Source organism: Maniola jurtina, chromosome 17, assembly GCF_905333055.1.
Source record: "Maniola jurtina chromosome 17, ilManJurt1.1, whole genome shotgun sequence".
NCBI classification, from domain to species: domain Eukaryota; kingdom Metazoa; phylum Arthropoda; class Insecta; order Lepidoptera; family Nymphalidae; genus Maniola; species Maniola jurtina.
This window is the reverse complement of record NC_060045.1, coordinates 4,549,157-4,621,245: the sequence shown is the minus strand read 5'-3', so window position 1 is coordinate 4,621,245 and position 72,089 is coordinate 4,549,157. Positions and strand designations below refer to the sequence as shown.

Sequence of the window (72,089 nt, the reverse complement as noted above, 5' to 3'; positions counted from 1 at the left end):
TATATTAAAACTGTGAAAGTGTGTCTGTTTGTGTGCTACCTTCCGTTTAACAAATTTTGACGAAATTTGGTAAAGAAAAGGCAAAGGCTACTTTTTGTCCCCGAAAATCCACGTGAATAAAGTTGCGGGCATCATCTAGTTCTAAATAACTATGAAGAATTAGTTAGACTTCCTACCTAAGTATTGTTTTCTTTTGGTATACCCACAAGCTTTTAAGTTGAAAAATCAATGATAACCAGAATCGAGATCTCTGACTTACCAACCCATGTTAATTCCATAGAAATATTTCGCGTAGAGTTTGTTCGACTGCGGTCGCGAACAAAATGATAAAGCTCAAAGATTTGAAGTGTATCAAACGAGCTCCAACCACATTGAGTACATCAACGTGATATCGCATATCATGATTCTGATACCGTATAAATATCGGTGTCAGATTTATGAAATGGAGTGTAAAAATATGTAAGGGCTATTGAGATTTACAAACGCTCTATAATTATAAATTTATAAACCTACATAAAAGTTTTACCTAAAATAATATTATTTTAAACTTTTACCAGTTATACCTATATTAGGTAATATTGGCGTCACTCAGAAAAGCAGGTATTATTTAAATATTTTTATCGAATTATTGGAATGTCCTCTCCAAAACCAACACAAAAAAACACAAGTTTAATGTGCAAGGTTATCCGAGAGTTTTAATCTAAACAAACTAATGCCAAAATAAATAATTTAATTAGAGAGTGATTGCTATCACAACATCTAATTATTCAGTTCACAATCCAAATACCGAAAATATGCGATATCGCTCCGAATCTCAGAAGGAGACTGAACTAAAACCTTCGAAACACCCGTATTTATGCAAGTTCAATCTTGTTGACCGCCTAGCAACAGATTGTATGACATCGAATGAGCCAAATATCGATTTTATGAAACTACCTGCATTAGGTAAATTAATAATTTTATATTATTTTTGACAACTCAAATCAATTTTTAAAAATAACCTTACAGTAATCATTCTTTTACTGTCTATGAAATTGTTACCTTGCAATTTATCAATGGTCATCTATTCCACTGAGATGACACGAATTAGGTTCCTAAAAGTTTTCAAGTTCCAAAGTTTAAAGGCATTCTTTTTCGTTGGGATCCTAAGTAGAGGTGTCAAATATGGTTAGATTCCTATATCATAATATTAATGTTTGTTACAGAAAAATATTGAATATTTTTTACGTTAAAATATATTAACTATCAAAAAAAAAAAGCCGCAAGCAGAAACTTGCATGCAAACGATTTTCAACCTTATTGACATATTTCAGAAAACCACATATTAGCAATCTATGAATGATACTGAGCAAGAATATGACAAAATAACAACTTTCTCGTTACCGTCAATAAGGTCGAGAATCGCTTGCACCTGTTTTTCTGTTGCTTTCACCCCTAGCGAACCATTATACAGATTACCACCTTAAAAGCGACGTCTGGGAGGTGTCGGAGGAGGTTCTGTAGAAATATATTATATCACTTTAAAAAAACAAATAATTTTTATTTTGTATTTTTATACTTAAATTATTTCTTTTCATTATTTTTTTTTATAAGAATCATCAAAAAGAAGTGAGAACTTATCGCCGGCGCACTACTGAGCACGGGTCTCCATTTCAATAACACTCAAGTAATAAAAATAGTACCTAACACGATATACTAGTACCAACAAATTTCAAAGGCACTTGTAAACCTTTATTTCAATAAGTACCTACAAGCTTCACAAAAATAAATAATAGATTCTGTATTCCTTGTTAGCACCCTTCAGGTTCAGATACGGAACCCTAAAAAGCATGACAATAAAGAAATCCCGAAAGACGTATAGTATATGGTAATAATTTTACTCTAAATACCTAGGCACCTATACCTACCTACGTATTTATGCAAAATTAAAAACAATTGGAATGATAAAGAAATGTCAAGAAGGTACAAAAAGTAGATAAGTTTACCCAGTTACCTATTTAAAAATCGTTTTAATAACGAGTTTTTATTTTAGCCTTCATCACGGCTAAAACTAATACAAAAATCGAACAACCCAAGCTCCAAGCACGCCGGAGCTATAACAGACACTCGGTTCCTATGGCTACCTCCCAGTTCCATCATGAGACCCTGGATATAATCCACTATGCCCACCCGGTTCCATCATGAGACCACACAAACACACACATTTCCAAAAAGACCAATACAATTTACGTACCTAACCTATAATAACAAATATGCGCGTCACAAATCTACAAAATCAAGTAACTAACCTAATCTGTGATAATATCAACTCCGAATATCGAAATATGATATTATTTACATTCAGTATTCACCCACAACCAAGTTCACAAATAAATAAAACTACTGTCCTGATTGAATAGCAAAATCGAAAGAATCTATTTGATAAATGAAACTACCGAGAGGCGATATTCCAAACGAATTAAAAACCAATGCGTAGCGATAGAATATAATATTTTATCGCGTATGATATTCGCTACTGATATCGTGTGACGTAGATCGTAGGTCTATCTTTGGCAAACGCCTCGTCAAATTTAAAAGCAATTACTAATAGAAAATGTATTGCTTTAAAAATTTTATATTAAATATGGGGTTTAAGGAATATCTAATATCCTGAATATTTTTTTATATTGAATATGTATTATGGATAAATTATTTTTTGACACCACTAATCCTAAGGTACAATCATTGTGACTCCACATAAAGATAAAGATAAATACCTACTGCAGTTTAAGAAAATTCTTTGTAACGCAAATTGTTTTTAAAACCTCCCAGTGACAACCCTAGAAGCAGTAATTCTAAGGAGGGTTAAAGACAATGCCGATGTTTATTCTTTATCGCAGCCGTGGGAAATTTACGCGCGGGGCGATAATTAAATATTTCCATTCATGCTGCAACTGCGCTCGCCGCGCCTTAATTAAACGGCAACCCTAATCAGGTTGTTTCCTACATCCAAAAAATTTATAGGCGGTGCATCTTCTGGGTACAAAGCAGACTATGTTTTTACAAAATACTATTGGCGTCACTCAGAAAAGCAGGTATTATTTAAATATTTTTATCGAATTATTGGAATGTCCTCTCAAACCAACACAAAAAACATCAGGTTCAATGTGTAGAGGTTATCCGAGAGTTTTAATCTAAACAAACTAATGACAAAATAAATAATTTAATTAGAGCGTGATTGCTATCACAACATCTAATTATTCAGTTCACAATCCAAATACCGAAAATATGCGATATCGCTCCGAATCTCGGAAGGAGACTGAATTAAAACCTTCGAAACACCCGTATTTATGCAAGTTCAATCTTGTCGGCCTCCTAGTAACAGATTGTATGACATCGAATGCCAAATATCGATTTTATCAAACTACCTGCATTAGATAAATTAATAATTTTATATTATTTTTGACAACTCAAATCAATTTTTAAAAATAACCTTACAGTTCGGCCGTCCTGAATTTAACACGTCCTCGTGTTTCTAATCAATCTTGTCATGTCAGTCGCGGGCTTCCTTGCCCTAAGTCAAATCCAAATCATGGGCTATCCTGCCCTCCGTCAAATCATTAAAACCTACCCTTGAACTGCCGAACTCTCAGTTTTAATATCAAGTCAACATAAATCCAAACGACTAACTTCTCATTCGATGTATACAAAATCTGAACCACTTATTGCAAATTACTTTCCACTTCACAAAAGACTAAATTCTTAAAAAAAAACTAAAAATTTTAATCACCAAATCAAACTCAATAAAAATTTTAATCAAATGTGGGTTGTTTACAAAAAGATACCAAAGCGAAATTAAGACAACGTGAGACACGTCCCGCTTCTGAATTATTGGCGTCACTCAGAAAAGCAGGTATTATTTAAATATTTTTATCGAATTATTGGAATGTCCTCTCAAACCAACACAAAAAACATCAGGTTCAATGTGTAGAGGTTATCCGAGAGTTTTAATCTAAACAAACTAATGACAAAATAAATAATTTAATTAGAGCGTGATTGCTATCACAACATCTAATTATTCAGTTCACAATCCAAATACCGAAAATATGCGATATCGCTCCGAATCTCGGAAGGAGACTGAATTAAAACCTTCGAAACACCCGTATTTATGCAAGTTCAATCTTGTCGGCCTCCTAGTAACAGATTGTATGACATCGAATGCCAAATATCGATTTTATCAAACTACCTGCATTAGATAAATTAATAATTTTATATTATTTTTGACAACTCAAATCAATTTTTAATAAAAATAACCTTACAATACTGACCATATTCTAATCCAAATTAAAACTGCCCGCTGGAACTTGCAAATTTTACGAAAGATAACCGTCAAATAATATGATTTACCTATTTTTCAATATAAAGGGTAATTACATACGTTATACATAATTAATACGCTAGAAAAAACGAAGGCAGATGATAGTATTGGTGATTTCTAAAAAAATACTACAAAAAAAACGTGAAGTTTTAAATGAATACTAAAAACCTTTATTTTAAAACGTAGCAATATACTTAATGCAAATAAAACATCTGACTGACGCTAGAGGTCAACGAACGTTGCGTAGATAGGTGCCGCGGGCTCAATGCTGCATGTAAGGTGTAAGCAGAGGCATTGACTCCGAGTTTGGCACGCTATAGGTATACTTACCTACTTACATAAGTAGTTAGCGAGGTTGAGAAATCACTAAAACTACAAGTAGGGTCAAATGGTTATTGGTATTGGATTGTGATTCGGTGATATAATAAAAGCGCAGGTTTTCACTAGTGTTCTAATTTCAGCCCATATTTTTAAGCCCCCATAAAGATAAAGGGAAATCTTTCCACTTCCACAACCAAATCCATACAAATATGCGAAAGTGCGTTTTTTTTAATCTGTTACCTTTTCGTAGCCCATCAGCTTAACAGAGCAGAGATAGCTAGCTCATCCATAGATGGACATAAGTACCTACTTAACTAAGTATTTTGAACATTAGTATAAATAATATTATATACCTATAACATTAGACTAAGTATAAATAAATATATAATATAATAGTATGTATTATGTCGAATACATTCAACATGTAAGTATTTATGTGAAAAAACATCCATCCACCAATTAAAATGAAAACAGCTAACGTTCCTCCCATGTTACACCATTGAAATTTCACCTCATCCACGAACTCCATTATTAAAGCTATTTAGACGGCGTATATTACCGGCCAGTCATAAATCTGGCCGGGCAGGCCAAAATGTCCGTGCATTTAATGCTAAAAATCAATAATTAAGCGATATATGTAATTAATACGCCGCTTCCCAGCGCACGCATGCATTATACACGAGCTCCTGCATTATGAAAATGACGATGATAAGCCCGTGCGTTCATGTACGCTGCATTATGGACGTACCTTTATGTTTTACTAATATGTACGCCAGAGGTATGGGCGTCCGAGTTTCCTACAACGATACCATAAGTACTTAAGTAGTAACTCCAAGGCAAGAGTGAACACCTAGCCATCCTCAACACTAAATCTCATATTTGCTTTGCAATAAGTAAGTATTATACAAGCAGGCGTTATTTTGCGTCCATGATATACAAGGAACCAAAAGCTTAATTTGCTATAATCCGCCAAACCAACGAAATCTGTATAGTACACAGCACCACACAAATTCCAACACCACTCGACGCGCGTTTCACCCCGACACCGGAGCATCCTCAGGAGATGTAGACCTTACAATGTCTAATTGCAAAGTAAGTATTGCTGTCGTCTTATAAATTAGTTTTATGAAAGCCTTAGAAAAACCTTCATAATTATTTTAATAATAATAATAATAATAATTGCCGTGTGGCACCGGCAGAGTAGAATGTTGCCACCCCCTCTCATCCCGTGGGTGTCGTAAGAGGCGACTAAGGGAACTGGGGAACTGATCAACATCCAAGTTCCCCAAAGCTCGGCGCGCTGGCCGCAAACAGCCTCCTCGGGGACCTGAGTGGACCCCGAGTGATGTAGCCGCCACTCCCCCCCCCCCCCCCCCCCTTTTATATGATGGATAACGAAATAAGGAATGAGCGAATAGGGCCGCTGCCTGGGGGTCGCCAGGGCGCGCCTGGAGCTGGCGCTGGGCGTGGCAGCATGCGGGCCGCCAGTGCCACCAGTCGACCGGCGCTGCCACCTAGCCGGTCGACATATCCATCATCCCCACCAGATGGCTTGGCTCCGACAGGGTCCACCAGGGCCCAATCTTCGGCGCCCGCCGCTGGTGGTGTACGCCGCATGCGCTGGACTTCTCTCATGAACGAGAATGTCATGCGTGCGTACTACAGGGCGACAGGAGGGGAAACCGGACGGACTGGCTACCGAGCGGCAATGTACCGCGAGTTCCTGCTGCTCGAGCCGAACTTAACTGTCACGGAACAAAACCTGGCAGACCGGGCTCGGTATATTCAGCGTTCTAACATCTTCAACGCTACCGAGCTCGAACGATTACGACGTGAGGCTGTCCCGGAAGTCTCAGCACCTACCGCAGAGCAAATCGTCTCCCAGGCGGCGCCTGTCCGCGAGGAGACAATTACCACGTCACAAGATTTGCCTGTGGAGGAAGACACTGAGGGAACAGTCTCCCTTGATATAGAGCGGATGAGAGGGATTCTCGAAGAGGCGATTTCTGAAATCCGGAGCGCTCCTCTAGAGAATCGTCCGCGGCTCTCCCGACTTACACTAAATGTAGCGACGCGGGATGTCATTGAGGCCATAAACAAAATGCTGCCACAACATCTGGAGAGCAGCACTGGCCTGGGTGATACGGCTTCTATTCTCTTCGGAGCGGCGCTAGCCGTGCACCGATTCATCGGTGCCAAGACTCTGGGGCCGCGGCGTGCTGCTGCTACAAGGCACAGCGCGGAACCGGCCTGGAAGAGGAGAATAGAACACCGTATCACTCTGGCTAGAGTCCTCATTGGCAGACTGCAAAGCTTCAGGTCGGGCAACGCTAGGCCAAGGATTGTGCGCTCTGTTAGAGTTGCGTTTAACGGGTGTGGGGTCAGGTTGGACCAGCCTGACATCGCGCAAAAGCTAACAGAGCGCATCGACGACCTGAAGCAGAAAATCGCTGCATGGGGGAACCGCATCCGACGATACTCGGCAAGGGTTGAGCGATTTCAGCAAAATCGCCTCTTCTCGAGTGATCAGAAAAGGTTCTACAAAAGACTGGAGTGCCCAGCAGTCTGCTCTACCTCTCAGCGACCGGACCCGGCCGACCTAGTCACCTTCTGGCGGGGGGTGTGGTCGAGAGAGGTGGAACATGAGGAGGGCCCTTGGATTGCGGCGGTAGAGGAAGCATGTGCCAGAATAGAACCGATGAGCCCGGTTGCCATCTCTGCGGAGGATGTAGCTGGTGCAGTAAGGCGGGCCCCGAACTGGAAAAGCCCGGGACCCGACGGACTGCATCACTACTGGCTGAAAGGTTTTTCGGTTTGCCATGCGACCTTGGCTCGACAATTCCAAGAGGCTCTCGAGCAGAGGGCGCTCCCGAGCCTTTTCACTACCGGGATCACTCACCTAGCTCCAAAGTCAACCGATGCCACCGATCCGGCTAAGTATCGCCCCATAACGTGTCTTACTACCATCTATAAGACACTGACATCCGTTCTGAGCCTCAAGATCTCCCGTCACATAGACGAGAATAACATCATGTCTGGGGCTCAGAACGGATGTCGGGGCGGTAGTCGTGGTACTAAGGAGCTCCTTCTCATCGACTCCGTTGCGGGCCAACTGGTCAAACGCAACCGTCGGAATTTCTCCGCCGCCTGGATCGACTACAAAAAGGCATTCGATTCGGTGCCCCATTCATGGCTCTTGAGGGTCCTTGAGCTGTACAAAGTTGACAGTGCAGTTCGAGACTTCCTGGAGGCATGCATGGGGCAGTGGAGCACGATCCTGTGTCTCCATGGTGAGCGGTTGGCGGCTGCCGATGACCGGATAAGGATAGGGCGGGGTATCTTCCAGGGTGATTGTCTGAGCCCGCTATGGTTTTGCCTGTCTCTGAACCCGCTTAGCACCCTGCTGGAGGGCTCGGGGACAGGCTTTCAGTTTCGGAGAGGAGGGACAAAAGTACCTCACCTTCTGTACATGGATGACCTCAAACTGCTGGCACCCAATGCCACCCGCCTGAAGGAGCTGCTGAACATCACCACTGAGTTCAGCAAGTCCATCAAGATGGAGCTTGGACTGGACAAGTGTGCGGTCATACATGTGGAGAGGGGACAGGTTACTCATTCGGCCGAGATTAGTCTCGAGCCATCCAACATTAAGACCCTCTCTGAAGCTGAGTCATACCGGTATCTGGGCATGTCACAATCCCTAGGTGTAAAAGAGGCGGACATGAAACAGTCTGTTTGCGAGGCCTTTTTTGGCCGTCTGACAAAAATCTGTAAAAGTTATTTGTCAGGCGCCAATAAGGTCCGAGCTTATAACGGCTGGGTTATGCCCGTCCTCATGTACACCTTTGGCGTGCTCAGCTGGACTCAGACCGAACTTGACGCCCTGGACAGAAAAGTCCGCACGACTATGACTCTCTATCGCATGCACCATCCAAAATCGTCTGTGATGAGATTGTATATCCCCCGGAAGTGTGGAGGTCGAGGCGTATTAAGCGTCAAGACCATGCATAACCGGGAGATATCCAATCTCAGAACCTACTTTGAGACGATGAGGGGGTCCCCCATGCATAGAGACGTCATAGAATGTGATAAAGGACTCACTCCACTATCCTTAGCCAAAACCGAGTGGCAGAAACCGGTGGTACTTAGCACCTCTGACCGGGAGACCGTGTGGAAGGAGAAGGAGTTGCACGGACGCTTTTTTAAAGCTCTTAATGAGCCACACGTAGATAAAAAAGCGTCCGTGCAATGGCTGCGCTTTGGTGACCTCTTCGGGGAAACCGAAGGGTTTGTCTGTGCGATACAAGATCAGGTGGTCAAGACGCGGAACTACCGAAAGTACATTCTGAAGGATGGCACTCAAGACATCTGTCGAGCTTGTCGCCATCCCGGTGAGTCGCTCAGACATGTGCTTTCGGGATGTTCGGCGCTTGCCAACACTGAGTATCTGCACAGACACAACCAAGCAGCCAAAATCCTTCACCAAGAGCTTGCTCTGAAGTACGGTCTCCTGGATGAGAGGTTGCCGTATTACAGGTACACACCGGTGCCGGTACTCGAGCGCGACGGAGTCCGGCTCTATTGGGACCGGTCCATCATCACGGACAGGACTATTCTAGCGAATAAGCCTGACATCGTGGTGGTGGACCGGGCACAGTCGAGGGTGTTTTTGGTGGACATCACCATTCCATATGACGAGAACCTCGTGAGAGCTGAGACGGAGAAAAAACGCAAGTATCTTGATCTGGCTCACGAGGTTTCCGACATGTGGCATGTGGAGTCCACCGAAATCATCCCAATCGTCATATCTGCAAACGGGTTGATCCCAGTCAGCCTCGCTCACCATCTGAGGCGACTGGGGTTCCGTGGCAGTTCGCTCGCAGTCAGGATGCAAAAAGCGGTCTTGCTAGACTCGGCTAGGATAGTCCGCCGCTTTCTCAACCTGTCGCCCTGACCCCCGGCCGTTTGGTCTCCCCTGCCGGGGCGTAATCCTCCGCCCGGTACAAGTATGTATTTATGTAAATGTGTATGTAGGTTTATTTATTTTTATGTATGTAAGTATATTATATTCCCTTTGGCTTTTATATATATCTATTTTGTAACCGGGCGTGAGAGTGAGTTATATACATAATAATAATAATAATCCTTTTATTTAAAGCAACTATGGCTCAATTTGTTAGTATACAGACACTTAAAAACCTAATGTTAGTACCTTACCTAAACTATATTCGTGGCAACAGACAGAATTATTTACAAAGGTGGCCTCACCAACACTTTAATAATGTGTTTAAGCATTGGTGAGTCCATCTTGCTCGCAAACATGTTCAGGATGCTGTTGGAACCTGAGCGCAGTCTTTTCAGCAGTGATGCGGACTTCTTCCGCATTATTGCAAAGAAGTCATCAGTCCGCTCGTCTGCGAACATGCCTGAGGCTGAACAGAACCGCGGCAAGCCCAACAGCATCCTAAAACCATTATTATACTGCACCCTTAGGGTGTCTATGGCCTTTTTTGAAAAGTTGACCCACAAGCTTCCCGAGTAGAAGTTTTGGCAGTATGCCTTGAAAAGCGTGATTTTTGTCTCTTTACTACATCGGGCGAACCTGCGGGCCAACATATTACATTTAACTGCCAAGGCCCTTCTCTCTCTCTCGATGTCGACATGATCTTTAAGGTCCTCCGAAACATAGTGACCCAAGTATTTAAATTGTTGCACACGTATGAGTGAAGCTCCGTTCAATGTAATTTTTGGTTCGTATGTCACCTGTTTACGAGGGGCCTTAAATACCATGTATTGACTTTTGGTCACGTTGTATATCAGACCATGTCTGGCAGCATATTCCTGGCAGGTTTGAAGTAACTCCCTGATCGAACCAGCCGAGGGACCCAACAACACCATGTCATCAGCATAGCTTAAGTTATTCACGCAAATGCCGTCTATCCAACAACCTACTGGCTTGCTGCTGAGCTCCTCGATTAGTCCGTTAACATACAGGTTGAAGAGCTTCGGCGAGTCAACCCCCCCTGCCTCACCCCGCACTCCAACCTGTATGAATCAGAGAGCTCCCTCCCCCACCTGACATTATTTATCTGATTTGCATACCAAAAATGCATAACACTCAGCAACTCCTGTTGCACACCTGCTTCCTCCATCTTTCTCCAAAGTATATCATAAGAAACTAAATCAAAAGATTAAACTATTGTAAGTGATTTCCTTTTTAACCGACTTCAAAAAAGGAGGAGGTTCTCAATTCGTCGGAAATTTTTATTTTTAAAGTAGGTATAGAATGTCTGATGAATGAATATAGAAAATAGTCGATGCCCGACTAGTTTCAAAGCCATCCACATCGTTCCTTCACAAATTGTTTGGCTGAAAGTTGAGCAAAGCTTACGTCCATATTTTGGGTTTAATTTGTTCACTAGGTAGGTAGGTATAGCAATTCTTATTTTTAGGGTTCCGTACTTCAAAAGGAAAAACGGAACCCTTATAGGATCACTTTGTTGTCTGTCTGTCTATCTGTCCGTTCGTCCGTCCGTCCGTCGTGTCTGTCAAGAAAACCTATAGGGTACTTCCCGTTGACCTGGAATCATGAAATTTGGTAGGTAGGTAGATCTTATAGCACAAGTAAAGGAATAAAACCGAAAATCGTGAATTTGTGGTCACATAAAAAAATTTTTTTAAATGTGTTTCAATTTTCAAAGTAAGATAACTATGTTACGGGCAACGTGATTAATTGGGCATTATTAATAAGGACCGGCCATTATTAATAATGCCCAAACGTGATGGGCAAAGTGATTAATTTATCACTTTGACCGGCCATTATTAATAATTCCCGACGGCCCGTGGTCCATGTAATAAATCAGTGTTTGAGATAGCTTGAATTTATCACTTGGACCGGGCTGTATGAATAATTCCCTACTTTTAGCCGGGCAATGTGATAAATTGGACCGCGGCCGTTGGCAGGGGCGCGTACGTGCGGGGGGAGGGCCTTAGGTTAGGTTAGCTAAGGTTAGGTTAGGTTAGCTCCTCTTCCATTGGCAGAGGAAGCTCGAGTCACCCACTGCTGGTCATAAGATTATCGAAGCTATCCATCCCATCCTCGAGGATTGGACGAAGAGGAAGCATGGAGCACTCACGTTCCACCTTGTACAGGTTCTTACGGGGCACGGGTGCTTTGGAAGATACCTGTGCAGGGTGGTGCGAAGAGAGCCCACAGAGGAAAGCCACCAGTGCGGTAGTGTCTCAGACACGGCACAACATACGCTGGCAGAGTGCCAGGCGTGGACGAAGCCTCGCCAGTCACTGGTGGATATTATGGGGCAGGAGCTCACATTTCCCGCCGTGATTAAATCCATGGTGGACAGTGACAGAGCCTGGCAAGCGATGGTCTCCTTCAGCGAGGAAGTAATGACGCAGAAGAAGGCAGCGGAGCGGCTGAGAGAGGAAGCCGAAAGCTCTCATCCCATGCACTGCAAGAGAATCGGGCGCAGGCGAGCTGCACACGACCGTCGCTTGCCCCCTTGAGTAGGGCCTCCGGGTAATAGACACGGGGAGTCTGTTACCCGCGGGAGAGTAGGTCCTCGAGTTGGAAGGCAAGCCCTTGTTTCCAGCGAGCCTTAAACGGTGTTGGGGCCCCTTTTAGTCCCAGAGCTGTGCCTGCCTTGGCGGGCACCGTTAGCCGGGTCGCAGTTCAAAACGCTCGTGTCCCTGTACCCAGCAACAACGATTGAGACGGTAAGCCGTGGGGTTTTAGTCGTTAAGAGTCCGACATAACCACCTCGCCTCGCCGAGCACGGTGGTATCCATGAGGATTTTCCCACGTATAAAAAAAAAGCTTAGGTTAGGTTAGGTTCTTTCATTTAATTAACAAAAACACTACAGTTCACCTATTTTATTACTTTGCCCAAGACAGGGTGGGCATTATTCATAATGGCCGGGAAAAGTGATTAATTATGCTGTTTTAATCACATTGCCCAATTGAGTCGGGCATTATTAATACAGACCGGCCCTTATTAATAGTGCCCGGACTTATCAAATTGCCCGTAACAACTATACCAAGTGGGGTATCATATCATAGGGCTTTACTTGTAAATTCTAAAACAGATTTTTGTTTATTTTTTCATACCTAATAGTTTTTGATTTATCGTGCAAAAGGTCGGCAAAATTACCCGAGTACGGAACCCACGGTTTTTTTAAAACTGTATTAATGAGAACTTTTTAGCAACATCGGCATCGAAATTCCACTTCCGGAACTAAATCATCGAACTATCTGTAACTATGCCGTCGAACTGCAATCGTGGGGGGACCGGGTGTAATTTAAAACCGCTAGCCCCCGCGCCCCCTTGCGAAATTAAGTGCGAGGCGGTCGGTACGTGACACCGGCAAATGCGGCGTGCCTACCGTGTGTGCCCGCCTTAATTGTGAAGCTTCATTTGTAGTTTGTACCGTGTCGCCCCGGCCTTTGCGTGCACGCTATGTACACCGTCGATATTGTAAACCGCGGTTTAGACCGTACTTTAAGTAATGCCCGTCAATATATAAGGCGCGACGAATCGGCGAGGCATCGGTGTGTCTGCTATTCGAATCGAGTGTCTACATTACCGTCGTTCTCTTCTTCTTCTTGTGCCTTTACCTTAACCATCCGGTGTCCCCCCACCTTCCCTTACTCATGTGAATTGTAAGGGTACGTCCATTCCAGCCCTCACTTGGTATGTCCATAACTTGGACTATGCAAGTGGAATCGTGGAAGATTCATCCACACATTACTTAAGTACCTACCACAATCCATCGCCAGCACACTATTCCGAGTCATCACAACGTTCTCATTGTGATGACTCGGAAAGAATTTTGGATTGACAGACTTTACACACTTTTAAGAACATTTCCTCACTATGTTTTATTTTATTATTAAGCCCTTTGTTACCTTAAGAATCTAGGCCCCAAGCCCTGCTCATTCTGAGACGAGACACGTTTTCAGTAATACTTAGTCCAGCCATGGGTTGATAATGATGAATATAAAAGAAATTCTTGTTTTATTGTCGTCACATCAGACATTTGTATTAACTAATGCGTATTCGTATTCACGTACCTTTTCATATTCCTATTCCCCCTTAATTACGACCTTTGTGCTTTTGTTTATGTGAAAACGCCAATTATTGCAATAACCGAGTTCGCTTCGTTTGTCTTGACGTCGCTTTGTCTAAGGGGAACAAATGAGTTTAATGAATACAATTAGTCAGCTTTAGAACATATTCACAAAGTGAAAATGTCCTTACCTGTTACGCACTCACCTTAATTTATATTCTGCACCTATATTTTATTTTATAAGGTAACTAGCTACCGCCCGCATTTTCACTCGATTAAAATATATATCCTCTCTATTCCCTTGCCAGTGGGAATTCCAAAAAACACGGCCTTATTCCTTGTCTATGTCTACGTTATACTTAAAAGCAATCTCTGTGCAAGATTTTTGAACAAGGCTTAAGCAAGGGTTTTGGTCTGTGCATTGAGTCTGTGAATTAGAACTTTTATTTTTATATTACGTAGGTAGGTACTAACTTTTGCCGTCATCGTCAACGTCATTAACTGATACTTAGAAGACCACTGTTGGACATAGCTATGTCTCTTAGAGGGACTTCCACATCCCACATCAAATGATGTGATGTTCTGTAAAGCGGTAGTTTATGGGGCTAGAATTATTCATTATTAAACAAACTAATTAAAAAAAAATGTTTTTCGAAATTCCTAACTTTTATGATTAGGTATTATTAACGTCACGCTCAAAATGGAATAATTTCGGTGGGAAAATATTTTTTTGTTAAAAAAATATTTGTCGTTTAAGTTATGCCTTGTGACGTCATTGATCACCTTTCATACACCGTCACGTTAATGATTATGATAAAAAAATTGAAAAATCTTTTTTTTTACATACAAAAAAACATACAAAACCAACCCGCGGCTATACAAAAAAACATCACATCTTTTTATTACTACAGTCCAAGAGCATTCTACATATTTCGTTGTGTACCTAAGTAGGTACCTATTATTTTTAATCAAATTTCGTGCTCATTTTTAATATTTTGTACCTACGGTGGTGAACATTTTTATTTATAATGCATAATGAGCGTATATTTCAGCAAGATAGCTTTGTTGCCGTTATCTGGCCGGCACAGTGTTGTAGTTTTCGCTCGGCCGAGCGCGAAATTATTGATTGTTGTAATTAATTGCAAACACTGCGATAAAATGAATATCAATTTTAAATTATCAACAACTTATTCGATATATTTAAAATAATTGCGGGCGGAATTAAAATTATATACCTAATGTACCTACCTGTAATGACATAGATACTTGATCACACACTTGACCATACCTAATCAAACCTGTTGGAAAGTTATGATATTGTGGTCTAATATGGGACGCGTTTACCTAGAAGATGCATAGGTACTTATTCACTCCGAACCAGTGGTAAATTATTTGACGATTCAAAAGCACTTGTAAAAGTTTATTTGAATAAAAATCTATTCTATTCTATTCTATTCTATTCTATTCTATTCTATTCTATTCTATTCTATTCTATTCTATTCTATTCTATTCTATTCTATTCTATTCTATTCTATTCTATTCTATTCTATTCTATTCTACTCTTGTTATTGAATTCAGATGACGAGGATCTTTATACCTTTCCCTAACTAATTGACTTAGGTAATGAGGTGCCTTCCTAGGTTCGATGCCGCGTAGAAACCGATTAGAGGTATGGGGTTAATGAAACTACCATACCCCTTCCAAGTTAACCCACTTCCACCTGAGGTTGAAATCTGTAGAGCGCACTTTGACTTTGCTTAGACTTAAGTTTCAGTTAAAACGAGATGGATTAATGCCAGTGGGATAGCGGTGTCTCGTTTTAACAGTGTCCAAAGTGCGCTCTACAAATCTCTGCCTTAGATTGCATCAACACTTACCACCAGGTAGATTGCAGTCAAGGGCTAACTTATATAGAATTTTTTTAAGTTGGGAAATCTCTTACCAATCAGGATATCACACAAAATTTTACTCCGCACCGCACCACACTACATATTGACTCAAATTTAAATATATGGACTAGTTTATTTAATGGAGTGCATTAATATATTGAATACGCCCGTACCTGCATTCATCAGTGCCGGACTGCACTAATCCTCATTAATTACTTTGCAATTTTAAATCTCGTTATTAACGTCCAAATAGACTTTTGAGTCCTAACTATACGATAGAGATATCAATTCAATTGAGTATCACAGACTCGCATAGATATAAAAAGATAAACTGACTGACATATAGGTACGTTAAAAGTTTTTATAAAATGCAAACTTATTGAGAAATCCTATCACAATGTAAAGGATTAGGTATTTAAAAGATAAGAAAGCTTGGGAATAATTCGTTTAGATAGCTTTGATAGTGATAGTTATTGTCCTATTAGGATAGAAAGAAAGAAAGAAAAAAACGTTTATTTTTGAAAGCTGCCACACATTACAGACCTACGGGTTAGGTTATCCCGGCGCCTCTGCTCTGACACGTGAGCATTAAAGTCAAAAGGCCTCAAGCAGAAGTAGGTAAATCTAAGAATTTTGTGGAATGGTCATAGTAAAAAGAATACTTGGCTGCGTTTTTTGAGGGCTTCTTCTCAAACCAGGGCGCGTTTCCTTTACACAAGTTAAAAAAAAGTCTATTAAAAGTAGGTAAGTATATGCTTCAAACTCAAACCCCACGCGGACGAAATCGCGGGCATAATATGATTATAAATCTCTATCAGAAAAATATATATCAAAGATAATCCGTTCTAATGTCCGTGTCATTCATTACTAGGTATGTAACTACAATTTTTGGTAGTTAGATAAATAAATAATAGAAATAAAGTAAATAATTATACAAATAAGTCCACTGCAAAGGCCCGACGTACAATTTGATAGCTTGATCCAGAGTCCTGCAGTTAAATAGTTGAGCCGTTATGAGCCGCAACTTCAATAGGTATATCAGGCTTAATGAGCTCATTACTGAGCTCCGCCGTCGGGCGTAACATTTGCATATCACCTGACGTCACACTCACACACACAGACACACAAATCGAGGTGAATTGATATTTTGTCGGGCAAACGAAACCCTGGAATAAATATCCCACCCTCATTAATTTGCGCCAATGCGAAACGATGGACAGACGGACGCCTACACAAGGTGGACCAGGCGATTGGGTAAAATATAGAGACATCTGTCTAATCTATTGCGTTGTATGAAAAAAAAAAAACGGCCAAGTGCGAGTCAGACTCGCGCACTGAGGGTTCCGTATTCGGGTATTTTTTCCAACATTTTGCACGATAAATCAAAAACTACTATGCATAAAAATAAATAAAAATCTGTTTTAGAATGTACAGGTAAAGTTCTTTCATATGATACCCACTTGGTATAGATATTTTTCTTTGAAAATTGAAACACATTTCAATTTTTTTTTTAATGATGTTACCACAAATTCGCGGTTTTCAGATTTATTCCTGTACTTATACTATAAAACCTACCTACCTACCAAGTTTAATGATTCTAGGTTATGGGAAGCTAACCAATTTATTGAAATAGTTATTGTTTGCACAATCGCAGATTTGACTTTTGTATGATTCTTTTATTTTCTAAATTAACTTAATTATTACTAGGTATATCAAGAGTGAATAGGCATCTTCTAGGCAAGCACGCTCTATCTTAGGCCGCATCGTCACTTGCCACTAGGTCTGATTTCAGCCAAGCGCTAGTCTAAAAAAATTATATAAAGAATGAAATAATTAACGAGGATGATGGCCACTCTAGCGTGTCACCTGATTACCTACGATAATATATGCGAGCCCACCCAGCATCTGTACTGCGCGAAAAATCGATGGCAGCGCGATTTGGGCAATAATGAGATTTAAAATTGCGAAGTAGGTAATTAATGAGGATTAGTGCACGCCTGACACTGATCGATGCAAGTGAGATTCAATATTTTAATGGAGGTTCCCCGCTAATTTTAATGGAGATATTCCTGTAAAACTGCAATTTGCAACTGTTCGTGGTCATTTTTTTATCTTTTTTTTTTTATTCATTATAGGCAAGCGCTTGACCACAATCACACCTGATGGAAAGTGACGATGTGGCATAAGATGGGACGCGTTTACCTAGAAGATGCCTATTCACTCTTGTTTTTAAGATACCAGAAATTGAAATCGCTTGAATATTTAAGGCCGTGAACGTTAGTCGCTAACTATGGGCCTCATAAGAAAACTAAAGTCATTCAATGGGTGGGTGATGGAGAAAGCTATGCTTGGAGTTTCCCTACGTGATCAAGTCAGAAATGAGCAGATCCATATGAGGGTCAGAGTAACCGTCAGCAACCGACAGCTCAAAGAATTGTGAAGCTGAAGTGGCTATAGGCAGGGTACATAGTTCGAAAAACTGATAGGAATTGGGGTCCCAAGACGCTGGAATGGTGACCTCGCACCAGAAAGCACAGCGTTGGCAGACCCCCTAATAGGTGGACAGACAAGATCAAACTAAATTAATTTAATTGTATAGTTAATAATTAAAAACTGATAACAAATATTTAGAAATAAGTAAATTCAGTCATTTTTTTTAGGTACTACTTGTTAATATTATCTTGTTTTTGTTTTATTATCCTTCGGAGCTATATACTTTTTCCTTTATTATGTACTAATATTTGCGATCGGTTGTGTATATTACATTGTTTTACCTGCATGAGTTGTGTGTGCCCGTAAGTGGTGTGTCACACTGAATTAGACTATACTATTGTATTTTTAAGTGTTTTGTGAACATGCTGTGGGCGTACCTTAAAATAATAAATAAAATAAATAAATAAATAAAACGTGGAATCCACACGCCACGATTCGTGGGTCCCACAGCTGTGGAAGTATCTGAAAGAGACCTCATCTACTCATGTGCCTATGGTAGGGCGATTGGCACTCTACCTATGTCCGGCTGTAGACACGTCAACCGGCTGGTGATGATGATGATATAATGAACGTTGCCTTGACGTTAGTTAATTCTGACAATAATTTTATCAAAAGCCTATGCCAACATTAGCCCAATGGACTTGGCCAATGCTCTTTGCAACATTTACGGAACTAATTACGACTACGATTTGTCATCTTTTGGATTTTAATATAAAAATGTAAGGATCTTTGATTGTGTCTATAGATTGACCGGAATTGCTAAACGCATTGGGCCAATGCGTATTGGAGCCTTTATAATTATTTGCGTTTGTCATTCATCTACTTAGTATCTGCTCCTGGCATAACTTCAATAAGAAATAGGCCATGAAACCCCTTGATGTTTAGGGGTGTATGATATCAAAGGTTTCTAGATTGGTCAATTTGGGAATTGACATTTTCTAGTTTGAACCTTAGGTATCTGTTTGATTGACCACGGCTTGTTAGGTAATAGCCTGGGTAGTAAAAGTTATAACCATATTTATATTAAGTATTTTGATGTAGTATTTACTCATATACTTACTCCTTCTTATTCTGAGAGGAAACCCGTGCTCAGTAGTGGCCCGGCACGGATGGGTTGACCATGATGATGATGATGATACAGCTACAAATCGATTTATCTTTCTATTACGTAAATATTATATATACCTCTAGGTATATGGAGTAGTTTATTTCAAAAAGAAAAGCCTGTTTCATCTTAGGCTGAAATCTATAGAGCGAACTTAGACTTTGCTCAGACTTAAGTTACTGTTAAAACGAGACTTATACTGCTACGTCTAAGAAAAGTCAAAGTGCACTCTATAGTTTTCAACGTTAGACTTAATCAATCAGGGTCGAAGTAAGAAGAGGAAACAAGTGTAAATTAAAAATTTATAACACCCCCGACAAGTGAAGATTACAGTAACTAGAAAAGAGCTGATAACTATCAAACGGCTGAACCGATTTTCTTCGATTATAGCTAAAAACACTCTCGATCAAGCCACCTTTCAAACAAAAAAAAAACTAAATTAAAATCGGTTCATTAGTTTAGGAGTTACGATACACAGACAGATACACAGATACACACGACAAACTTATAACACCCCTCTTTTTGGGTCGGGGGTTAAAAAGAATTGGGAAGTGGTTTTTTAGATTGGTAGGATCAATGGTTACCTACATAGTAAATATATATTTTATAAAGGTAAAAGATAATAATAAATAATTAAATCACTATACGTTCATTTAGAATTTATTTATACAAAGTGAATTCTGCTACTTACAGTCAACAAAACGTATAACAATAAGCTTCTTACAAATAAATTGCTACGCAAAGTTTTACGATTCTCAAACCATAATATTAATAAATTGTTATAATAATAATAGTAATTTGAATAAAATAATAATATCTACCTAAATATAATTAAAAACAATTTTAGATGTAAATTATAGGTACAGTTAATATATTAGAGTAAAAATCACTTTGGCATTTAGTTTTAGTCAAAAGTTTTCTTCTAATTTAAAGGGTTTCACAACCATTTGTAATAAAATTTGAAAAACAAAAAATTAATGTCTCTTGTTAGGGCTGCAAAGCTCAAATTCAAACGCTGCAAACTATAGTTGAAATTAAAGTTGTGTCCCATTAGCATTGATCACATTTTTTATGTATTTAATTTAATAAACACCAATTTGTTACTAATTTGGCACCAAACGGCAAAAAGACATATCCAAATGGAACACGTAATGCATGGCAAACCTAATTATTATAGGACACCTGTCGTGAACAGTACGATCTCATAATAACAATTTTAATTGTATTGTAAAAAACATACATAGGTGGTATAGAAGATAAATTAATAAGGATAAGAAGGGATAAGTAAGTAAAATGATTCGCACTAATTTATTCACACCTAAATATTTATGTAGAATATATTCCGAGGGGTTATTCTCAGAATTGAAGAAAATAAATAAATAAATACAATCCGTACTCTGGAAAATAGGAAGCGCTTTGATACAAATTCAAACAAAGTATAAAGTTTTGTTGCCAATATATGATTAAAACAAAACATAATATACCTAGTGTTACCAAAATTTAATTAAAAGTAATATAAAAAATCTATAAAACCTAACACAAATAAACCTGCTATTTCGATAAGAACCCTAAAATCTATTATCTACAATGGACAGATTCACATAATCAACAAATAATGTATCTTATACCTAATTTTGTATACATCTACTCAACTTTATAATTGCACAACTATTGCACTTTACAAGATGCATTTACAACAAATTATTCACAATTTTATTTACAATCGTTTACTTTTAAAACTATTACAAATTATGTATTCAGTTGTTTTCGAAAAAAAAGGGTTTTGATGAGAACAACCAGAGGGCAATTTATTTATTTTTTTTCCTAAATTTTTTGAAGGAAGTTTACCTCGTAGTTATTTAATCAGAGGAAAGTGACTGGATTATTTTTACAACAGGTTGAGGCAAGTAGGCGCTACAATATGGCTATTGTAATACAACCCAAAGTATTATTGGTGACAATAACACGGACGAAATACAACTTTGGTTTCATCTTTATGTAGCTCTATGCTACAGCTAAGTACTTATGTGATATCTTTTGTAGACCTTTTCCGTTAGTTATCTGGGAGCCATATAAAAACTAAAACAACAGTCACTGCTAAATAATATCCTTGATTCATAAACAACTCGTATAATTAGGACGGGAGCGATTTTACATTAATGATTCAATACTGGTTAAACCATTACAGATTTAACTTTATACAAATTATTACGATACCTATTTCGTTGCAATAGACGAACTCATAGTAACAATACTTCGCGTTTCGAATTTATGAAATCGTTACTCTGCATTTACTCTGTTTATATAGCTTGAGGTTTTAGTATAATCAGCTTGTTTTGCACTCAAGTAGTAATTAAAAACACCTACTCTTTCTTCTTGGAGTTTTCAATACGGTCGCCATACTGTGTTGCTGTCTGGTTGAGGGTTACCTCGTTGCCCAAGACTGTTAACTCTACCGTCTTCTCCTCTTGCTGCTGCCGCGGCACAAGAGTTCCCCCCACCTAATAATAACTCTCCTTGGCCATGGTTACCATGTTGTCTATGATTGTTAGTTGTTGACGATATCTGATCCATCATAGTTTGTAACTCGTTGTGATGGTTTTGCGTCGAGTGAATCGAGTTCGAGTGTAAAGGATGGAAATTGTGCGTTTGGTTCGCTGCCGTGTACAATTGGCTGTATAGCAAACTTGCTGGTAGTACAGGATAGAGGGAATTGTTACAGTTACTACTTCCGTACGACGAGTTTTGGGACCCCATTAGTGAAGGAAAGTTCGTGTTTGAATGGTTGTGGCCAATGTTTGTCGTTGTGTTTGAGGTCAGTAAGTCGTCCTGCACTGGGGACTCTGGTTGGGAACTATTGTCGCTCAGCGATCTAGGTCCTGTGGATAAGCTGTAGTCCGTGTTGTTGTTGTACCGCGGCAGGAGACTGCTGTGGTGTGAAGGCGATGAACCGACCAGCCCCGACAGCTGTTGATCCAAATCAACGCCTGTCGTATCCGGGAGAACTGTACAAACAAAATGCAATATGTTAGATAGCGGCTATTGTATCGTGATGAAATGTCATAATGTGATGGCGGATCGAAAATAGAGAAATGTTTTATTTTTGTACTAGAGGATGTCCGTGACTTCGTCCGCGTGGACTTAGGTTTTTAAAGATCGCGTGGGAACTGTTTGATTTTCCGGGATAAAAAGTTGCCTATGTCAATTACAGGGACGCAAGCTACCTCGGTACCCATACAAATCGCATAAGCGGATGGGTTTTTGGGAATCCCGTGGGAACTCTTTGATTTTCCGGGATAAAAAGAGGCTTTTGTCCATCCCCGGAATATAAGCTAACCGTATACCAAATTTCGTCAGAATCGGTTAAACTGTTGGGCCGTGAAAAGGTAGCAGACAGACAGACACACTTTCGCATTTGTAATATTAGTATGGATGGATAAGAGAAGATTCTGGGAAATTCGTTGGAAATAATACTTTAGTGAAAAATGGGCTACCGGGAAGGTTCTCAAACATCTTGACATAATTTTCAGTAGGTAGGTATATCCTCTACTACCTTAAAGTCATGATTAGGTATTCCCTTAGGTTGATACGAATGATGCCTTTTAAATTGGTAGGTTAGTAATTTTTTTCAGCCTTATTTTATGATGTGGTAAATTGTGCTTTAAAAATTATTGAGCCAAAATGACCACTAACGACGGTGACATAGACGAATTTAATGCTCAAAATAGAGAATCACGTATCTAAATCTTTCAGCTACAATATATTTGAGAAAATGTTTACATTGTTTTAATATGGCTATATTTTTCATGTAGCGCGGGCACGCATCGGCAATAAATTCATCGCCTGTATCGGACGTGTCCGAGCCGCTGTAAATTATAATGAGAGCCGTTTTAATGTGCGCTCAATGAATTATACGCCTAGAAGTAGAGATGGTCACAGTTCAGGACAGACAGGAACTTCTAACAAAGCCTCGAGGCTTCAACGACTTACTGTTACGACGACGACGAAATGTTACCTACATGGTCTACAATAATTGGTGTAAAATGTTCTTTTATAATTAAGTCTTAGTTAAATAAATAAATAAATAAAAAATACATTTGACGCTGGGTAGGCTATGAAACAACTAGGTTTCTTTCATTTCACATGCATTTTACGTCACCCATAGCCTAATATTTGACAGATCGTCGTTTCAGGATCCAACCGAGAGTTCCTTCACTCTAAGTCACTCTGACATGGCATCTTATAGTCATACTAAAATAAATGTCCGCTAATATTGTAAATGTGAAAGTATGTCTGTCTGCCAACTTTTCACGGCCCAACCGTTTAACCGATCTTGATGTTTTAGTACAGCTTGAGACGAGATGAGAATGAGACGGGCATGGCTACTTTTTGTTCAAGAAAATCAAAGGGTTCACATGAAATTTTAAATGAAGGGAAGTTTTAAAGAGGATCTTTCATGATTACTTAAAAATCAACTTAAATTTGGTGAATTGAAGGTTGAATGTATCTCCTCTTTTTCAGGGAAGGGCATCGTTACTTTATGTGAGCGCTGCGTCGGCGGCAAAGCGCATCCGCAACGTTACCCGTAGGTTTTAAGGAGGATGCTTCATGATTTTTTTGACCCATTGGTCTGAAACTTTGGCAGAGGGGAAGGTTGGGTATATCGCCTCTTCTCCAAAGGGAAGGGCACCATTACTTTATGTGAGCGCTGCGTCGGCGGCAAAGCGCGTCCCCAACGTTACCCATACGGTTTTAAGGAGATTGCTTCATGACTTTTTTGACCCATTGGTCAGGAACGTTGGCAGAGGTGAAAGTTGCGTAAATCTCTTCTTCTTCAAAGAGAAGGGCATCGTTACTTTATGTGAGCGTTGCTTCGGCGGCCAAGCGCGTCCCCAACGTTACCCATACGGTTTTAAGGAGATTGCTTCATGACTTTTTTGACCCATTGGTCAGGAACGTTGGCAGAGGTTAAGGTCGCGTAAATCTCCTCTTCTCCAAAGGGAAGGGCACCGTTACTTTATGTGAGCGCTGCGTCGGCGGGCAGGCGCGTCCACAGCCCGTACGGTTTTAAGGAGGATGTCAGTCGTAAACCATGTTGGTACATTTAATTTCACCATGCTGGTTTGATAGTTTATAGACTATCATACGCCAAACATTGTTTCCATTCGTTTTTATGGTTAAATATTGATGAAAACTTTGGCACCTACAACCTATATGAAAGCAGCGATATAAATGTTTTGAAAGCTTGTTGAAATCAATGTTAGGGTGCTTTAAAGAAAAACTAGGTAAGTATGCTATCGTTTTGTTTCTATGTATCAATATTATTTTAGCAGCACCGTTTTCAGGTCATAACCAATAATAATAATTTCCCTTCCAATTTACAGTTTCATTTCTGCGTAGTTCAAGACGTATTTACGTAGAAGTTTGCTCAAGTACAGGCTGCTGAGCTGAGTGCAGGAGGGTTGCGTGAAGAAAAAATGCATCCGCGCTACTATAATTCCTTTTTTTTTTAATTTACAGACTAGCGCTTCGCAAGTGATGATGCAGCCTAAGATGGAGCGCGCTTGCCTAGAAGTTACCTATTCACTCTTGACTTGAAGGTACCCCATATTAAAATTGGAAGGGAAAACTGATGTCGGAAGGGCATTCCAATGGTTCGAATGGTTATAAATATTCAATTTTTTACTGAATTTTATCTGTTACTCGTAAAGTCCTGCGTGGAACACTGTTCAGGTACAGTTACAGCTAAGCCGAGTGCGGTAGTATTGACCTGTGAAGCGGCAGGCGCGGCGAACGAGCGAAAGTAGGTATAGGTAATAGTGGAAGATGTAGCTATCTACTTTAGTTATAACTAAACTGTTTGAGTACCTGTATTATTCGTAAAATCCTGCGTGGAAGACTGGTCAGGCACAGTCCCCGCGAAGCCGAGTGCAGGAGGGTTGAACTGCGAGGCGGCAGGCGCGGCGCACGAGGGAAGGTACGCGGGATATGCGCCCGCGCCGCCGTAGCCCCAATGGGAGTTACTCGAACTGAGTCCAAATTGGCTCATATCTAGAAAAACAATACTGGTTAGTATAATTCATTCTAAAAGATCTCTAGCTTTGAGTTCTCTAGATCATTTTTTTAAAGTAAATAGCATGCAAACGAGCAAGTGGCAGCGGGGTTTTCTCCGTTTTACCTAGGTCAAGACGGGGGTACGGGCCTCGAGGCATGGCCTCCTTACTCGGGTGAGGCGCGGGGAAACATACATCCCCAGTTTTCTTTAACGTTTGTAGTGGGTCTCTTGGTGTTAAGTGATTACCGCCGCTCATGATCGTGTGCAGCACCAGTGGAACTGCCAATGCGTTGCTGGCTTTTCATAGATTTGTTGATCCATGTTAAAAGCCAATGGGAACACCTCCAAAGGTTCTATAATTTGCATGTGCGTGGCTCAACGGATAAAGAAAGTACTTAATGAAAATAATACAATAAACACCTAGGACTTACATCAATCATAGCTCTATTACAATACGTTTACCGACGGCTTTATAATGCTCCTTTTCAAAGAACTTTATATTTATTTGACACGATAGAAAAAAGTGTCGTAAAAAACCGATGCCAATGTTACTCTATCAACACTCAATAAATTTCTTAACTAAGTAGGTATTAAGTATTCATTTTTCCTTAGACGATTGAGAAATTTATAACACCCGACGGAAAAAAATATTTATCAATCGCGTAAATTGATAAAGAATGTATTCGCTTTTTAGAACCATAATGAAACAGTTGGATCAGGTGAACGCAAAAAAAATTCAAATGATATCTAAAAGTCCTTTAAAAAGACAAACTCGATATTTATTCTGCTCACAGAGCTTCCGAAATAATACAAGAGCGGGCACTTATAAAGATATCGGGCGTCGGGAGTGGACAAAACGCACGCCAGCGAGATCCTGCGTCCACTTTATTTTTTCCGGAGTATTACAGGCTTTTATTTTTCGGTATCACGGTTCCGTTTTTGGCCGACGATCGGCAGACTCGGTTTTTATACGATACGCGCCCGCCGCGTCGATTTGTGAATGTTTTTCTGGGTTCCGTACCCGAAGGGTGCATACGGTACCCTAAAAAGCCTCCGCTGTCCCTTCGTCTGTACATCCGTCCGTCTGTACGTACTAGATACCGCATGAAACGTAATAGGTAAGTAGAATGTTGAAATTTTTAATTGCCGCTATGACAACAAAAAATGAAAATTTTAACATGACCGCCATGAAAATTAAAAAGTGTTATTTCTTGTGCAATCGTACGGAACCCTTTATTTGCGAGTCCGACTCGCATTTGGTCGGTTTTTTATACGATACGCGCGCGCCGCGTCGATTTGTGAATGTTTTTTTCACGTTTTGACCCGCTCGAGTTGTTTTAGGCCGGTGGATTTTAGCGGGCTCGATGCATGCTTGTTCGATTGGGTTCGCAGTCAGCTTTCATCTGAAATTTTTTTTCGGCGACTGATTGAATCCGCGCTTTAGTGAGCGTAGTTTAGCGTATCGCCGCGCGGTTTTAGTGACTCATTCACTTTTGAGCTATCAAACGCGTTATGAGGTTTGTGTGCGGTTTCCAATTTAGATTGTCCGATTGCGTTGTCATTTGTTTTATTATTGTTGTGCTCTATTCTGAATTCTGTAAGCAATTTTGCCTATCGATTTGCTACAAAACTTTTGCCTATAATTTCCCATTATTACCTACCTGTAGTGATCATGTCAAGACCAAGAAGGATAACAAAGGCCACCTACTAAAAAATTTGTTTAACTAGCTCATCCACAACGACTTCGCTGGCAAATTCTTTTTCTCAATTTTTTTTATAACGAAGACCCCACTAGACTACTTAACTTTTTTTGAGATTTTTCATGTTCTTACCTACCTACCTACTCGTGGACAAGCACAAGCCTAGTTCGTTACTTACTCGTAGGTTCAGTCAGTTAGTTTCTCCTTCTACATTATGCAGAGTGCAGAATAGTAGTTACTTACTTTGACACGAAGTGATGGGCGGCATCCTGAAGCCTCCAAGTGGGTCCGGCGGGAAGGGGAACGGACGCTGCCCAAACGCGAAGTGGAACTGCTGCTGCTGTCCTAGCAGAGACAACACTACATCAGTAGGATACAAGCTGCTCTTAATACTAAGCATTGTTGTTTATGTTGAAGGTGTAGTCAGGGTCGGTGGGAAAGGAACGAAGACTATCCAAATGCGAAGTGGAACTGCTGATCACTAGTACGCATCAGTAGATAGATCAGTAGATAGACTAGCCTTTGAATTTGTCAGATCTAGAGATAGGTCACAAACAGGATCAACGCCTTAAAGTGCTCTTGGAGGCAAACTCCGGTTTATCTCCAAGATAAGGGCAAATTACATAAAGGTCGAATAAAACATGGTCAAATTCAGATCACAAACCAAACAGTTGCCTACCTAATGTTTGTAAAAATACTCAATCTAACCAGAAAAATCATAAAATATTTACACGAGTCAATCATGAACTAATAATTTTTTCCTTTTAAACTTTCATTTGTATTTGAAAGAGATATTAAATTTTTTTCAAACTGAAAATGTTACAGTAAAAATTAAAGTTTGCCTTATCCAATTTACTATACAAATCATGCCCATGAATGCTGGCTGTATTTCCACGCTGGGCAGTCAGGCTGAACCTTTACGCGAAAAATGAATCAGCCCTTGGGTCACCAGATGAGGCTTATACTTAATTAGGTTTTGAAATCTTAAATGATGAACTAAAATATCGATTATACAGTTAACAACAAATTAATTGCCATCGATAGGTATGTATACAGCTGGAATTCCGCCCCTGCTTTTGATTCAGCATTTCCGAATTACGTTTCAAACTAATCGACAATCCTAATCGAGGTCATACATGTTGACAAACACGCTATCTACAGTTGGAACGTATAGTATATCTATATCTAGTATATACGTATATCTAGCTATCTAGGTACACTTTAGATACCTATCTATCTAATTTAATGACGCAAACAAATAAGAGAAGATACTTAAAGTAGGTTTATACCTACTTACAGTAGGTATAGTAGGATCAGCTACATCGATAAAAGCTAATCAAAAAGCTGGTAGGTATACGCTGGCAGCAATTTTTAGGGTTCCGTACCTCAAAAGGAAATGTACACGAACCCATTTTGATTTTCTTTTGTGATAAGTATACCTAAGCACAAATTCACGGTTTTCGAATTTTTCCTTTAGGTAAGTACTTAGTTGTGCTATCAGACCTGTCTTTCGTCATTTTTAGCCAACGGGATGTATTACCTACTGTATAGGAATCTTGACAGATACGACAAATGGACAGACAGAGAGACACACAGACAACAAAGTGATCCTATAAGGGTTCCGGTTTTCGTTTTGAGGTACGGAACCCTAAAAATACATTTATATTTGTAGCTAAAGGTGGTTGTAGGTATAAGTATAACCGGAATTATTTATAGGATTCTGTAATCAATCACCTATAGCGTATATCTGTCGTATCTACTAGGCATTGTACCTACCTGTGTCTCGTCCCGTGTTTCGTGCGATCGGAATGCGAAAGGGTGACACCTACGAGGTATCGACACAATCATGTAGAATTTGTCTTCTAATAAAGGCCTATCGTATACCTTTGCCTATACTGAATTTCATTTGTAGGTATTCTCTAGGCAGGGACTTTTCATCAAATACTATCTTAGATACAGTACGAGTAAGGAGTTATTAATTGTGTGAGATAGGTAAGCTATAATACAACCCATTTTTTTAACCCCCGACCCAAAAAGAGTCAAGAGAAAGAATAAGGGTGTTATTATGTCAAACATAATAACACCCTTATTATGTTTGACGTGTGTATCTGTGTATCTGTCTGTAGCATCGTAGCTCCTAAACTAATGAACCGATTTTAATTTAGATTTTTTGTTTGAAAGGTGGCCTGATCGAGAGTGTTCTTAGCTATAATCCAAGAAAATCGGTTCAGCCGGCTTTCTAGTTACTGTAACCTTCACTTGTCGGGGGTGTTATAAAATTTTAATTTACACTTGTTATCAATAGGCTTACCAAAAATTATGTAGGTATAGTAAAAATATTAAGAAGTAAAAAGATAAGAAGTGGACAAGGTGCAATTATATTACCTATCTCTAGATATAAGAAATGACCAGCGACTGTTGATCTAGGTTTAGGCACAACAAAGATAAAAATTACTAAAATTTAACACAAAAACTTTTATTTACACTTGAGTTGACATTAAATTGACAGACATACACATCAGAAACCAATTGAAATCTGATGCTCACACACATACATAATATCCTCACACACACGCTCATTTTCCGCGTAAAAGATTCAATGTATAAATCAACGGCGCAACAATTACACACTTTCATGGCAAGTTGGAATTAGAAACTGTCATTTGCACCGTTCGAGGGGTCGTGTGGGGGAAAAGGGGGGGTATGTTATAGATGGGAGGGAAAAATAGGGTGCCGGCAAGGGCTACTGTGGACCTGATTAAAGGATTACACAGGGGTGGCGTCCGGTCTAGTTAGATTTATTATTCCAAGTATTTTCAACTAGTTAGTCTTGCTTTAGAATAAGTTCAGTCACTTGTCCAGTCGAGTAGATATTAAGCTTCGGGATGAATTGCTCTAACTTGGTAATTTAATAGTAAAATTGTGAATTGGAAGCAATAATGGTACCTACTTATACTCGGTTGGACTTTTGCTCAGATGAGGGCAGATTTCGACCCTGGAAGCTTTAGTTTTAAAGTTGGCAAAATATTCTAAACCAGATGCCCGCGACTTCATCCACGAGGATTTAGCTGTTTTCCAAGGGAACCCTTTGATTTTAGTCTGAAGTCTACCAATCGACACTTGTTCAGCGTGGTAAACTATGATAAATCCTTTTTATTCTGAGAGGACACTCCGTAGCAGGCCAGAAATGAATTATTGAGATGATGATGAATAGAATGGGTATAAGCAAATATTTTTATAGTAAACAATAGGTAGTCAGTAGTCACTGGTTCAATGTAAAATACCCCTAAATAATATAATAACACTATCAACATCTCACACACATACGCCGTCTGAAGTAAACAGTTAAGTTAGTCCACTGACCTCTACTAATGCATAGGTATACGCTGGAACAGCGATTGCCAACCTGTTTTTGTAGCAACTTGATTTTCGTCATTTTGGTGCTGATGGCAGCAGTGTGAGCGTAATGTGAGCGTACTCGGAGCTAAATGTTAGTGATGGGATATCTGCCAATAATGTGTCAATACGAAAGCAATTTGACACAAAGTTTCTGTTTTAATTCCCGGTACGTACCTACGCTTGATAAAGAGGCGCTTCGAATCAACTATAAAATAAGTGTGACTTTGTATGACACACATCTTCCAGCGTAATATAATATGCCCACTTCAGTTTATTGTGAGTTAGGCGCATAAACCAAACGCACACCGTCAACGCAAAGGCCATTTGATACAAAGTGCCTGTTTTATTTCCCAATACGTACGCTTGGTGAAGAGGCGTTTCGAATCGGCTCAAAAATAACTGTCATTTTGTATGGGAGACCTCTTCCAGCGTACTTGTATAGGTCCATATTAGTGAGTTAGTCGCATAAACCAAACGCACACCGTCATAAGCGCGGGTGGTCCGGTGCCGGCGCATCCGAAATAGCCGCCTTAAGAAAAACATCGTTAATAGTCCGCCCGATTATTAAATTGTAGGCGGCTACTGCGGCCGTAAAGCGAGCCACCCACGGGATGGTAAAAATAGGGAAGGGATGTGCAGTGTGCTTGTATCTGGTTATAAATTTTAGATCGATTATGATAGTTGTATCCTCAAAACAGATTCCCAAAAATCTTTGGTTTAAAACTTAAATAAACCGACCTTTTTTAAGCTGCATTTTCACTATGAGATATAAATTATATTATAATCCGATCAAAATAGACATACAAGGTTACAATAATTCGCATAGAGTTAAAATTTGGTACGACTATTGGGAACAGTAATATAAATGAATTGTGAAAAGTCCCCATCGATCCCACATTTGCAAAAAATATACCTATATTCAAGGTCAAAGTTCACAAAAACGGGATTTTTACATTTTCCAGCTAAACAGTGAGTTTTATCATAAAACATGGCAGACAAAAATTGTAGACATGATATAAGTAATTATCTACAAAAATTGTCGGTGGGGCACAACAAATTTGGTAACGACCACGGATATGGCTGGTATTGGGTTCAAAGCATAGGTAGAGTGAGAGGGCAGCTCATTGAAGCCAAATATGTTAGGTACTATGCCTAAGCTAAATGGTTGCGTACACAATAGTAAGTATAAAGTTTAAGTCGACAGTTCACTCGTTTGTAAAAAAGGATAACTTAACACCTACATATAGCTGTACGATACTTAGCGTTAGTATAGCTTCAGTCAAATTGTCTTCAAACAATTATTCCATTCAAACACACGCATATCCAGACAGAACACCCAAAACAACGCCTCCTTCACGGACCATTTGCAGGAATCTTTCAAGTCATTAATATCCCCACATGTTCGCATAGATGTGAACCTTCGGAACTTAGAATTAAATAATTTATCGCGCGGAGGCTGGAATAATAAATCAATATGCAGGGCATGCACACACGGGCGTGAGGGGGTTAACCCGGGCCCTTTCTTGACTAATTAATTAAACAACCGATTCATTACAGCCTTCCTTTGTGCCCTCACATTCGTCTGGTGAAGGGGTACAGATCTTTTACATTTTTTAACGACGAGATAGTTCGGATAGTAAGAAGATGTACTTGATTTCAATAAATTCTTCAAATGTAGGATGTGATGCTATGACCAGTTAAGCGATAGGTAATTGAAATTATTACTAGGTATTAGGAATTTGGGTAGCTACATGACGAAGTGAACCAACATAGCATCGTAATTTCCCTGTTGCAAGTACAAAAGGTCGTGGGTATTCCAAGTAGGTAAGTACGATAATCATTTTAATACCATTGATCGGGCAGGCTTAGCAGCCGTTCCCTTGCCAGTCATTTGTTTCCGTCACCTAGCTACCAACTATTTAGATTGCTTCACTCAACTCTATGCTAGTAAAGGCTTGTGCTATTAATTGTACATTTTGTTTAAAGGATTTTAAATTAATTGTGCGTTTCCTGTTGTCTCTATATATAAGCAAAGAAAATGAGATTGTATCATTTCACTGTGTTTACTTATATAGTTTGTATTAGACGGAATTTTAAGTGACTTTTCCACGCTAGCGGTTAAAATTGACTTTTCCACGCAGATTTCGAAGGACAAAGAAAGCTTTTCCGAGCTTGAGATGATCTTTGATCCACTATAAAAGCAATTTTTAGTTTAGTCAAACCATTTTCAATTAGGACTAACACTGTCGTGAAAATGTAGTAATTTTCAACAATCTAAATAACGCAACAACCAACCAAAACCGCAAACGTTTGTAAACAATGTTTTTAATGAATATTATTTCAACGGTTATTCTTTATACCTACCTACCGTTGTAAAACTAGGAAGCTTTCCCACCGACTAACTGAAATTCAGTAAGAAAAGTAGATAAAGGATGTTTATCATAAAACTTACATTAGTTTAATCCCGTGAGAACATTTGTGGGACTCAAGATATTGGGATAAAAGTTAATTAGATCCTTGCAGCATTTTACCTACCTGCGTGAAAGTCAAAATTACTTTTGCTTGGGGTTAAAATTGGGTTTGAAGACTAGGATGCATAAATCGACAGGCAAAAAATTTGAAAATTGTTGTGCGTAAATTAGAAAAATTTGGTTTAATTAATAAATAAATAAATACTCATTTTAGAAGAAACATTAGAAACATAATCTGGTCAGTTTAGTGTTTATCTACAGCTAAAATTACGTGCTACCTAATATAATACGTTTATCATGGTAGACCTTTTAAGATATTATAAATGTGCTATACCGATAAATGCATTTTTGAGTATGGGGAAATATACCTAAGTACTTTAGACGATATAAGTCGAATATTTTTTTTTTTTTTTTTGATAAAATGTTAAAAGAAAGATTGTCTCTGAACAAATGTAGGTACCTAACTGAATGAAAAATATTGCACACGCATTTCTAGTCCGAGTGAGCTAGATATAAATAAATACTAACTGGTTTTGGAGCGAGGTTCCCGCGGCCCGTCCACGGTGACTTTGATCGCTTTGTTGTACGTCGTTACTTGGGGCGGCGATGTTGATACTGTTATCGTCAATGTGAAGGATTTTCCTGCAACAATACAAATTGGAAATTTTAAAAAAAAGTTTATTGATTTTTGTATATCATTTATCAAAAAACAAATGCACTATAAAGCAGATTTTTGATCAATATTAAAATTATAAATCCTGAAATGTCTTTAGCTGCCTGTCTGCTAGCTTATCACGGCCCATCCGTTTAAGCAATTTTGTCGAAATATGGTACAGAGATAGTTTGAATCCCGAAATATTTTTTGTCCCAAAAATCTAATAATTCCCACGTTTTAAAATCCTTAATTCCACACCGAGGAACTCGCGCGCATCATCTATTTGATATACCTAGGTACAGAAATCCTGGAGAGGGATATGATATGCTACTTTTTATTCTGGAAAATCAGAGTCCGCACGGGATTTTAAAAAAACCGAAACTTACAAGAACTGTGTCTGCAACATCTAGTATTATTATATAAATAAAGGTTATAGCTACGATCAAAATAATTCCCTAAAGTTGTATGTAATTGAACTATGAATTCAATCAAGTCGTAAAATATTTGTGCAAACTTTTTACTCGGAATGAGTGGAAGCAATAAATTCAATCTGTGGTCGCTACTCTTTTCGCCAGCGTCCACTTTTTATAGTTCGATTTTGATCACTTGTTCGGAAAGTTAAAAATTTATTGCGGGTTTGTTTTCAATTTTCGTGCGCCGCCGCCGGTTAAAAAATTCAGTCGCGATAGGTTATCTATAACAGAAATCAAATATATAGCGTTTGCAACTTTGTATACGCGTACGAGTAATAAATTAAATTATCGTAATGGCCATCACAACTGCAATAACGCCAACTATCAAAATACCGAACAAATAAGCACTTGACGCGAAATGACGCATCAAAGTGGAGAGCATAAAAGGGCAACTCATCCACAACATATCAGAGCGCGTCACGAACAACAGGCCGACCACTTCATCACAGCATAACGCCGGCAATAAAAAAAACATTTCCATCTGCGGAAAAACCACAGTTAATATTAAATGACCGTCCGTCAAAGCTGTATTGTAGAGCGCTTTGGCCGCTCGCTGCGGGATGCAGCCAATACCGATTTTCTGATTTTTCCACCCCGGCCGGGGAATGGGGCGGGGGGGAGAGTGACATGTAAGCTTTAATGGGGCCTGAAGCGGCACGCCGCTGGCTACACGCGAAAAAACTGAAAAAAGCCTCATTCATACGTGATTTCATGTGTAGGCTACTTTCTGCGGGGACGGTGTGTGCTCGTTAAAAATGGAGGTCGTACACGAACCGGCTTGTTGCGGCCTATCGGAGTTTATTAACGCTCCAGAGGCCCCCGTCGTTAACACTTATGGGAATACTCGTGTTTTGTGTCATGATATGTGTGGTGTGTTCCAATGTAATCAGGTACCTAATGAATAGATACATATTATATAGGCACGGACCTATGTGTATTTGTAATTAGGCACGACTGATAGATGGATCAGCGTAATAGGAAATGCTTATCCATCCAGTTTTCTTTAATACTAATTTATTATTCGCAGAATATGATTGTCATCCAGGTACAGATGTTGCATACCAAGATCTGAGTGGCAGAAGCGAGACAGCCAAATCTCTTACAGAGCTTTGGCAATGACGGAGTTGATAGAGTTACTGATGGGGTTGACTTCAAAATCGTGGGTCACTTGATAGATACTCGTATAGTATTTGCATGCCAGCTTGGCGTGATACAGCTGGACTATTTCTATAATTAAACACTGTAAAACCTGTATCAGCAAATAAATAAATTGATTGATTGATTGATTGATTGAGTAATAGGTATTATACCTAAGGTGTTTCCTCGTCCCTTCATTCCCTCACCCTCATAGTCCGATGGCACGACAATCCACCACGAATGAAGGGAGATCAAGCTTTGCGTAGGTCCAACGGTTTTACCTATATACTTCCCACTTCTAGGCAGGAAAGTGTAACATCGCTAAGATCTCAACATCTCCTAGCTGCTATGAAAATTTCTCAACGGGAAAATCAAATAAATTTTTGAACCCACCTGAGACTCGAAGCTTTTTCATTCTTTGACTGGTGGTTATGAGATCAGCAGTCGAAGAATGAAGAAGCTATAAATATTACTATAGGGCTACTATTGTATTATATTATTAATAATACAATATTGTATTCTATATAATAAAAAATATATTAATCACATAATATTATGTAAGTTATAGACTACAACCAAATAAAAGGTAGGTACTTCATTATCATAAGATTCTTCAAATTGAAATTATCTTATCTAGTAAAATGAAACTTGTTGAAAAAAATTTGTAAAAATTTAAATATTTTTCACCTTCCTACCGATCGTAATATAATCAGGCAATAGAATATTTTAATTTTTACTCATAAATGCACATTGGCATATAACAGGCGGTATATTATGATAGGTACAATCATTGTTAAATAAATAATAATCTTCGTCCACGAAAGAATAAACTTTTCGTGGTACCAGTTCATCGTACTGTTGCTCGATCTATGGCACCGATACCGCGTTCATTGGCTTCCTTCAACGCGCTCTCGGATATAAATGATCAATGGGATCCATTCAATGACGGGTGGACATCGTTGGTTCAGGAGTTACTGAGGTACGCGGAGAGCGTTGAATGAACAGGATCATTCAGTGCTCTCAGCGTACATACATTCAAAAAAAATCTTTTATTGTAACATATTTTGTTCTAGCTTTACCTTTTATTTTATTTTTCTCTTTTTGTATTTGTATAATAATCATCTAGTTCGTGTAAGTGGCACTGCCGTTCAATTAGATGTAAAATAAAATAAATAAATAAATAAATAAATAAATTGTATGATATTATACCGACTGTTATAATCCATGTCAGTTATTAAATCATCAAATCAAACCAGCTATAAGTGATGATCCTTACCAGTCGCGGCGCGCCACTGTACGCCGCGCCTAAATAAACAACCCCTACCTAATGTTCTAGCTCACGGCACTTTACGAGCTCACAATTTCCTCACTCACCCTATCTTGTGACACTTGCATGCTAAATGACGGATGTTTTCGTTTTTTCGAGATTGATTTATGGACGACTTGATTTAGTCATTTATTCATGCATTCCAATATTTTAACATAATTTATAACAATAACAATTACAGTAAATGTTTAATTATTATTAACAATAAACAACCCCGTTTTTTGTCAGTTATTAAATCATCAAATCAAACCAGCTATAAGTGATGATCCGTAGTCTGTACCAGCCGCGGCGCGCCACTGTACGCCGCGCCTAAATAAACAACCCCTACCTAATGTTCTAGCTCACGGCACTTTACGAGCTCACAATTTCCTCACTCACCCCATCTTGTGACACTCGCATGCTAAATGACGGACGTTTTCGTTTTTTCGAGATTGATTTATGGGTGACTTAATTTAGGTCGTTTATTGCGTAGGTCCTGGTGTACCTAAAACTGATAAATAATTTTACTCATAAAGTACATACATTGATTTTTTTATTATTACAGTTGGTATGTATAATAGCAATCATTGTATGTTATAATACCGACTGTAATTCGTTCTATGTCAGTTATTTAACATCAAATCAAACCAGCTATAAGTGATGATCCGTAGTCTGTACCAGCCGCGGCGCGCCACTGTACGCCGCGCCTAAATAAACAACCCCTACTAATGTTCTAGCACACGACACGCTTTACGAGCTCACAATTTCCTCACTCACCCCATCTTGTGACACTTGCATGCTAAATGACGGACGTTTTCGTTTTTTCGAGATTGATTTATGGGCGACTTGTTTTAGGTCTTTTATTGCGTAGGTCCGTCCTGGTGTACCTAATCTGATAAATAATTTTACTCATAAAGTACATATATTGATTTTTTTTTATTATTACAGTCGGTATGTATAATAGAATCCTTGTATGTTATAATACCGACTGTAATTCCTTCTATGTCAGTTATTTAACATCAAATCAAACCAGCTATAAGTGATGATCCGTAGTCTGTACCAGTCGCGGCGCGCCACTGTACGCCGCGCCTAAATAAACAACCCCTACTAATGTTCTAGCTCACGACACGCTTTACGAGCTCACAATTTCCTCACTCACCCCATCTTGTGACACTCGCATGCTAAATGACGGACGTTTTCGTTTTTTCGAGATTGATTTATGGGCGACTTGATTTAGGTCGTTTATTGCGTAGGTCCTTGTGTAAACTGATAATTTTATTATGTTACTGGGACACGTCTTTTTCACACTCTCTCATTTCGGAAAGTCATGGCCCCTTTCCATTAATCACAAAATGATAGGAGTTTTGTTACGGTTGGTCCCAGATCGTTCTGCATTCAACTCGATTAAGAGAACGAGATTTTAGCTTTTAATCGAATTGTGTGCCGGCTTAAAGTGCTCTACATAAGACACCAAGGAAATGAAGAGGCCAAATTCGGACCTCCAAAATAGGTCACCCATCCAGTATAAAATTTGGTCAACGTTGTATAACAATAGCAATCGTTTGATGTGCGTTGTCACAATTAGGGCATACGAGTAATATCTACACTTAAAAAAAATCATGGAGTTAATATAAATTGATGACTATCACAATCACCTCTGATTAGTCGATATTCTCACTATGTACTAAAATCACGAAGGAACCCATCACGGCTAAATGCACAGTTGCAACAAGAATGTCATAAAAGTCAATATTGACAACACTTGATCAGGTAGGTACCTAAGAAATAATCACAACTTTTGTGCTAAAGGGATTGAGCCACGTTAACTGAGTATGAAAAGGATGAAAACAAACGAGAATCTCAGTAATTGATCAGATAGCTGAGTTATCCATGAAAAAATCACAACTTTTGTGCTAAAGGGATTGAGCCACGTTAACTGAGTATGAAAAGGATGAAAACAAACGAGTTAGAATGACGATCCCGTACCAGTCGCGGTGCCTAAATAAATACCCTCACTAAATGCTCCAGCTCACGGCACGTTCACGAGTTCACAACTTCCACACTCGCCCGTCTTGTGACATTCGCACGCTAAATGACGGACATTTTATTTCGAGGTTGATTTATGTACGACATGATTTTATTACGCGCTTTAAATGTATACGGTAAGTTACTGGGACACCTGTTTAATGTTTAGGTTGTACTTTCTTATTTTATAATAATAATAATAATAATAAATATTTTATTTACCAGATTGTGGGTACATAACAAGTTTACAATGAATCAGTATAGTCCCTACACAATCGACTGTCACCGACAGTGTGCAAATATTTAAGTTGAAGTTAAAATTAACATTTACAATCAATCGAAAACTTAAAACTAAAACTTAATCTCAATTTTAAATTACGCAGTCAAATTATCCAATATTATAGATACATTAAAATAGTGGGGTTAACTAGTTATTTTTAGTATGTCATTGTCGTTAATATATTCTTTTATACTATAATAATTTTTCTGATTGAGCATGTCAAAAATTTCTCGCTTGAATTTTAAAAGCGGCAAATTTTTTTTACAGTCTGGAAGTCTGTTATACAAGGCAACAGCCATGCATGGCGAATTGTGTGAAAAGACAGCCAACCTTTGTGGTGGAGCCCAGAGTTTAAATTGTGGATATGGCCTGCCTCTCTTATTAGGATATTTTTCTTTTAATGTGGGAAATAGATTAGGGTTTTTCTTTACAAATAGCAGTGCTTCGTATATATAAAGACATGGTAACGGTAGAATTTTATTCTCCCTAAACAATGGTTTGCAGCTGTCCAAAGTTTCAGCTCGACATATTGATCGAACACAAGCTTTCTGTTTGATAAATGCTTTTGTAGCGTCTACAGAATTTCCCCATAGTAAAATACCGTATCGCAAAATCGACGATACATACCCATGGTATGCTAGTAGGGCAGTTCGTTTATTACTGACTTGCGAAAGCTTTTTCAAGACATACACGAATCTGTCAATTTTCTTACATAATTCTTCAATATGAACTTTCCAATTGAAAAACTTATCTAAAGTCAGTCCAAGAAATAAGGATGTATCAGATTTATCAATGTTATACGATTCATACATTACTGTTATATCTGCTGGATGAGAGTTAAGTGTTTGAAACTGTACATAGTGGGTTTTTTTCATATTAATGCTAAGATTGTTTTCATTTAGCCACTGTACAACAGATTTAAGTGCTTCATTTGTTTGTTTTTCAAGAGTTTGTTTGTCCTTTGTTTTAACTACAATTGTTGTATCATCTGCGTATAGAAAACATTTATGTGAGATTGTATTGGGGAGGTCATTTATGTACAAGAGGAACAGTAAAGGACCAAGTACGCTCCCCTGAGGTACTCCATATGGATTTTATTGAAATTACTAACAATAATAATAATTAATTAGTTGCATCATCCATGCTCATATAATCAATAATCGAGTCGGGTATAAAAAAATTAGGTTATCTCGCTCTCATTGTGGGACGACCTCCTGCCCGCTGGACCGATGACCTGAAGAAGGTGGCGGGGAGCGGGTGGATGAGGAAGGCGGAGGACCGTGTTTGGTGGCGCGCTCTTGGAAAGGCCTATGTCCAGCAGTGGACGCATACAGGCTGATGGATGGATAAAAATTTGCTCTAAAGGTTTTTGAGTTGAAACAGTTTAATTTAGGGATACGATGTGATAAAAATCTTTTCAGTGGAATTCAAATGTGTTTATACAATGCTTATACGAAGAAATCGATAGGTTAACGTCTGGTATACTGGTACAAACTTAATTCTAAGCGTCGCAGGGAGTGGTGGTGGTTTAAGTCGTGCAAGACTATGATGTAGAAGTCTCTAAAAGAGACCCATGTCCAGTAGTGGACGTCTATCTGTTGATAATGATGATGTCAAAATACGTAAAGCAGAGTTTAAGTTGTTACACAAAAGTATACCTCAAGCATAGGGAGTAGTGTGTATACGTGCTCTTTTTTTAACCCCCGACCCAAAAAGAGGGGTGTTATAAGTTTGACGTGTGTATCTGTGTATCTGTGTGTCTGTGTATCTGTGTATCTGTGTGTCTGTGTATCTGTGTATCTGTGTATCTGTCTGTGGCATCGTAGCGCCTAAACGAATGAACCGATTTTAATTTAGTTTTTTTTGTTTGAAAGGTGGCTTGATCGAGAGTGTTCTTAGCTATAATCTAAAAAAATTGGTTCAGCCGTTTAAGAGTTATCAGCTCTTTTCTAGTTTTCTTGTAGAAAAGAAGGTTAGATAACCGTTAGGTTCATAATAATATTATGTCAATAGACAAATGTCAAGCTGTCAAGATGGACGTTGCCTAAATACATAATTATTTATTTGAAAATGATGTTTTGGAAAACTCAAATACTTTGAATCGTCGGGGGTGTTATAAATTTTTAATTTACACTTGTTAAAAGTTTTATAATTAGAACAACTTAAACGATCATTACTGGTTAGCCTAATTTGATAGCTAAAGTAACTAAATTAAGTTACCATATGTAGGTTAACCTGCGCGTCAGCCCTAAGTAGGTACTTTTAGATTGAATGTATCTATTTATTAATTTTAGCCATTAACCTTGCTACCTTGTCGCTTGAACGCATAATGTAACAGTTATATCCTGTACATGTGACGCAATTAGCAACTAAACTGTACGAACAGTGCTTACCGCCACTTGCCACTACTTCCACCCAGCAATTTACAAGCACTGACGTTGTTACCAGGATACGCAAGTGAACGAGTTATTGGAAGGGAACAAGTTAAATCATTCATCTTATTGGAATTCAAAATATTTTGCTATACCTACATAGTTTTTTCGTTGTAGCCATCGATGTTGTAGCATGGTGCGGGTGATAGGCGAGACTTTGATTTGACTAGAGATTAGACAACTTTTAATCACATTACTTACTTAGTAAATATCAATTAACATTTCAGGGCCGAGTATATTGTCGCTCGCTAGCTTCGATTTAAATTACTTGATAGTTTTTAACCCCCGACCCAAAAAGAGGGGTGTTATAAGTTTGACGTGTCTATCTGTGTATCTGTCTGTAGCATCGTAGCGCCTAAACGAATGGACCAATTTTAATTTAGTTTTTTTTGTTTGAAAGGTGGCTTGATCGAGAGTGTTCTTAGCTATAATCCAAGAAAATCGGTTCAACCGTTTGAAAGTTATCAATCAGCTCTTTTCTAGTTACTGTAACCTTCACTTGTCAGGGGTGTTATAAATTTTTAATTTACACTTGTGATTATTGAGTCACACCTGTACAGTCAGAGGGAGCCGCTGGATTCAGGCGAGCTCTACTCCACAAGATAAGTACATATATGTATGCGTCGGCCCTAAGTGCTCTAAGATTGAATGTATCTATGAATTAATTTTAGCCATTAACGTTGCTATCTTGTCGCTTGAAAGCATAATGTAGCAGTAAATTAGCAACTAAACTGTACGAACAGTGCTTACCGCCACTTGCCACTACGTCCACCCAGCAATTTGCTCGCACTGACGTTGTTACCGGGATACGCAAGTGAACGTGAAAGAGTAATTGGAAGGGGACATCAAATCAAATCATTAATCTTATAGCTCGATCAATTCTAATTTTTCATCTTTTCATCTTACTGTAACTCAAAATATTTGCAAAATAATAATAACAAAACACAATCAATGTTTGATGGTGATTTTTTTGAGTTATATAAAACGGGTCAAAGGGATTTTAATACTTGCTAGAAAACATCGAGAGGCGACCTGCATGCCTGAGAGTTCTTCTTAATGTTCTCAAAGGTATGCGAAGTCTGCCAATCCGCACTTTTCCAGCTATGCCGTGCTATGTCCAAACCCTTGTCATTCTGAGAAGAGACCTGTGCTCAGTAGTGAGACGACGATGGGTTGGTAATGATTTATTTATTTATTTATTTATTTTGACCACTTAAAACTATCATTACAGGCTAACCTAATGCGATAGCTAAGTTAACTTAAATTATTTATATCTAATTATTATTACATACTTTTACTATGTACAACTAACTGATGATGGTGATGAAGATGATGTTGTATTTGACCACGTACCTATTGTTTTGTGTTTTGCGATAATTAATTAATTTGAATCATAAAGCTCTCCTAGTTCCAAACATGCAATTATTATTGTCTGAATTTACCTAGTAAAAACTGTACATTTTTCTTAGGTAAAATATTGCCAATTTTCCAATAATTTGAACATTAATTGCGTCTAACTTTTTTTTTTCTCTCTCGTCTGGCTTTACAAAGATGAGCCAATGTCAAGTTTGTAGTTATTTGTAACAAGTTAGTTAAAATATACAAGTATGGACCCCGTCTGTGCCGGCACTCGCCGACATACGCACAGCAGCCCTTTAGAGCGCTTTCCAGTCAGTTTTAACAAAAAAAAAAAAACTCCAAAAAGGTAGAGCACGCCCGCCAGCTAACACCAACACAGACGAAGTCCGCGTCTAACTTACTATTTAATACTTTAAGGTACTTAGGAGGTATCTTTCCACAGTTTACAAGTACCTAACACTTCTAGAACGTCTACTTTTACGTTATGTAAGTAGGTAGGGATACTTACATATAAACCTATATCTAAGTAAAAATATGCGCCTACCTGCCTATCCGGTGTTTTAAATCCTAACCTGCTGAATCAAATAGTATCGTATCCACACAAACCTATCGCTCTCGAGCGACGCAGACGACATTTCCTAATAGCTGGATGCAATCCAATTTGACAGCTGTCAAATACACGCCTTACCGTGTCAGTCGCGCCGATTACGACTTCCGACGTAACGACGTGCTAATGCTTACGTACTCGCTAATTGACTGAATTAATATTCCTGTCTTACTTACCGCTGAATACTGAAACATACTCTACAACTACTGAAAATCAGTGATGACCTAGAGATTAAGACATCGGCCTCCTATTTGGGAGCTCGGGGGTTCGATCCCGGGCACGCACTTCTAACTTTTCGGAGCTATGTGCATTTATTTACAGCATATAAATCTCACGTGCTTTAACAGTGAAGGAAAACATCGTGAGGAAACCTATACATGCTTGAGAGTTCTCCATAATATCGCAAAACCGTCGTACGGCAAGGCATCGTCAAGGTCTGCATATGGTCTGCATCTATAGGTACATAGTTGAAATTCCTCGGACACGTACGAAGTGATTTGCTTCCTCGTTTCTAATCCGAACCGTTAGGATATGGAATGCCCTTCCAGCATCAGTTTTTCTCTTTTTAAATTATAGCGTGCAAACGAGCAGGCGGGTCACCTGGTGTTAAGTGATTACCGCCGCCCATCATTTGCAGCACCAGAAGTACCGCCGATGCGTTGCCGGCCTTTCAGGAATTGGTCCGCCCCTTGAATAACCCCATGATGTAATCTAGTGGGAACACCGCCGATGGGAGTTGATTCCACACTTTGCATGTGCGTGGGAAAAAGGATCTGGCACAACGGACGGTCGATGAGCATCAGGCACTTTTAATATGGGTACTGACCTTAAAGTCAAGAGTGAATAGGCATTTTCTATAGCGCACTCCATCACTTGCTCGCAGGTCTGATTGCAGCCAAGTGCTAGTCTATATATTTAAAAAAATAATCTCAAAGGTATGTTAAGTATACCTAAGTAAGTACTTATGCCAATCCGTTTGACCGTTGACGCAATTAATTTGCTGATGTCAACCAAGTTGCTGCGTTGATCTGTAAACTCATTTACGGCTTATCTCGTGACGATATTAATCGCTTGCTGTACATTACATATATATATCGACGTACCTAGCTACGTAACTGCTTAGGTCTAGGTATTGTCTAGTCTGGCCTCTGCATTAATTATTCCTGTGCATGGGAGAACGCGCCCTTCAACAAAACTTGACGCGTCAAAAGTTTCGTGTTCTTCAAAGTATGAGTATGTTCGGGTTCCTTTTGGAATCGAAATTTTATAAGGTAGGTATATCTTCGAATTATTTATTTAAGGGGGAATATTTATTATACGTACATAAGCCACAAGTATAAATTAAAAATTTATAACACCCCCGACAAGTGAAGGTTACAGTAACTAGAAAAGAGCTGATAACTTTCAAACGGCTGAACCGATTTTCTTGGATTGTAGCTAAGAACACTATTGATCAAGCCACCTTTCAAACAAAAAAAACTAAATTAAAATTGGTTCATTAGTTTAGGAGCTACGATGCCATAGACAGATACCTACACACGTGAAACTTATAACACCTCTTTTTGGGTCGGGGGCTAAAAATAATTACTATTGTGGTTCACCCTGGACTGAGACCTCATTCTAGTTTGTACCTACCTATTGGCAAACATTCTACTTAGTTCATACTTATCTACTTACCTAGGTACTTATTGGCAAACGGGAAACTTTTGCAAAGAAAAAGTGTATTATATTATTATTTACTAAAGCACTACTTAAAGGTTTAAATTTAAATCTTTTGATGGAAAGATATTTTTGAGATAGACCCTAGGACAAAATAGGACTTTGATACCCAAAAAAATCTTTAATTTTGAAGACAACCTAAAAAATAATTCTTTTGTGATTTCCTTACTTAAAAAATATTTTTAACATTAGATACCCGATAAGTTTATAAATAAAGCCAAAAATAATAACTTGACCTTCATTTGTTTCTATGAGGGCCCCCTAAACAAAAGTTTTATATTTTTTTATTATAGTTACTCAGGTGCCTATTTACATGATCGATGTAAATAAATATCATAATATGAATTTGAAAGAATTAGGTACCTATGTTTATTTTTTCAGAGGATATTATATACGCACTAACGGATGAATGGACAAACGGACGGAAAATGGAGGAAAAGGAAAATACTTGATTGATTTTCCATTGATACATTCAAAATTGAGGATCGTGATTGGTTCGGTAAAATACTGGCAATGAGCAAGAGCAGAACTCTATATTTATAATCAAAATATAAGCAGTAGGTACCCAACTTAATATCGCCAGACCTTCTAAATAACTTCACTGAATATTTACGCTTCTGAAGTAATGGAAGATCCGAATGAAAAAATAAAACGAGCGAATCCAGAAACCGCAAGGCAACTTCCGCGCAGTGTTTTAATCCGGCAATATTTCAGAGTTGTGCAAATGAAAAGTTGGTCTCGAAGAAGAAGACACCGCCTCCCCGCGCCGTCCAATAGAAAATGTCGGAAAAGCAACGTCTTCCGTGGAGGCGGGGCCACGCTTGCGGTCGCAGAGCCATTTGAATAAAAATTTTCCTTTGAAGAAATTCTTTATACGAATATATTGTGGCGCTCCGACCTCGCTTTCATTACTATTGCATCCCAGTTTTATGAATACGTTGATACTGTTACATCAAGCAACGAAGAACCGAATATATATTTTTTACTAAGTAGGCAGGTATTATGATCTATTTAGCACTCGTAATCAAGACAAACAAAACTATTTCTTTACTGTTCGACACACAATACATTGAGGGGTCTTACAATATCAATACGGTAGTTTGACATCAGGGTTTCAAGAACATCCGTATATGACGTACCTACATTGTGGTGCTGTCAATACTTAAATAAATTGTCAATACCATCAATTATACCTAATTCATATCAGGATTGCGATGTCGCATATCGCGTGACAACATTGGTAATGTATATCTAACCTAACAGGCCTCAATCTCAATGTGATTTTCAAATTGATTGTAGAATCAAAAATTAAAATTTCATAATAATTAGTCAATTTAAACTATTAACATTAGTTAAGTTTATTTTAATTTCAGTGGGTAGGTCTTATAGCACAAATAAAAGGAAAATCTGAAAACCGTGAATTTGTGGTAACATCACAGTAAAAATTAAAAAGTGTTAATGAACTAATAATAAAATTAGTATTTTCAATTTTCAAAGTAAGATAGCTATATCAAATGGGGGTTTCATATGAAAGGGCCTTTACCTGTACGTTTAAAATCAGATTTTAATTTATTTTTATGCATAATAGTTTTTGATTTATCGTGCTTAGTGACCAAAAAAATACCGTTCCTCCGCCCTTATCTCCGAAGTTTACAAATCGAAATATCTAAAACAGTTTTGGTCAATGGAAGTTTATTTATACTTTACAAATAAACAAAACTAACGCTCCAAACATCATCGTTTTTTGATATTACCATAAACCTCTACAAGTTAGTTTTGCGGTTCGTTAACAAGAGTGAGTCTTGCTGTTTTACTTCTTCTGTAATACGGAACCCTCGGTGCGCGAGTCCAACGCGCACTTGGCCGGTATTAAGGCAGTCGTGTACAAAGAATAGCTCCTTAGAGAATACTCAATCGTCACTTAGTAAAAGAAATCGGAGTGTGCGTGAGTCCCCTTTCAAAAGTGAAAAGTAAAGTTGCGATCAGTCGCGGCAGCGGAAGTCGGTACACGCAAACATCTTGTAGGCTGTGGCACGCACGTGGTTAGCGACCGTAACAGGCCCTTGCCAACTAGAAATGATGTAAGGATTCCAACGATACCCCGTTATGTTCAAACCTTTTGAGGCATTTGGGAGTTATGGAATAAAGAAATACACATAATGGGCAGTCGTATAAAAAAATGGCTCCTTAGAGATCAATAGTCGATAAAATTTTAATCGGAGCGTGCGTGAGTCCCCTTTCAAAAGTGAAAAGTAAAGTTGCGATCGGTCGCGGCGGCGCTACACGCAAACATCGTGTAGGCTGTGGCACGCACGCGGTCGACGGCCGTAACAGGCCCTTGTCAACCATAACGTGGCCGCAGCGGGCCCGGTTAACCGGCGAGCGACCCGGCCGCGCCCGGTTAGCCGCGGAAAACTACCATTTCATTTATGGTTGCCTCTCGGTTTCGGGGTAGTTGTGCTAACTAAGCGCGGCCCGCAAGTTACGTAACTATGCATTGTGGTGTCACGTCGGTTCACACTAGCTATTATGATTTAGATAGGCCAGTTTAATTGTTTTGGTTAGAATTGATAGCGCAACAATAATTTAGTCATTTTGTACCATTTCAACAAACATTCTTGTCTGGTTTTGAGTAGGCGACCCCAGGCTGAGTTCATCATCATCATGATCAACCATGCCGACTCATTATTGAGCACTGGTCACCTCTCAAGACTAAGGTTTGGCTATTTGACTAGGCTTTAGACTTGCCCATAGTCTAACAAGCCAAGTGCGGATTGGCATACATCACATATCTTGAGAACATTTTGATGGTAACTCCCAGGCATACAGGTTTCCTAACAATTTTTCTTTCATGGCGTTACAGCCAGTGATATTTGATTGCTTAAAACGCACATAACTCCGAAAAGTTAGAAATGCGTGCCCGAATTTGAACCCTATTGGGTCAATTTACAAAAAATCTAAAATAAAAATCTAAAATAAAATAAAATCTAAAATATCACAGATCTCATTTTGCGGCGAAAACTTAACCAACCTTAGCCGCTTTACCAATAACTAAACCTTCGCCGTCCGTTCGTCTGTCCGTCCGTCTGTCTGGCAGTGGGCTGTATCTCGTGAACCGTTATGCATAGAGAGCTGAAAATTTTAAAAATATTTTTCTATTGCCGCTATAAAAAACAAATAATAAAAAATCAAAAGCCGCCATGAAAAGTAAAAAAAGTGTTATTTAAGAAAGAAAGAAAGAAAACTTTTTTATTAGGTCACTGTAACACTACAATGTATCTTAAAACTAATCGAGTTATTCTACATAATATTATACTTATGAGCTAAAATATACTAAAATGAATGTGTCACATGTGACCAAACAGAGGTCTCCCACTCAGCATAATGCTGCAGCAAGCTGCAGCGCTGGTTTTCAGTGGGAGCCTAAAAAAGTGAGGTCACGGACCATGAGATACTTAAATACAAATAATTTAGTTTCGACAATATGTAAAATAAAGCAAGGATTAAACAAAACACTTAAAACAAAACAAAAAGACTAGCAATATGAAAATTAAGGTATATTAAAAAATTAAAACACGAGAAGAGGCAGGTATACCGGTATTATCCGGGCAAGTAAGAAAAATAATGAAAGTAATCTAATAATAATTTATAATTAATGTGCGGCTTATGTGCTGTAACGATGCTATGCCGATCCAAATAGTAAAGCAAATATTTAATATGATAATTAATTTTAAGTTGTAATTTTTTGTTGCAGAAGAAGATATGTTTTTAATTTAGTTTTAAAAATTCCAAGGGACATAGGCAATTTTAATGGTGGTGGTTATTTCTTGTACGAAGGTACGGAACTCGCGCTTGGCCGGTTTTTATATATAGGTAATGCCATTTTTGTTTTTAAAAATGTGTGAAATGTTTGAGAGCATAATATGAGATTGTATACCTAGTTAAAAATTTGCCACCGTTTATGTTTTCAAACAAGGATTGTTTCACATCGTCCCAACTTTTTTTTAATTCGAAGACATTAAAACTTATGACAGAAGCCGTGTTGTTAGGGCTGACTTAAACAGGTTTTACACGCAAAGTCTCACCTGAAAACAGTGCACGCGATGGATTTTATAGTATGCTATTTTGTGTAAAAGTTACGTTTATATCTATTTATTTTATTTTATTCAGATACAAGTTAAGTTATTCCTTGACTGCAATCTCACCTGTTGTAAGTGATGATTCTGTCTAAGATTGTAGCGGGATATCCTGGAAGTTTCATTAAACCCATACATACCCCTTTGGTTTCTACACCGGAACGCTAAATCGCTTGGTGGTGATAGATAACTAGCCACGAACAAAGCCTCCCACCAGACCAGACCTGAGAAATTATAAAAAATGTCGGGAATCGAACCCGGGACCTACTACTAATAAGATCACAGCCATAGAGATATAATTAATTATTAATACGTTCATGACCACAGCGCTTACCACTGCGCCAGGTAGGTCGTCAACATCGTCAAATCTCTCTACTTATTAGCTAGCTGTTGCCCGCGAATTCAACCGCGTACAATTTTTAATTTCCCATGAGATTAAGAAATTTTCCCATTGTAAAAGGCCTCATTTAGTCATTCGCTTCAGTCTCGCTATAGATACTTTTTACCAATTGGGATAGAACTCTAAGAATACCACTATGGCCGAACTTCATACAGCTTTCATAGTTAGATACGACTTTCATACAATACTCCAACCCCCATTTTACTATCTTAGGAATGGAATTTTGTAAAATCCTATCTTAACTGATGCATAAGACCCCATAAGAAACCAACCTTCTTTTCACTAATAATAACAGTAAGTAGTTAAGCTTTAGGTTTTTAAGGACCCGCTTCGAATTTCTTACAATACTTTCTTATTGCAGGTCTACGTTATAGAGAGAACCTACATGTAAAGTTTCTAGATCCAGCAGTTATAGAGAGAGAGCCAACGAGAGCCAGACCTTCGTTTTTTTATAAAAACTGAAAGTTTATCTGCGTATTCTCCCCAAAATAGGAAAGTACGATCAGCGGCTATGATGTTGGATCATGGTGGCTTTGGGAGATAACAGGTCAGAAACGATTGACGTAAGAAATTTTACACCTTTGTTACCTGCTATTTCCCTAGTCGTTGTAGTATCTTCATAGTCGCTGATCGTTCCTCCCTGAGTTGGGGACAATATGTATAGAAACATACAGCTTTTATAAAATAACGAAGGTCTGGCCCTCTTGGGCTCTTAGTCCATTAAGGCTGTACGTTGTCTGTCAGTCTTATTATTCTTATTCTCCCGACTGTACTAAAAGGAGGGTAATGTTTTTCGGATAGTTGTAGATAATAGATAATATGTATGTATTAAAAATGTTAGATGTCACCTGCATCCACTGCAACCTAACGAATTGGTAGATTTTAACGAATGAGGTGTCAATAGATTCATCGTGATTGTAAAAGTGACACGGGGTGGGTGACGTCACAAAGAAAATTACCTTGATTTTGGAAATATTTTTATTAGGTCTTTTTGTTTTGAAGAATATAGGTACACAGATAATTGAATTTTTATATAGGTTATTTTATATACCTTCATCTAAATACAAAAATATACCATCTATATTCCAAGTTTCAATCTATTGCTTAGTAAATACATGTTTAACGTGGGAAAATATTGTAACTATTTTATTTTGAAAAAATAATAAGTAAGAATGAATCTGCACAAAAACAGCAAAATGTTAAGAAATCCCGTTTCATTCATGTTATTTCTTAAGGAAGGGCGGGCAGTGTAGGGCGGTTCCGGACATTCCGCCCTATTTGACATTGAGAACTTTTTAAGCACCTCGCTAAAAGTTTTGATCTCTTCTCAATCGTACGCTTTCACAAACTTTGCTTGTAACATTTGAATGAATGACATTATTAGGGTGGTAGGATTGACTTTAAATTTCTTGTTTGAATGTTAATTTGTTGATGTTTTCTTTAAGATTGTTTTGTTCTAACAATTTCATTCAGTTTCAGTTTCATAATAATACCATTTTGTATTTTCGTTCAGTGGGTGAACTTGGTTGAGGCTAGTTATAAGTTATCACCCTAGCAAGCGATTAACGTTCCCTGGGTGCGATGCCACGTAGCAGGTTATTAGAGGTATGGGTTTAATACTTTACGCCTATCAGATTAGCTCCTTATTATCTAGACTACATCCTTGCTTCGGTACCACTAGGTGAGATTACAGTCAAGGGCTGACTTATAGAGGTAGAATTTCTAAAAAATGCTTAAGTCAAGTTTTGTAACAGATTTTAAAGTTACTCACTGAACTGATTCTTGTAGAATCTTCACATAGGTAGACGTCTTTGCCGCTATAGAAAAAAGATTAGAAAAAAAAATCCCATCTCAACAGTGAGGACAAGTGAGGGTCTACCAATTATACTAGTATACCTACTTCGGTAGACTTTTTCATTGAACTTCTTTTTCTAACTTCTCAATCCTGATACTGCAGAGATAAAGTTCACATCTGAATGTAGACAGAGTAGGCACGTATTAGCTATTGTGAATTCATGTCGTGATATTGAAATATTACATTTTTAGCTAATGGGTGTAAGCGTAGTGTGGATATACAGTCAAAGGCCGTAAGTCGTTTAGCACCCTAATGATCATATCCGCGTGGCACAGTTATGCACACGTGTTAGGTGTGTTTGGCGTGTGTACAGAAAATGTTGATAAGTGCGGCAGGTTTTCGATGCAATAGTTTCGCTGAATTGCTACTCGAATTCTGAGGCCAACCGTACAAATCCACAAAATAAGTAATTAGTTTTAATCGTTCTTATATCAGATGTAGACTGCTTACCCAAATAAAATATAAATGACCCAATCTTTAACAAATATATTTAAAACGGGAAAATAAACTATGCGAGAGAGCATAACACGATTTTTTAACAGTTGGCCTATTAGCTGAAATCACAGGTTAAAAGCTTTAATACGTTTTTAAAAAGCATGTAATTTTTTTTTTTTTTTTAAAGAAATATTATACTACATATTTGCTATTTATGATTTCCTGCATGCAAACTAGGTAGTAGGCATACCTACCTAGAGTTTTTTTAAGAATTGCTTTTTATGAAGAAAATCTACAGTAAATATATGGTGTTATATTTAAATTTACTCTAACATGCACCGCCCGCCTTAAGTACCATTGCTCCAAGGTTCAGGTTCAGGTTCAGGTTTATCAGCATACAGATTGGTCCTATACAAATTCAAATTCAAATTTTACATTAGAATGCATTGTTAACGAGTAATAATTGAAAAAATTAACACGAATGTCATTTAGAAGTAAGTTATGGTGGAAGACACTCGCATTCATACATACCGTCATGACAATTCATGTTACAATGAATGAATGTATTCATGTTACCTTCGTGAATTGTAAGAACTATACCCTGAAAACTTTTATCATTTTTGAGCAGTCGTGTAAATATTGTAGAATGCTGTTTTTTAACCCCCGACCCAAAAAGAGGGGTGTTATAAGTTTGACGTGTGTATCTGTGTATCTGTGTATCTGTGTATCTGTGTATCTGTGTATCTGTGTATCTGTCTGTGGCCTCGTAGCGCCTAAACGAACGGACCGATTTTAATTTAGTTTTTTTTGTTTGAAAGGTGGCTTGATCGAGAGTGTTCTTAGCTATAATCCAAAAAAATTGGTTCAGCCGTTTGGAAGTTATCAGCTCTTTTCTGGTTTTCTTATTACTTTTATCCCAGGACCACCAGAGGTTACGTAATTTCTGACACAGGAAATATGTACGATTGAGTAGTGTTAGTAAGTACTAAGAAAGCATGCCTAGCCTACGTGCTAGCTTGCTTAGACGGCCAATTTTCAGGTATCTGATAATCAAGGTACATAAAACCATTACTTACCTCACGTAAATTCTCCAAACTGATTTTTACGTATATTTTAGGCAATGTCCTTAAAAATATGTCGCCAATACTCCCAGACACTTCCCGCGTCGGCCGTATTGCTTTGCAGACGTTTTAAAGCTCCCAAAATAAGTAATTACTTAACTGCACGTAAATTCTGATGCTCCATTTTTATATATGTCCACCAGACAACTATTTTAAAACCTTTTACAAGAAGACAGACCGATCCAGAGGGCCAATCATCCCCTAAATTCAATTTTAATGCCTCTGTGGGTTTGAGCGCGAGGACATCATTATCTACGCGCATGAGACTGAGTAAGACATGTATTAGGATATATTGACTTCTCTCTCACTCTCTTATAGTTTACTTATGTCAATTAATTATTAATATTTAAAAAAAAACAGCTAAAAATTAAAAAAATTGGAGAATTCACGTGAGGTAAGTAATGTTTTTATGTACCTTGATTACCTGATACCTGAAAATTGGCCGTCTAAGCAAGCTAGCAGGTCTGTAGGCATGCGTTCTTAGTACATACTAACACTACTCAATCGTCCACATTTCGTTCGTCAGAAAATACGTGACGGCTGGTGGCCCTGGGATCTTTCACTATTGTAACAGAGGTTCATAATATTATGTCAATTGGCAAATGTCAAGCTGTCAAGATGGACGTTGCTTAGATACATAATTATTTATTTGAAAATAATGTTTTGGAAAACTCCGATATTTTGGATCGTAGGCGCGGAGTTTCTAATTTATAAAATATTATAATCACAGTTAAATGAGAAAACATCAATTCAATTATAATATCCAACAGTCAACCAAAGGCCACGAACAATCAACCCAAACCCAAACCATAGTCAAACTATTTTTAGGGTTCAGTAGGTATCTGTAGAAAAAAAAAAGATGTAGCCTCGACTGTTTTAGTCGCGTAGGTGTGCATGGCACCATTAAATATCGTAGGAGGCGATGACCCTCCGCGCGGCTGAGGTTCCCGCATCGTAGTCGCTTTGTCGCGCAGGTTTGGATGATGCATTAGGCGCACCTTCTTTATATTTTATCTGCTTGAACTCTATTTATTTTGACAAAATACGTTAAAAATTCATCATCATCAGGATCAACCCATCGCCGGCTTACTACTGAGCACAAATCTCCTCTCAGAATGAGAAGCTACCACACTGGCCAAGCACGTATTGGCACACCTCACGCACCTTTGAGGGAGCATTATGGCCAACTCTTAAGCATGCAGGTTTTCTGACGGTGTTTTCCTTCACCACTTCGTTGTCTGTCTGTGTGTCATCTTTCAAGAGAATCAAAACTTATAAATTGGGTACTTCCCGTTTACGTAGAATCATGAAAGGCAGAAAGCGAAATATCTTATAGGCCAAGCACTCTACTCCTGTGGCCCAAGTAAACAGAAAAATCCGACAACTGAATTGTCATTACATAAAAAAAAAACTTGTACGGAACTCTTCATGTGTGAGGCAGACTCGCACTTGACCGGTTTTTGAAAGTTATGTCAAATAAAAATTTGACATGCAATAACAAACAAAATGAAATACAAGCCACTTTATTCCTTATTTCATCGGGTGAAAGTCGATTTCAATTTAATCGTAGGTATATCTTGAAAAGCGAACTATTATACGACTACGTAAAATGGGTACATTTTTAAAGCAACGACATGTTAGAAACAGATATTTCGTTTTGGTCGTGTTAAACTATGTGAGTCATTCAGATAATTCTTGATTTAGTGATGTTCGGTCAAAAATATTTCATGGAACGTATAATTAACATAACATTGATGTTACTTTTGAAGAGATACTGCCTTATTGGATTTATATTATTATAGAAATTGGGTTTTAGAATGGCACAAATAAACGGTAATTTATGAATAAAACTTTAAAAAGCGTGAAATAAAAATTAAATTAAAAATTTAAAAAACCCCCGACACATAAACCTCTAAAAAGTAAAAAAATAATAGGTAAGTATGTATGGGCCCTTTAAGAATAATATAAATAGTTAAGTTTTTATCCAAGCGTTCGTTGCGTCGGGGGACCGCTAAAGTTAACAAAAACTAATCTTCCTACAACAGATGACTTTCATAGTTTATGATAGGTAGCGGTCCCCTGGCGCAACGAGCGCTTGGATAAAAACTTAACTATTTATACTATTCTTAAAGGGCCCATACATACTTACCTATTATTTTTTTACTTTTTAGAGGTTTATGTGTCGGGGGTTTTTTAAATTTTTAATTTAATTTTTATTTAAAAGAGCACTTTCTGTCGAGTATCTTTTCGGTTTCTTCTCAGTACATTTTTTTGTAAAAAGGTGGTAGTCGCAAAATACAGCAGATTTAACGTTTTATAAGTTACATAAGTTACTGAAGAACGAAGTAAAACAGAGAAAGTCATTTAAATGTACTTAATTATGTTTTTTTTGTACCTAATATCACACTTCTACAATAGTATATTTCATTACAAGTGCGGAAAGGCTGTCATTGCAAAGAGTTCCGACAAATGTCTACCCGAGCCGAGGCGTAGCTGAAGGCGAGGGTTGACAGTCGGAACGAGTTGCAATGACGGTTCCGCACGTGTACTGAACGACTATTTTTAATACAGTTGCGAAAAAATGAAGCAATTTAATAAAATAATAAAAACACAATAAACTCAACTAACTTAATTTAATTTAATTTAAAACAACTTTATAAAAAACTAGGGTCGAAATTACTCATTTTAGGCAACCAACAACTAAACTCGCAAAGAAAATTTCTGAAAAATGGCGCCAACCGTAGAATATAAGCAGAGTTTTTTTATCTTCTTCCAATCTGGTAGGCAAAGGGAACTATGCCCATACAGCCAAGTCTTCAGTAGAAGTTTTTTATTGATATGAAATGAAAATGAAATTTAATGAGATGAAATGAAATGAAACCTAACCAAACTCATTAAATCTGATATTGAAACAAATTAGTAGCTTCTTATTAGAAATACGTATTTGCATGAATCATAAAAACTTCTATGAATTTTTTTAGTAAAAACTTCATGGTTGGTTTTTCTTTATAATATTTTGACAGTTGGGAAAGAAAAAGCACGAGTGCGGGAAAGGTAAGAAAAAGCACGAGTATGTAATAGCCCACATCCCGAACGCTATACGTCCCTGCAATACGCCACTTTTTGAGCAACTGTATAAAAAAAAAGATTCCGTCGAATTGAGAACCTCCTCCTTTTTTTTAAGTCAGCTAAAAATGGAAAAGTAGTGTTTTTATTATTGTTAAAAAAAACATTGTTAAATATTCCTGACTATCTGAAAACTAGAACCTCTCTATGCTAAACTATTTTCATTTCCTTGTAAAAGAGCTTTTGAAATTACGAGTATGTCGTTTGTTTACAGATTGGTGGTCCAGTTCAGTGGCGCAGACTACGAATTTTTTTTCTGTCTGTCGAACTGTATTTAGTGATGATTCCAAGAACCATTCAAAATACAAACTGTAATTTGCAAACAGCAAATTACCTAAGTAGTTTTATTTTGACAACATAACAATTGTTGTGGTTTGGAATAAAAGTTGTATAGTTTTCTGTACGTTAGATTTACATTTCGATTACAAAACTTGGATCAACATTTATTCCTGTGTTTGAAGATATTACAGCCTCTAAGCATACCCAACAACCTCAAGGTAACAGATATCTAACAGTGTAAAGATACAGTGTAAAGATACTCATTGTGTAACAATAACTGCACCTTCAGCACTCACCGCGACCACTACGGCCGACGAATCTCAGGTCGTTGAATTTGGCCACCTGGTTCTTCATCACCGCCGAGCTGTTCCTCAGCTCGGCGCAGCAGTTCTCGTCATTGCCCGCCCTCACCGTGACCAGCGTGCCGTCCCCCACATCACCTAGCGCCACGACTTTGAACGCCACGGGCAGCGTCTTGTTCGAGCGCCAGTGAGGCGGCAAGACCGTGCAGACGAAGTGCGGACTGCCCGTCCTCACGAGCTCCCCCGGGTGCTCCGACAGGAAGTCGCCCAGCGTCCTCTCCGCGAGGATGTCCGAAGTCATCTTCGTGTACGTCTCGTGGAGAAGCGTGGAGCTGGTGTCGGGCGACACGGCTCCCGTGGACGCGCCCGTGAGGTGCATCCTCGCCACCCGCGCGCGCTGCGTGCTGCACATAGAGTCCACTGCGTCCGCACCCGCTACATCGCACTTCCCACTCCACACTGGTCACATCCACACCGACCCCGAGTCACTCGGCACCATCTTGCACCCGCGGAACACTTCCTTCGGAGAGCCTATCGTGAGATGCGACACGTTGCTAGGGAACGAACGCGTGGCCACTAGATGTGACGTCACACGGCCTTGCCACACTTTTTTCCCGGTGAATGAAAGGTTCGGCGGGCGGGGACGCGAGGGGCCGATTTTTTCCGGTACAGAGGGGTGTCTCCCCCGCGCGGCGAAAAAACTTTTCACTAGTTTCAATGACGGCACTTTTTGCGCTCCGTATTTACGATACGCACGTGGCTCTCGCTTTCGAGAAGTTTTTTGTTATTTGGGAAGCGAGGATGCAATTCGCTTTTCGGGTTTTCGTGGCGCCCCGTCCGCGTGTGGGTGCGTGCGTCGTAGCGCGCGGCCGTGATGCGACTCGCTCAGCGTGTGGCGTGCGGAACCGCTCGGTTGCGGTGTCCGCTCGTGGCTATTAATACGCGGAGTACGTCCGCGCCCGTCGACTTCGGAGCAAGTTTCGCGGGAGAGTCGGTAGTCGGTACCGCGGCAGCGGTGGCGGGCTGGCGGCAGCGAGAGACGGCGACGGCGCGGGCGCGGCGGGCGGCGGAGCGCACTTTGCGGTCAGGGTGGGTTGGGTTTAAAGCCGCCGAAGGATAAAACATACAAATAAACACGTGTTCGCGCCGGCGCGAGCGAGAGGTGCGCGGATGTCGTAGGTGTAAGCGGGATGGAGCACTGCTCTTTGCGGCATTTAGCGGCCGTACTGCTTGCTGGCACCCGCCTGCCGCCCTCCGCAGTTGCCGTTGCTGCCGTCATCGACGTTCCAGTCAAAGTAGTTAAAACAACGCATGAATGTTTAATATCTAACATATAAAAGTGTGAATAGTGTTGTGAGTTGCCGATGTTATTACGCCTATACACAGAATTACATTTATATTTTAATCAATTGACAAGTACTACTAGCAAAATTTGTCTTCCAAATTACATTACTTAGATCATAAATATTTTCAACGACATATCTAATTAGTTACTGTAAAACTCACTTCTCGTATACTAAAAATATAGAGCTCAAAAGGTAAGTACTTAGCTACGTACTACGGACTAATAAGTAGTTCAATACTAAAACAAGAAGGTCAGGGCACTTATTGTCAATGGTTGCAATCTGATAAAGAAAACGTCGTCTATTACCTATATTAAGAACTCAAAAAGTGTATTGTATCACGTAGGTACCTAATCGTTCAGTATAACAATAGTATCAAACCTAATGCTACGATCCTGCTACGATCTACTATGGTCTAGCGTAATATATGCTACGCGATGAGTGACGTCACATCTAAAAATCTGTAACGTTTATTTTAAATTTTATTAATATTATTTTACCATGGCCTAACCACTGAATTCATTTTGACCAAACATACTGAGAAAGTATCCCGGATTATTTTTATCATGAAAATACATGTTTTTAAAAATTTCCTAGGTAGGTAAATAAAATCAACGCGGACGGAGTTGCGATAAAAGCAATTTTCTTAACATTCAGAAAATAAAATTAAAGAGAACTTCATACTACATATATCAATAAGCCAAGTTGTTTAGCTACGTCAGTAAGGCGCTATTTCCAGTTACTTACTCCAGAGCAAGCTGAGAAGTCCAAAAATGTTGGTAAACACACCAACATTTTATTGCCAGTACCATTAAAATCAGTAGTCAAAGAGAAGCCTTTTTACACGACTGAAAACTGTATAGAACCAAATAGAACCATGCTAATATGTATTTTGTCACATATTATAAATGCGAAGTGTGTCTGTATTTCTGCCTGTCTGTCTGTCTCTCTGTCAGCAACGAAATTTAGTGCAGAGATAGCTTGCATTCTGGGAAAGGACATATGCTACTTTTTATCCTGGAAAATCAAAGAGTTCCCACGGGATTCTTAAAATCCTAAATCAACGTGGACGAAGTCCAGGCATCATCTAGTAAATAAATAAATAATTCCTTATTTGTTGTATGACTTATGAGTGACACAGTACAGAGTAAGAGAATCATAAAAGACAAACAGATCACACAAAATTGCTTTCTGTTTATCAATAATATTACAGTCATCAATAGCTCAAAAATTTGAAAGGTCGGAGGTTCAAACCCCACCGCACATTGTCGTACATACCTTCTCCTAGCGTAAGCTATACTTACCTTAGTTGGAGAGGAAAGGGTAATGTTAGTTATCATTAAAATGCTTAGGTAATAGTCTTTATTAAAAAAAGAAAGAGAAAGAAAGAAACGAAATGACAGTGCTTTTCATCTGAGAAGACCAAGCAAGAAGCATTATTAGGTACACTACACTTATAAGAACCTAGTCATGTATAGTGCACTTGGTTGTTAATGTGGCTTGACGAGGAACGGAAGGGACGAGGTGAATTTACTTAATGAAGCCTGTTAAATACAGGCTCCCGCCCATCTTCAATTTGCATGCATTGCGTCTAGGGCTAGATCTTCCGGTCCGTGTAAAGGTTTGGGATTTGAGTTTGTGAATGCCATTGAGATATTTCATGTTTTGTTTTATTTGGTATGATACTGGGTAGGTAGGTATTTTTATAAAACTGTTTAGGCCTTACATAATATTATTGCCATCTTATCAATACCATCGATATTGTTTTTTAACCTTTGTCTGGTTGAATAGTTACCAAAGATTATCGTATGATGCTGGAATTATAGCTAAGAACACTCTCGATCAAGCCAGCTTTTTCAAAGAAAAAAAAAATCAGTTCATTAGTTTAGGAGCTACGATGCCATAAACAGATACATAGATACACAGATAAACAGATACACAGATACACATGTCAAACTTATAACACCCCTCTTCTTGGGTCGGGGGCTAAAAATACACCAAGCGAGAGAAAACTAATTCTAGTACCTATATATCTATCGATATCTATCGGCAGTTCGCGGGTAGTAGTCGGCTTTAAGTGCTGTTTAACTTTATCGTGTTAAGAAACCTAAATCAATGCGGGCGATGTCTCGGACATCACCTAGTCAATAACAAAACACTAATTTACAAAAGGAAGCCGCACAAATACCAAGTTTTAGTAGATAGCAGATACACGCTTCACGAATCTCACGACAGTCCATTCAGGGCCCCTTCTCTATTGCCTTACGCGTTCAAACTTTAGCCTTCGCTTTATAAGACAAACCCGACCCTACTGCCTTGACATAGGGTTGATAATTTGTGGTTGTAATCAAATCTCACCCATTTCATTTCGCGTCATGTAGCTGCTGATAGCCATTAGTGCCGTTCACTGCAGCTGTCACTTCACAAGCCGCCTGACTCAGACTTCACTATTAGATACAAGTTCTCGATGGTTCTCGAAATAGTTCGCAAAGGGTAGAGTGATTTTTTAAATCATTCTACGGTAGCTAAAACATAGTTAAAAGAGCATAGTTAAGAGAGTTAGTTTTTGTTTTTAAGTAAAATAATAACACTAGAGCATCTAAACTACTTACTATAAGTGAGGGAAGAAGTTAATCTGATCAACAGTAAAATTATGATACTTTGCTATCGATTTAGAATGTAGTACTCTTCATCGAAGGACTGCTCATTTCAACGATATCATGATTTAACATTTATTTTGCTCAATTCTTCAGGCAATAGTTTTTCCAAAAAAAAAATATTTTGGAATGAATGAAATTGAATTTTGTGGAATTTCTAAAGTTCTAACTCTCTTTTTTTGTTATGGGGGATCTACGTTATATTGAAACCTACATGTAAAATCTAAGTTTTCAAACGAGGGAAGAAAGAAGGAAAGATTTTTCCTTTTTGACTCTACCACTAGAATGTGCAAGTAATATTGATGTTGTTTGGTGTTGATTATTTTATTAGAATTAGAATATGTATCAAACTCTACGCGTTTAAACTATCGTGAGTGATATCCATTTTAAATATAACCAACTAGCGACCCGCCCCGACTTCGCACGGGTGGACATTTAATTTTTCTATTTTCCGGGATAAAATATAGCCTATACGGATTCGAAAGAATCCCTCTAAGTAATGGGAAAAGAAATTTTGAAATCGGTCCAGTAGTTTTTGAGCCTATTCAATACAAACATACAAAAATACAAAGGTTTCCTCTTTATAATATTAATATAGATAACTGACTGACTCGCGTAATTAGTCGAAGTAAGTTTCGACGAGAAAAGATCACGAATAAAGGAAAGGGAAAGGGGGGAAATGGACCCCTGATGGGTTCGAATTAGTCGGACGAATCATGTGAGTTCAACCGGTTATTAGTTAAATTAACAAACTCTATGCATAGAAAGTTAACCCCGTGCAAAGCTTCAAGCAAGAGGTAGGTCTGCAATAAAACTGCAGTACAAAGCCGGACAACCTCAAAGCTACTGTAAAGTATAATAAAGGTATGCAGATCAGTCGGTCCGTTCCGCAAACACTGGGGCCTTATAACATAAAATCAAACCTTTTATTTAACATTTAGACCACGCTGACGACAATAATGTCGCCCGACATGAAACGGAAGACCAACACGACAAAAAATATTCTAATACGTATTGGAGTTGGCAATTAAATGCATCATCACTGACCATCAGGTGAGATTGCAGTCAAGAGCTAACTTATATCTGAATTTAAAAATATAGTAGACACATACTCGTAGCTACCTAATTCTTATAGTTCCCTACGAACATATACTTACTATCTTTACAATGTGGCATCGTTTTTGAATGCTAATTTTCTTGGTGGTAGGTACGATGTTTGAATTACCTAATTGTTTAACTTGTTATTTTTTTCTTATTTATAAACACCTGAACTATGAAACTCGTAATTACTGTGCGAATGTAACTTCGTCACTAAACAAGACTTCCTATCACTCAACACTTTGTAAGGGCCTGCTTCGTGTGGCGAAAGCGATTGGATAAAAAGTATTGAGACAAAAATTCCCTTGTGTGATTCTGCCCTTAGAACACAAAATCAAACCTTTTATTTAAGTCCTTGCACACAGAGGGCACATTGTTTGCGAGGGACCGGCGAGGGAGATAGTTCAACAACCCTTCCGCTGACCAGATAAGCAGATTCTGTGAACCATTAGAAATTGTATTATCCTTTCATCGGACCGTACGGATTCTTCTAATTGTTCTCTCTGATAATATATTCTAAAATTATTGTCTAATGATTTTGTAAAAAGTTTAATAAATGAAGACAACAATTATAAGTGTACTTTGTTTCCCTATTAGAATCTTTATAGGTATAATTAGTTGTAAAATAAAAATAGGTATGTATTTTTGTGGTTGGTATTTTGTGCACACTACTTTTTAACCCGAGCAATCAAAATGTTTTCATGGAATTTTTATCAAACCTAAATCCACTTAAAATGCGGTGATAGCCTAGGATCAAAACGTCAGTCCCTATTCGGGAGGTCGGAGACTCGATCCCTGGCACCTCTAACTTTTCGTTGTATGCGTGCTTTGTGCTTTAAGCATTTCCTTGCTTGCTTTAAGGGTAAGGAAACATAGTGAGGAAATTTGCATGCCTGAGAGCTCTCCATAATGTTCTCAAAGGTATGTTAAATATGTCAATGCACACTTGACCAGCGTGGTGTAATGTGGCCAAACCTTCTCATGAAGAGACCCGTGGAGTATATCAGAAATTAAATCGTAATAAATAACTTCCATCTTGTGAAACGAATTCAAACCGCTACGCCGTTGCTACGCCAGAGGTCTACAAAATTCTACGAAATCAAAATAAGATACTTATCGAAATAGTAAATTTCGATATTCCACGTATTAATGCACCTTACTCACAACCTGCAACGGGAAGCTGGAAGAAATCTTTGTTTAGAGATAAGTATTTCCTATGTGCTAGCTTAATGTATAGTATGTATTAGCTTAATTTATTATAACTTTGTAACTACAATTTTGGTACATGAAAAATGTATATAAATTTACATATATATACTTATATAAATTATTAAAAATTAACGAAGTAAAGTTTGTCTCAATAGCTCAACGGTATTTAGATGATGGCCTAAAATTTATAAGATTATAGGTTCAAATCCCACCCACTGGTGTTTTGGGACCTACTTAATTTTTCTTCCTTGTAGATTATATCCTACTTAAAAGCCCGTACAGTAAGTACTAAGATTTTTTAGTAAACTTAAGATTCACTCAGACGCAGAAGTCAGAATAATAAATAATTAAAACAAGCGAACGAAATCTAAGCAACCCAACTCCACACAGTCTTGTCAGTCTTACCCCTTGAATATTTTTAGTCATAAGTACCTAGGTATAATATAAAATCGCTGGTATTATTTAAGTTTACCGTGTCTAATAAAATAGCAGCAAATACCCGGCAGCTAAAATCCAGTATAACGGAAGGTCAGTATAAGCCGAGTAACAATATAAGCAGCATTTAGCCAGATTGCAATAAACATAGCGCAGTGGACGCGCAGCACAATGCTATGCCGGACATATCAGGGCACAGAGTTGCATGGAGTCGCAAAACATTAATTTTTACCAATTAGAAAATGTCCGTTCGACGCACAACGCCAAATATTTCCAAGTGGTGTTTTGTTATAAAAGTATATAACGCCAGAAAACGTAAAATGTATTCGAAATATGTGGGTTATGATATGCTTGAATTTTATATTGTTCTTACACTTCAAGATTTCCGAAGAGGTTTTAGACTATGTCTAGTTAAAATATTATCCAATTGGATTGTAATAATTTCAATTATAGCTAGGTATGTAAAAATGCTATGGTATTGTATGGTAGGTATGGTAAAAAATGGTATGAGAATGGTACGAGTAATTACATAAAAATGGTAACGTGGATTTAACTTTATAAATATGAGATTATAAATTAGGTAGTTTACCTAGATATCTAGTTGCAGCCCGCAATTTTTTTGTTTAGAATGACCCATCTAGTGCGTATAGTAGGTACATAGAGATAGTTAGTTCAAACATAAAACCGCTACTAAGTGCAAATTTAATAACAAAAACACAGTCAAGTGCTAGTTGGACTCGCATACGAAGGGTTCCGTGCCACCGTACAAGAAATAACACTTCAAAATTTTATTAATCATTGTTATAGCGGTAATAAAAATAAGTAAAATTTCAACTCTGTACCCATTAGATACAGTTCAGGAGAACGAGAAACACAGACAGGCATACAGATCACTCTCACTCTCGTCCATCCATTCATCCATCCATCCTTACATCCATTCATCCATCCATCCATCGCTGACAGACTGATGGACGGACACATGGACGGACGGATGGACAGCGGAGGCTTAGTAATTTTTAGGCAAAGGAGTTGGCACTTTTCGGGATCGGAATGAAGTAAAAAGTATGTTAGAAAGGCGACTCCACGGATTTGTTAGAAGTGCAAGGTCCCAGTCGGTCCGTCGCTCGTTAGAGAAGCTCAAATTAATGCGCGCCATTCTCCGGCTGACGCCCAGTTGTTCTTAAATCTAATTGCTCGCCACCACTACGCACCAACTGATTAATCGGACTTCCTACTGTAATGTTACTTTGACTGTTATATACGGAGGCCGTATGAATTGTTCTGCATGGGTCTGAGGTGTGTGTGGTAATGTGCTCAATTTATAGGAGTCCTGCCTATGTCAGAGTGAAGGAGTTCGCGTACCTTGATTTTACTATTACTAAATTTGAAAGCAGCTCATTGAAAGTAGTAGCAGTGAAAAGCGGGTTGGTCAACGTAGGGCTGCTGTAGGCTACTTCGGACCAGTAACGATGCTGCCTGTGTCTGGTATATTTAGAGCCTAGCAATTTGGAATGGTTATCCCGCCATTCTTCGGTCGTCATATCGTCGTTTGCTGATTCGCAGGGGGCACCACGTGTAGGTGAGGTTAACAAGGAGGTGCACCCCGTTCCCCCATAACTTTGAAAAATATTTTCAAAGTTGGTGGTCCGCTAGCATAGACCGGGCGGGCGGCTGACGATACCGGCTTTTCATCTTTGTTTATTCTAAAGACAATCGGTTCACTTGTTTGTGAACAACTTAAAGAAGAGCTGCGAGACTCAAACCTGCGGGACGCTAGCTTCTATTTTACTTAAGTACTTGTAGTTTTCTTTAAAGGTTCATGAAAAAAGACTGCTTTTAGCAACCTAAATTTTCGATTGGTACAAGGAAAACTCACATAACCGTTATATCTATAGACTATAACCAGAACACCACAGTGACTACTTAATCTAGGACTTAGAATAACAACCCGGGTCCAAGATTATAAAATATTCCACTCAAATTTGCTCACACAAGCCTTTTATCCATACTCAAACCGTCCAATTAAGCATTTAACTGAATTGCGGGGATAAAGTGAAACGAATCGCTGTTTTAAAGTCCCGGACAAACTTTTTGAAGTTCCGCAAACATGCGAGGACGCCGCTAAAATAGAAGTTTAGAATTGTTCCAACGAAAAAAGGGCAACTTTAATTTTCTACGTTTTAAAACAAAAGTCGGTTTCGCTCGAGAGATAATGGCTGTAACGTGTTCACCCTTTGTGATGCAGAGGAAACTTTGGCTACATGTGATAAATTATTTATTTATTTGAGAAATAAATAAATATACCTACTTAAAATCTCTTATATGACATTTTATAACAAAAGTTGAACAAAAAATAACTGGGAAAGGATAGCACAAATTGTAAATGATATTGAACAAGACCGTTCAAGACATATGAAAAGTGCTTTTGACGAAATAGCTCACAGCTTCTTTAGACAGTAATGAGTATAACCTTATTACCTTATTATAAGGATACGAGGGGGTTTAGATAACATAGAAAGAATAACTATGTGCCCATGTTATGTCTCCATCAATCGTCAATTCTATGTGGACTGGCCCGAGTGAATACAAATTGTAAACAATATTGAACAAGACCGTTCAAGATCCATGAAAAGTGCCTTTGACGAAATAGCTCACAGCTTCCCTAGACCGTAATCATATTACCTTGTTATAAGGATACGAGGAGTAGGTATGCAGCGAAGTGTAGCGTTGCATGCTCCGCGTGGTTTCTTGGGCGGAATGTAGCCGTGCAGCAAAAAGTGCCTCTCGCTCGCTTCAAACGGAAGGGTCACTGGACTCACCCTCGCCTCTCGTTAACACGGACACTCATTGTCAAACTGTATCTAAGTAAGTATAATTAGTAGATCTAAAAAAAGTAGTGATAACAATATAATATCACACTAATATTATAAAGGTTTTAAAAAACCTATATTCATGCGAACGAAGTCGCGGGCATCAGCTAGTATAATATATTCGAGAGCACTCAACAGCATCCATTTACACCTACATGAAATATAGTGAAACTGTAAAACTTGAACTAAGCATTTTTATATCTCTTAATTATCGTTAACGTAAATAGAAGAAATTAATTTATTTAATACATGGCCAATTGTGTGGGTCAATCGTTAACTCGTCGATCGTTAATCTTAAATCCAGCCAATAATAATTTAGAATAATGGGCAGATTTTGATTAGGTAAGTAAATCACAAAAATCGTAGGACACGGAAAACGGGATACACAGAAAAGACAATGTTTCTGGTGTCCTTGTGTCCGAAAGAAATTACGTATTTCAAAATTATTTTATTTTAAATTAATTTATAATTAAATTAACCCGTTTCATTGCCTTTCATCAGTAAAAAGGTATCTTTAAACAAGAGTGAATATGCATCTTCTAGGTAAACTCGTCGCATTTTAGGCCACATCATCACTTTCCGTCAAGTGGATATTGACCACGAGGTCAAGCGCTTGCCCATAATGAATAAAAAAAGATATTCTTGTTTCTGAATTTGAATGAAATGTAGCATTTTATAACACACAGAACTAAGAACTTCCACTCCCGACATCATACAGGCAAAATTAAAGCCGATAAACTTTGAGAACCGCTCCGATTTGCATGCTGTATAAATCTACGTATTCTAACGCTTAGTTGCCTAATGAAAATGAGCCCTTTCTTCCGGCGGGAACGGTCAAGGGGGCCCTCGGACATCTCTGCGGGTCCGTAATGTTCGTGTGTTTTAAATGTGAATCGTAGGTACTTGCAATTTATGTGAAAGGGCTTAGAAAATAGCTCCCTCGCCGTATTTGTGCGTGTTTGGTGATTTCGCCCAAAAAGGTGCAGATGGGTATCGTTATTTATTAATAAAGCAACTTAATGGGTTTGTACATCCTCTTTGAACACATTGTTGATGAGCCCCTCAGGTGCAACAATATACAAACTTTAAGTCTCCGGGTTTGATTCTCGCTTTCGATTTATGAATTAATGCCTCTATCTCTCCTTTAATGCGTTTACGCCAAATAGGCACCTTTACGTTTTTACGACACCATTAGATCAGTAGGTAGCCCTGTTTCTCCTGTAAGAGTCTCTTTTGTTAAATATTTAGTAGATCAAGATAGAGTAAGAGTATACACCTAACATTTGGGTACTATAAGAGAAAGGCGAGCAAAGAGAACCACTGATGACCATAACAAGACAAAGGTCCAATGGGTGAAGCTGAATGAAGAAATGACGGAGCGATTCTTCTGGCGGAGCTCATTTAAAAACTTATTTCTTCTCACACTGCAACAGTTGGAGCAGATTGGAATATGACATGTTGAAGTACGAGAATATACCTACAACTAGGTAGTAGGTAGGTAGGTATTCCTCGTGCTCCGATCACGAGTGAGCAGGAATTTCTCAGTTGGAGCATAAGGAGAGACTGTAATTTTTGGAATAGGTTTATTATTTTAAACTTCTATAATAAGTATAAAATATAAGGGTATACAGACATGGTAATTAACGAAAAGTACTAATAAGTAAAGATAAAGAAGAGAATTTAATATATTGTGAATAAACAAACCACCGAAAGGCGTCTAAAACAAACCGCTCCATCGAAAACTAATTAGACCCGCGTTCAGCTTTACAAGTCTAATTAGAAATTCCAATTAGATATTTGGCGGTGCCTCCTTTCAGATTCCAGTTCAAAACAATTATTATTATCAGCATTAGGGCAGGGCCAGGACCTTCCGGATATTACATAATTTGTCATATTTTGATGTCTTTTTATCATAGATAAGTATACTATAGATAGTTATAAATAGATAGACAGACAAACAGACAACAAAGTGATCCTATAAGGGTTCCGTTTTTCCTTTTGAGGTACGGAACCCTAAAAACCGGTCAAGTGCGAGTCGGTCTCGCACACGAAGGGTTCCTTACCATCGTATAAGATATACCTACCTAACTCTTTTATGTAGACCATTATATTTAGTAAATTAATTTTTTCGTGAGCACATTTTAACTTTTTTTTTTGTGATGTAACCACAAATTAACGGTTTCGAGGTTTTTCATTTACTTGTGCTATAAGACTTACCCATCTGGGTTTCATGATTCTAGGTCAACGGGAAGTACACTATAGGTTTTCTCGACAGACACGACAGACAGACAACGAAGTGATCCTATAAGGTTTCCTTTTTTCCTTTAGAGGTACGGACCCCTAAAAAGACTTGTCCTGACTGACAGACCGACTGATCTATCAACGCACAGCCTAATCTACTGGGGTTATACTCTATCAACGAAAATAAGTTAGTAGGTATAGGGCTCTCCCTGTTACGTAATTCCAATCGCAAACGAAACTCTGTTTTCGAATTATATTTCGAATGTTTTTTGAAAACATTTTCGCATTAAATTTCGAACGATTTTTGAAAACACGTTTGTGATTGGTTGCCGGTTGGTGAAGAAGAAGAATGAGATTACTTCAGTACTAGATTACAGAGAGCCTTATAGATATTAACTTCTTTCGGTGGATACAGCATAGAAACCTAAAGTTTTAACAGTAGGATATTTTTATGGCGTGCACTCAATAAGAAAGGACTTTTTATCTATTTAGGGAACCAATTCATCCTGTTTACGTGGAATTTCCAAAAATCCGTCATTCGAAATTTTGGGTCAAACCTATAAGTTGGCAACCCTATTGACCACCCAAGCTGATGCTTTGATTTGGAATTATTTCGTAACCGGGGCCGCCCGGGAGAAATAGATATCTTTTTGATGTAACCACTTCCTAGCTCGTTAAACACCCGTGATACTACCTACTGTTATTTTACTTAGGTAAAAATAAACACGGAAATGATTCGCTTAAAATATAAAAGAAACGAAAGTAAAATAGCTTAGGTAGGTGCCTACTTTATTATAAGTTCCAATAAGTATTTAGTACTTTAAAAATACCTTATTAGATTTATATTTTCTTTGATAACTTCGACACAAGACTACCAGTTTATATAAATAACAGAATAAATCAATATATTTTAACCGTTATATAGGTATATCTAACCGCTAGCTATTTTCATATCCAGCTCCCAGCATTCTAAATTTTAGAGATGCATTTTAGATAGAGAGAGAGACCAGAGAAAGAGAGTCTAGAGAGAGAAGGAGAGCGGTACTAGCTTAGTGGTTAAGAAGTCGGTCTTCCAGTCACTGAGACCAGGTGTTCGATCCAGGAAACGCACCATTTAACTTTTCAGAGTTATGAGTGTTTTAAGCTTGTTTTAACGATGAAAGGAAACATCATGCCTGAGAGTCCTCCATAGTATTCTCAAAGGTGTGTGAAGTCTGCTAATCCGCACAGGGCTAACGTGGCAGACTACGACCTACATACACCCTTTTCATTCTCAGAGGAGGCCCGTGCTCAGTATTGGGCCGGCGTTGGGTTGATCATGAATATAATGTTTCAATATTTGAAATCTGTCTACATAAGGTACCGAAATATGCAAACTTGTACTAAAGGCATTGTATAAACCACGCTTTCGGTCGCCTTTAATATGTAGTGAGCTTAGATCCTTATCGCTTCACACATTTGCGTTTATTATCTGTTTATTTATGCGCTTCACTATTGATTACGGTCGTACATTTTATTGGTCTCTTTGCTCAGTAGTGATGTTTAACATAAAACATTTCCGTCAATCGTAAAATTAACATCGTTTATTTGAAAATAAATAGATTAACATCTCCAACTTATTTATTTTAGTTTAGATGTGTTGAAATGTCTGCCGAATATCTCTTGTAATAACTCTTCTTTACTGCTTAGCTCTTATCCCTTATTTTTTAATTTTGTTTATAGTTGTACTTTGTTCTGCTTATTTTACGCTTTAAGACTGAATCAGAACAAGTCTAATTCTAATGTTAACCTTTTTTGCGGGGAGCACTATGTAAGGTATTGCCTAGGTAATGCAATACATTTCTAGACCTATCATTTTAGCTCAAAATTGTTTTCAAGAGAATTAGAATTTTAGTGTTCTAATAGACCTGGGATTTCGTCAATAATTTTGATGATATTTCGTATGAATTTAACCGTGTGGAAAATTCAACCCTCGAATTCTCTGTATGAATATGCAAGCTTTAAACAAAACAAGTTTCCATAATATAGTCTTAGAGCCAATTGAGCAACCATTAGCTTTCACGCAAAGTAAAAGGGCATGTACGACCACGTAAACAATTTATAATAAACTTTATTTTGAGTGGTATAAGATTGATTTTGCAATAAATGCAAGTGTAGTTGGAAAAGCGATCTTGAGAAACTTGAGAATTTACATAAGACGCTGTCAGATTCTCAGAAGGGTTAAAATCTCGAGGGCTTTCCTTGATCCGGGAGGCTTATCCTGATAATTATTTCAATTGTTTATGCCTGTCGACGGTGCATTTAGATGGCGAATTATAGTTTGTAGTGTTGTCTTCATTACTGAGGAGCTGTCGAAGTGATGTACGGCCTGGCACTTTGGGATTATCTGAGGAAGGGGAAGGCTTTGACCTAATTATAATAAAAGGTCGGATGATAATAATAATAATCTGTGTTTTCTGAGGGTAGAGTTTAATTATGGTAGCTTTAACCCAGCATAGGACTTCGTCTGTGTTGGTGTTAGCTGGCGGGCGTGCTCTGCCTTTTGGGAGTGTTTTTTTTTTGTTAAAACTGACTGGAAAGCGCTCTAAGCGGGTGCCGTGCGTATGTCGGCGAGCGCCGGCACAGACGGGATCCATACTTGTATAGTTTAACTAACTTGTTACAAATAACTACAAACTTGACATTGGCTAATCTTTGTAAAGCCAGACGAGAGAGAAAAAAAAAAGAACCCAGCATCACCTAATCTTTAATTATATTATTTACTACGATTAGATAGTCGATCAATTTGTTAGTAAAGGTTAGTTGACACAACTAACCTACATTTAGTTCAATGTTGTTAGTTTGTTCTCAAAGGTGTGTGAAGTCTGCCAATCCGCACTGGGCCAGCGTGGCAGACTATGGCCTAAACCCTTCTCATTCTGAGAGGAGACCCGTACTCAGTAGTGGGGCGGAAATGGGTTGATCATGATGTTAGTTTGTAAATAGGTACCTAGTTGTTATACCTAGATTTTAAGTAGATATTATACCATTACATTAATGTGTTATGTTATGTGTACCTAATACCTAATGTCTACGGTACTGGTGTACGGAAAAACTCAATTCACGAGTTTATGATTACACTTGAACTAATTTAAACTGTGTAAATATTTTTCATAAATAAATAAATAAATATAGTTTTATTATTATTATTAACTTGTTTGTTAGTATACTAAACTATGTATTTGTTGAGTATGTTAAAAATAAATAAAAATCTCATTTTTTTTAAATTACTTATTCTCTTTAATAATGAATTCTTGCCCCAAAAACTAGAGCTATACAAAACATCACATCATTTTATTATAACAGTCCAAGGCCCTATTACAACGCACATAACTCTGAGAAATACTTGAAAAGTTAGAGGTGCGTGCCCGGGATCGAACTGCGGATCCCCTGACTAGGAGGCGAGCGTCTTAACCACTAAGCTATCATCGTTTTAGAGAGAGGATCATTAATAAAACTTAAATTTGATTACTGTAGACTAATACAGAAAATTCGCTTAAAATTTAATATGCAGCATTTCATGTGTTCACATTCTCATAATAAATTGTTTCCCCTCGCTTCATTAGACTGAGGAAGTCGATTCTTCAAACATTAAATATGAGGAGCTTCGCTAATAATGTCTCATTATTGTTGGGATTTATTAATTTTAGGAAATACGACTTTGCATACCTATAAG

The 72,089-nt window shown here is 38.4% G+C and overlaps 2 protein-coding genes across 3 annotated transcripts; one reads left to right on the top strand and one right to left on the bottom strand.

The window, feature by feature from the left end:
* Positions 1–6,065: 6,065 nt before the first annotated feature.
* On the top strand, positions 6,066–10,220 carry LOC123874016. Its single transcript, XM_045919160.1, has 2 exons — positions 6,066–7,615; positions 9,971–10,220. Exons 1-2 carry the CDS (start codon positions 6,066–6,068, stop codon positions 10,218–10,220), a joined length of 1,800 nt encoding a protein of 599 aa, XP_045775116.1.
* A 10,956-nt stretch (positions 10,221–21,176) lies between these two features.
* LOC123873815 (runt-related transcription factor 3) lies at positions 21,177–57,371 on the bottom strand. 2 transcript variants are annotated; one of them, XM_045918873.1, is made up of 5 exons: positions 56,516–57,371; positions 33,403–33,516; positions 27,248–27,364; positions 25,118–25,300; positions 21,177–22,254 (listed from the first exon to the last, which is right to left on the bottom strand). In XM_045918873.1, exons 1-5 carry the CDS (start codon positions 56,931–56,933, stop codon positions 21,635–21,637), a joined length of 1,452 nt encoding a protein of 483 aa, XP_045774829.1. In that variant the 5' UTR covers positions 56,934–57,371; the 3' UTR covers positions 21,177–21,634. The 2 variants fall into 2 exon arrangements, with proteins under 2 accessions (XP_045774829.1, XP_045774830.1); XM_045918874.1 differs by having other exon boundaries at positions 27,248–27,349.
* Between the last annotated feature and the right edge of the window lie 14,718 nt (positions 57,372–72,089).

Excerpts from the sequence above, each read along its gene's own strand:
- LOC123873815 (XM_045918873.1), bottom strand. The coding sequence starts at position 56,933 with ATGTGCAGCACGCAGCGCGCGCGGGTGGCGAGGATGCACCTCACGGGC. Across the intron at positions 25,301-27,247 it reads GCCCATCACTTCGTGTCAAA|ATATGAGCCAATTTGGACTC; the intron begins GTAAGTAACTAC and ends TTGTTTTTCTAG. Across the intron at positions 22,255-25,117 it reads GGATTTTACGAATAATACAG|TTCTCCCGGATACGACAGGC; the intron begins GTACTCAAACAG and ends TTGTTTGTACAG.
- LOC123874016 (XM_045919160.1), top strand. The coding sequence starts at position 6,066 with ATGGATAACGAAATAAGGAATGAGCGAATAGGGCCGCTGCCTGGGGGT. Across the intron at positions 7,616-9,970 it reads GATGCCACCGATCCGGCTAA|CATTGGTGAGTCCATCTTGC; the intron begins GTATCGCCCCAT and ends AATGTGTTTAAG.